The 66010-nt window shown below is 33.6% G+C and overlaps 5 protein-coding genes across 9 annotated transcripts; 1 reads left to right on the top strand and 4 right to left on the bottom strand.

The window, feature by feature from the left end:
• Positions 1 to 10270: 10270 nt before the first annotated feature.
• Positions 10271 to 22347, top strand: LOC109054241 (von Willebrand factor A domain-containing protein 1-like). Its single transcript, XM_042750063.1, has 6 exons — positions 10271 to 10699; positions 15165 to 15722; positions 17545 to 17868; positions 18412 to 18705; positions 19559 to 19822; positions 21433 to 22347. Exons 1-5 carry the CDS (start codon positions 10615 to 10617, stop codon positions 19810 to 19812), a joined length of 1515 nt encoding a protein of 504 aa, XP_042605997.1. The 5' UTR covers positions 10271 to 10614; the 3' UTR covers positions 19813 to 19822; positions 21433 to 22347.
• Positions 22348 to 23962: 1615 nt separating this feature from the next.
• On the bottom strand, positions 23963 to 30604 carry otud3 (OTU deubiquitinase 3). Its single transcript, XM_019071662.2, has 8 exons — positions 30332 to 30604; positions 28785 to 29056; positions 28487 to 28635; positions 26123 to 26235; positions 25915 to 26037; positions 25711 to 25828; positions 25434 to 25627; positions 23963 to 24584 (listed from the first exon to the last, which is right to left on the bottom strand). Exons 2-8 carry the CDS (start codon positions 28988 to 28990, stop codon positions 24426 to 24428), a joined length of 1062 nt encoding a protein of 353 aa, XP_018927207.2. The 5' UTR covers positions 28991 to 29056; positions 30332 to 30604; the 3' UTR covers positions 23963 to 24425.
• Positions 30605 to 30953: 349 nt separating this feature from the next.
• On the bottom strand, positions 30954 to 33131 carry LOC109054391 (G0/G1 switch protein 2-like). The gene is made up of 2 exons (XM_019071660.2): positions 32974 to 33131; positions 30954 to 31754 (listed from the first exon to the last, which is right to left on the bottom strand). Exon 2 carries the CDS (start codon positions 31746 to 31748, stop codon positions 31410 to 31412), a length of 339 nt encoding a protein of 112 aa, XP_018927205.1. The 5' UTR covers positions 31749 to 31754; positions 32974 to 33131; the 3' UTR covers positions 30954 to 31409.
• A 4132-nt stretch (positions 33132 to 37263) lies between these two features.
• Positions 37264 to 57387, bottom strand: LOC109054390 (calcium/calmodulin-dependent protein kinase type 1D-like). Of its 5 annotated transcripts, none has more exons than XM_042750629.1 (13): positions 57265 to 57387; positions 51258 to 51369; positions 45866 to 45991; positions 44792 to 44866; positions 44555 to 44693; positions 44301 to 44424; positions 43173 to 43248; positions 42738 to 42850; positions 42568 to 42646; positions 41315 to 41402; positions 39578 to 39915; positions 38235 to 38333; positions 37264 to 38142 (listed from the first exon to the last, which is right to left on the bottom strand). In XM_042750629.1, the coding sequence occupies exons 1-12, from the start codon at positions 57323 to 57325 to the stop codon at positions 38267 to 38269; spliced, it is 1398 nt and encodes a 465-aa protein (XP_042606563.1). In that variant the 5' UTR covers positions 57326 to 57387; the 3' UTR covers positions 37264 to 38142; positions 38235 to 38266. The 5 variants fall into 5 exon arrangements, with proteins under 5 accessions (XP_042606563.1, XP_042606566.1, XP_042606565.1 ...); XM_042750632.1 differs by lacking the exon at positions 57265 to 57387 and adding an exon at positions 54252 to 54512; XM_042750631.1 differs by lacking the exon at positions 57265 to 57387 and adding an exon at positions 54350 to 54512.
• Positions 57388 to 63631: 6244 nt separating this feature from the next.
• Positions 63632 to 65739, bottom strand: LOC122141895. The gene is made up of 3 exons (XM_042750541.1): positions 64675 to 65739; positions 64224 to 64584; positions 63632 to 64099 (listed from the first exon to the last, which is right to left on the bottom strand). Exons 1-3 carry the CDS (start codon positions 64930 to 64932, stop codon positions 63873 to 63875), a joined length of 846 nt encoding a protein of 281 aa, XP_042606475.1. The 5' UTR covers positions 64933 to 65739; the 3' UTR covers positions 63632 to 63872.
• Positions 65740 to 66010: the final 271 nt, after the last annotated feature.

The following is a 66010-nucleotide window of genomic DNA, read 5'->3' as shown; positions in this document are numbered from 1 at the left end:
TCTCCTGTCTTCCTTTCTTTCTGTGCCTGGTACCATCTCTTTACAGAGGTTATGAGGTCAAGACTGTAAGAAAGGAGAAAAGAAAGAAGAACTAGCAGTCGACGTTACTTAATACAAACCCTGCTGCTTCCGTCATGTAAATAAATGTCAGTGAAGAATCTTACATTTGCGTTTGAGGTCAAAACATGCTGTTTATACACTGGTGTGCATTACAGATATCTTTATTTGTGCTTCTTTCTCCACGTCCACTTGAAAGGATCACCAAGAGAGATACAGAGCACAGAAACATCATCAGCTTTGACAGACTAAGTAAGCAAATTTAATTTTTTCCATTTTCATTTAATGTAAAACCATCTGTGGTGCAACACGCCCAATATTCATAGAAACAGAAAATATAAACAGAAATTCACAAAACTCTCCAAATTAAAAGCATTTGCAGCAGCATAAAAAATATAGATGATGGACTGAATGTCAACAACAACGATAATAATATCTATTAAATATATTATATTGCTAGTAAATAATAATAATTATAATTTAATTTATTCAATTTATAATCAATATTTTATTATTTTTAACTAGTTTTATGATGTACAACTGAAATAAATAACTATTTAGATAAAGAAATAAAAACAGCTGCTTTGTATGAATTCTTTATAAATCAACTGTATACATATATAATATTGGTCGGCTTTATGTAAAATTAATCGTAATGAAAAAGTCAAACACTTTCGGGTTTTATGTCAAATCTTATGGAAAAACTATAAATATATACAAAGCTGTATTGTTTTATGATGTTTAACCGAATAAAAAATAATATTTGAACAAACTTGTCAATAAATAATTATGTAAATAAATAAATACAATTGTAATAGTAAATAATATTTAAACACTTTCTGGTTTCATGGAAAATCTTATTAAATAACTATCATATATAAAGCTGTATTGTGTCATGACGTTAAACTGAACAATAAATAAATAAATAGTAACTATAAACATTATTTGAACCCTTTTAGTTTCAATTCAAATCTTATGGAAAGACTGTATAAATGTTTTTTTAGCTGTATTGTTTTATGTTAAACAGCAATGTATGAATGAGTGAGTGAATGAATGAATGAATGAGTGAGTGAAAGAATGAAAGCATGAATGAGTGAATGAATGAGTGAATGAATGAATTAGTGAATGAAAGAGTGAATGAATGAAAGAGTGAATGAATGAAAGCGTGAATAAATGAGTGAATTAATGAAAGAGTGAATGAATGAAAGCGTGAATGAGTGAGTGAATGAATGAGTGAATGAATGAAAGCGTGAATGAGTAAATGAATGAATGAAAGAGTGATTGAAAGTGTGAATGAATGAATGAATGAATGAATGAAAGAGTGAATGAAAGGAGTGAATGAATGAATGAGTTTAATTTAATTAATGAGTGAATGAATGAAAGAGTGAATGAGTGAATGAAAGAAGGAGTGAATGAAGGAATGAGTAAATTAATTAATTTATGAGTGAATGAGTGAGTGAGTGAGTGAGTGAGTGAGTGAGTGAGTGAATGAGTGAGTGAATGAATGAATGACAGATATCAGAACACTTTTCCAGTCAAGTCTTATGGAAAATGTCCAGTTATTTTCATGCTTCTGTAGAGTCTTATCTTTTGGCTTAGTTTGACATTGTTAGTTTATCTTAGCTTAGTGTTTATTTGAGCTTAAAGTTAAGTGAAATCCTTTTCTTTTTTCAGATTTTCAAATGTAACTGTTTAGTCACCTACTCCATCTCATCTCCATCCCATCAGCCTGATACAACGCCAACAACACGCTCGGTCGCACTTGCATTTAACCTAGAGAACAGAAAAGCAAAGGCAAACAGAAGAAAGGTGCTGAAGCTGTTTGTTCAAAGCTAAAAGTACATTGGGTTTACCGTCATCTCCCTGTCATCAAGAGCTCCTCACATCTGTTGAGAGATAACAGAGCAGAGGTTTTCCACCTACCGACACACTTATAAAGATCTGTCCTATAGCAATCATTGTTCTACAATAATTGTGTGTCTTCAGCACATCCACAGCTAAATCTGTCGAGACAGGCCCTCGCAGCAAAGGGGGATTCTTGGAGAATTTGGCGCCCAATCAAAGGCTATATAAACTAAATACACCCTCTTGACATCCGCTTAGTCAGATAAAGTAAACACAATAACACTAACACACTAAACACATTTTGCTCTCAAAATAATTACCGGCCTTGTACCAACACCAAAGCAGCATATATCAAGCCATAAGACCCGTTTGGCCTCCTTACACACGTGTAGAAAGCCGATACGGAAGGGGTTTTGTGTGTGATTGTGTATACATGTGTTTCTATGGAAAAAAAGGCAGCTGGACAGTCTTTTGGGAATGATGGGGGTGGGGAGTGGAAGAATAGGTCATAATACGTCTAAGGAGAGATATAAAAGAAAACCACAGCTGTATAAGACTGTGGCCAAGATGAGGAAAATGCAAAAATGCATTGAAACGCATGACAACATGTGAGGAACTAATGATGACTTCGGGGAATGGGAAAAATGCAGAGTGAAAAAGGGGTTCCCATCATAAATGAGACATCTTAAATGTTTGTTCATGACAGATCAGTGAGATTGAATGGAGACTTTGCTGTACAGTATATTTGAGTAAAAGACATTATTTGTGCCCAAATATGCAAGAAACCTGCAATCAAATACCAGCAATCTCAATATTAACTTAACACTTGTCATCAAATTTGTCCATGAAAAAATGATTTGAGCTGCTATCCACAGCTACTATATATGAGATATGATATACTTTGTCAACTGATATACTCTGAATTAGGCTCAATCAGCAGCACTTGTTGAATAATGTTGATAACTGCATTTCTACATGTCCCTGTTTTTCTAAAATATAGGCAAAAATCTGTTACAGTGAGGCACTTACAATGGAAACAAATGTAGCTGATCCGAACATGTTCAAATAGTCAAAAATATATAGCCATAAAACCTTTTTGTGACAAATTTATACAATTTTATTGTCTTGTCAGATGAATTAACATAAATGTTTTCATGAAATTAAATTTAAATTTCTGCTTTTAAATTTGGTCCAATTTACATTTTAAAATATTTAAATATTTAAAATATGTGCATAAGTTTTGTTATATGCTAGGTAACACAGATGCATATTTATGCATATTATACAAAAAACAACCCTTAACATTAACTATATAATCTGGCCTTAGATAAAAAACAAACAAACAAAAAAACAGTTTCTTTCATTAATCACAAATGTGGTGTTAAGCATATTTTTTTTTATAATCTAATTATATTATATAATAATCTAATAATTAATAATTATTATATATACACTGTGTGTGTGTGTGTGTGTGTGTGTATATATATATATATATATATATATATATATAAGCAGTTCTTCTTATGTTTTTTTTTTGTGTGTGTTTGTTTTTTGATTAAATTGCATTGAACCAAGACTATTTTTAAAACAAAACACAGCATCACAGAAAACACCATTAAGATAATGCCATTATTAATTTATTTTAAATTTAAAATAATGCCATTATAGCTCAGAGAAATATAATTCATCTGGTTGCACTGTAAGTGTTCAGGACATCCTTGTGCATGTGTGTGGATTTATAAACATCCCTCTGTATCATGATCCTCTTTTCAACGTCTGCTGCTGCTTCTTCTCATGGGAAAATAAGTTGTCACCCATTGACATTAAGTCAGTACAGTAAGTCCGCCCATGCAGTGCCCTTTATCCAGGCTTACTCACACGACAGATGACTAAATGTGAGCTGAATGAAAAAGATTGTGGGAGCTTTACTAGTTTTAACCCCAGACATTATGTGGTTTCCATTCAAAACGATCAGTTCTAGCACAAACACGCTCTAAATAAAGGATCCTTTAGCAGACACCAGAAGAGGACACAAGGGCCTCATTGTATTTGTCTGTGAATATAATAGCCTTTTTTTCCCTCTTCCAGTGAGGAGTTCTTTCCGAGGTTTTGGAATGCCATAAAAACATCAGGAACCCTCGTTCACGGTTAGTAGCTGTACGAATGTTGTCGCAATCTGCACTGGATGTGGTGGATTGGTTTCTCAAGATGCGACGCTACAGCTGGCAGGGAGACACGATGTGGGAGAGCAGCATGGAAAAGTTGTAAAGTGGGTGTTGGCGCTATAAAATTGGTAATTGTGATGAAACAGCTGCTTTTTTTCCCTAAACCTATAGGAATGGAAAAAGCTTTCCATTATGCATAATGCCCATGATGAGCGAATGATTGCTATAGATACAAAACATGTACATGTGGGTGAAGAAACACAGATTACAAGCCCTTTACAGGCAAAGACACATATCGAGAAAATGGGGCCCATATGGGAAGCCATAAAATGTGCACAATCAACAAACCTTGAGCATGGAAAGGAGTGGAAGTCAGGACATTCAGACACACAGAGGGACGTCAAAGTGACGCAAGTACTGAAGAGTCACTTTTAGAGTCAGGAAGGAAGATCTTTACAAATATGTGATGGGAAACTCCTGAGTATTGTTGGTTTTTGCATGGAAGCTCATTATTTATGTCTTCTGTCTGGTCCTCATTAGTGAACAGGCCTCACGGGCTCCTTGTATCAAGTGCTTCTGATTATAGTCACTGCGTTTAACGCTCTCAACCTGCTTTGCCTGCATTTCTGCACACAGATAACAGAAATCAGATAACAGCTTTGTTTATTCTCATACTTGTGATAACCAAGCTGCTTTTGACTTGAAGTCTTCGTCTTACAGCTGAGAGAATTACAGAGCGATTTTGAGTGCAGAACTGAAACGGCAGATTTTGATTGACTAAAGAACTAGAATTATCTAAAATTACATACTGAAAACTCTTTCTGAGGGCGTTTAAGAGCTGCTTACTGTTAGTGTAACCAGTTTGAGCTAGTATGAATTCACTGGTGGTCCAGCCTGGTTTTTGCAAGTCATTTTAAGACCCTTTAAAACCAAAAGCAAGACTAGAAACCCTTGAAAACCAGATTCAGAACTAGCTTGTTAGTTGTAATCTGAAAATTATTGAAGCATTAGCCTCCTCCAAATGGTATAAATCCTGCACAGACTGAGGTAATCTTCATCTGTACTGTTCTGGAAATAGAATAGAAATTATAAATGGAAATCGAGTTTTTAAGTAGTGTGGAGTGGAACCACAATCGTTTCTGAGGAACTACATTGTTTGGCAGAAGAATAATGTTTCTATTAATATCATTACATTTTATTTGCTTTGTTTTATTTTCTGAAACCTTGCTACATATATGGAATAACCATTTTATAAAAGCAATAAGCCCCGTGAAGCCGTGGTTTACAGTGAATTTATAACAGCTAAGGGGCGTTGTTAGTCAAGACACGAAGCGGGCTTATTGCTTTATTTTACCATATATTTTGAGAAAATATATCATCATATCATATACGAATAGAAACTTGAAGGTCTTCACAGCAACCCATCAAAATGAAAGTTCGCTTTAACTTGAAGAAACTGTGACAGAAATATATTACTTAATGGAATGATAGTACTACTAATACTAATAAAATTATTATTAAAACATATATTTAATGAATATTTACCAGAAAAAAAAAAATATTTACCAGAATTTATTTACCAGAAAAATTTAAATACACAACACAAGTTTTTCTGAAAGAAAAAATAAATAAATAAAACAATAAATAATTTTTTTTAATAAAATCAATTAATTGGAGATATTTTTGATTGCTTAAATTTAATGAAACCATTAAAATGGAATCCAGAAAATTAATGGAAAACATAATTTGGTTAAAACAATTTTTGAGAAATAATAAAAAATATTGCATAGAGCCTTAAAATGTCATTTTTGTTCAACTTTTGTTAAACTAAGTTTTATAATAAAGTGAAATAATTATGAAACAAATTTAAGTTTCATGATTTGAATTGATTATTTTGATTAATAAAATTTTATTTAACCATTAAAACAGAGTCTAGAAAAATGAAAACATAAAAAACATAATCCAGAAAAAAAAAAACTGATTTTGGGAAAAATCACAGGGCCCTACTATAGCAACACCCCACAACATCTTAACAACTGCCTAGCCTAGCAACACCATAGCAACCACCCAGAACACCCTAAAAACTGCACAGCAGCTCTCTAAAAACAACCAGAATGCCCTAGAAACAACATTGCAACTGCCTTGCAATCACATATCTACACCAAAGCAACCATCCACAATGTGCTAGCAACTGCCTAGGATCCGCAAAGCAATACCCTAGCAACTGCCTAGCAACCATCAACAGCATTTAAGCAACCGCCTTGTTTCTTTCTTCTATTAACACAAAAAAAATATATTTTGAAGAATGTTGGTACCCAAACAGTTGATAGTAGCCATTGACTTCCATAGTAATTTCTTCCATATTATGGAAGTAAATGTTTACTTTTTAATTTTTGTGTCAATGGGAGTCAATGGCTACCAGCAACTGTTTTTTTGTTTGTATTAAGAAAGAACCTGATATAGGCTAAGTTTGAGACAACGAGGGTGAGTAAATAATGACCCATTTTAGATTGAACTATCCCTTTAACTGAGAAAGCTGAGCTGTCTCAGGAGCTCTACTCCACTATTTCTGAGAGCTATGTCTGTACCCGTCTCTCATATCCACTCACATCCAATGACTCGCAATCCAGTGCATATAAACCCTGGCGAGATCATGTGACCATGCAATTCCCAGACCATGCTCACTTGAACAGCTATTAGCCACTTTGGCCGAGAACTCAGTCACCTATTTCTGTTTTCATCAACCCTTTGAAATCCAACACAAGTGGAAAGTCCACGCTCTGTCTTTTTGACTTGGTCCTTGATTAACAACTGTTCTGCAGTGCTATTTGATATTCAAATCACTCTCTTCCCACTTTATTTCCACTCTCGACACTCTCTGGAATGATATTACCTCACTTTCAATGAGCATAACAGAGTACAGCACCATTTGCTTTGTGGGTGAATACAAAAGCTGTTCGCACACATTCCAGAACAAATTTTTCCAGGTGCACAGATGCACCTGATTTATTAGATGAATGATTCTGCTGGATACTGTACAGATGATGACAGTCATATGAGGGTTGGGGCTGCATGTCTAGACTGGTTGGGCGCAGTAAAGCACAACAACACTGTCCCGACACTGTGTTGTATGATCACGTTTATATATGAACTGCAATATCCAGCCATTCATTTTACAATCTCTGCAAAGGTTTTGAACTCTCCACGGGGTTTGCCCAGGGATAGTTCAAAGAATTGCGGTTAAGTTACTGAAAGTCAATTCAACGCTGTCATATCACATCTGTTTGCTTAGTAGGTGTGTAAAGGTGAGCACTGCTTTAGGGATCTTTTACCACTGTATGGGAAATATGGTTCATTAATAAGTGTTTGTCCGAAAGCTGCCCTTACTACTTGCTTATATACTGAAACTCTGTGTAAGACTTTATCTCATCTACTCACGTGACTGAAGTGACTCACATGTGTGTCTGTTATTAGGCGCGTCTGTCCTTATACCTGTAAGGCACAATAAAATTAAACCATGTGCATAAGTAGCGGTTATTATTAAGATCATAAATAAAAATAACAAAAATATGCATCTGTACCAGAAAGACACTGAAAATATCAGTTTAAGCATGTATTTATTTAAAAGTGTTGGGTGTAATGCATAACTAAGTAATTAATGACAGTAATTGAATTACTTTTCCCCATTTTAAAAATAAAGTAAGGGATTACTCTTACTATTTTTTTATTTACTTCTGATGTAACTGATATAATACTCTATACTGACTAAAGAACAATTCGATATAAAACGATAACGAATTTAACATCTAATGTTAAAATGTACATTTTTTTAGTGTAACATTTTCCCTTTAAATACTTTGGACAGTTCAGGAATAATTTATGCAATTTAATATTGTTTATTTGAATTGTTAGTTGTTTTAAATTGGGTCACACTTTATTTTAAGGTTCAATTTTCTCCATTAATAAACCATTAACTATGACTTTTGTCTCAATAAACTCCTAATTTGCTGCTTTTTAATATAGTTAGACAGTTGTTAAATTTAGGTGTTGGGTGGGATTAGGGATATAGAATATGGTCGTGCAGAATATATGCTTTATAAGTACTAATAAACAGCCAATATGTTAATAATAGGCATGCTATTAAGCAACTAGTTATTAGTGAAAATTGGTCTGTTTACTATAGTGTTAGCTTAAAGTGTAATAATATCCCACAATATTACTGTTTTGCAATTTTGATCAAATAAATGCATCCCTGGTGGTTCTATATACTGTTGACACACATGCATGACCACAAAACATAATATTACCATGGTGTATGTAAAAGTATTACCATGGTACCATGGGTAAAAAAAACAGTGTCAACACTGACCTCCAAGTGTTTCCTGACCCAAGTGGCCAGTTCTAGTTACCCATAATGATACATATTATATGCTCATTCCCAGAGGTGGAAAGTAACGAATTACATTTACTCACGTTACTGTAATTGAGTAGCTTTTTTGTGTACTTCTACTTTTTAAAGTAATTTTTTAAATCTGTAATTTTACTTTTACTTAAGTATGTTTTGTTTGAAGTATTGTACTTCGCTACATTTTTAAAACGCATTAATTACTGAGTAAAAAAAAAATTAATCGCTGAAAATGAAACCCCGTCATATTCTGAAGTTGAACTCGAAGGAAATGAAGTGAACCCCTGGCTCTATTATGCAGTGTAAACTGTGATTAGGGAGACCAAACTAGCAGCTTATAAAATCTCGACAAGACATTAACCCCTCGCAAGCATGTAGAGGTAAGCAGGGGCGTCGGACTGGGGGTAAAACCAGTACTGATTACCAGGGCCCCAAAGGAAGAGAGGGCCCTTGAAAAGTCTGGAATATATTTTATTTTACCTGGATATTTTCATGGGGGGAGGGGTTTATGGGGGCCCATCAGGACTGCCTATGCATAGGGCCCGGGATCTTGTGCAATGCCCCTGAAGGTTGTATAGTTATTGTATATTTTTGTTTGTTTTTATTGTTGGTTTTTATGATTTTAGCAAGAGGTTTTGCACAAATTAGCCAAAAAGACAGTGGTGTGGAGTGTGCGATATATATCGTCTGCGATAATATCATAATTGTTGTTTTAATGATGTGCATGCGCATTTATAGTGCGTTCTTTCACTGTGTGATTCAGTCTGCTAAAATGCATTTAGAATGATGACAAAATTTAAGATAAAGGGGCAGAAAATTTACATATTTATATCATTTCATATAGTAAATCAAAATCACACAAAGAATGCCGTCTTTTCCTCCAAAAATCATCATGATTACATGATGATCGTCATGATTTCATTCCTGAATGAATCAACTGTTTAAATGATTCGGTTCAATCGCAATGACTAACTTATTAACAGTGACTTGCTGACACATACTGGCCATTTTAATTTCACATTTAAAGTATCTTTTTTTTTTAAATAATTAATTTCTAATCACTTCAAATCAGTATTCAACATTTTATGTCTTGTATATAAAACATTATTCATGCATTTGTAACTGCAGGTTAAATGCATTCTTGTCCTGCACTAAAGAGTGTGTAAATACATCTAAATGCCACTTCCGATGAAGCTTCTGCATTTCGTCTGCATTGAAAAGATGAGTTTGTTGATACTGATTTGCCTGGTAACAGCCCTAATGTCTTATTATTCTAAATAACTGATTCCTTTCATTATAAACAACTAGTTTGAGATTAATAGGCCTGTCCCAGGGGTGTCAAACTCAGTTTGGGAGGGAGAGTTTAGTTCTAACCCTGCTCCAGCACACATATCGTGTAGTTTTCAGATAAGCCTTAATGATTAGATTAGCTGGATCAGGTGTATTTAATTAGGGTTATATCTAAACTGTGCAGGACTGTAGCCCTCCAGGAACTGAGTTTGACACCATTGGCCTGTCCCATTTTTGCCTCCCTCCCACTGTTAAAAAGTAATTTTTACTCTGAGTAAATTTTAAATGAGCTACTTTTTACTTGAGTAGATTTTTAGACTGGTACTAAAATTTCATTAATGTAATGGTACTTTTACTTGAGTTGAATATTTTTGTACTCTTTCCACCTCTGCCCATTGCCTAGCAAGAAAATAACTGACATAAAGATGAGAAGCACCAGAATCCGGGCACAGGTTCAAGCTGGTGACGCTGGTCCCCTTCTAAAGCAATGGAGGAGGAGTGCGCTGCGCTGCGCAGAGAGGAGAAGGAGGGAACCTGCTGCATTCAGTAGCCCAGGGACAGTTTATTCCGTAACGGGTTTTGATCAACACTGTGCAGTTTATGGGAGAGCGAAAGATTACGTGTTTATTTCGTTCTCAGCGCGTAAATTATATAGAATAACCGCGCAGGTGCGATTTCATTGCGGTTATAGCTATATATATATAAAAAGCTCCGGTGACTGCCTGCATTGTGTTCGAGTTTGAAAGTGAACCGTAGGGGTCTTAGAAAAGCAATTTGAATAGAAACTGTGCTAGGCGATGTAGACGCGTTAAAACGTCCAGAACTGACTGTAATTTTGGATTAAAGTCCACCATGGAGGTCCGTACAGCGCTCACGTGTGTTTTGCTCGGCGTGTGTCTGTTGGCAGGAGACGCTCAGCACTCAGTACCTGATTCAGGTGAGTCGTTTCATATACTTTTATTCAGGACTCGGTACATAATTTACGCGAGTCACATGTTTTAATTCGGAACTCGGTGTCTGATTCAGCGGAGTCATTTGAGTCAGGACTCAAAACCAGAATAACAGGCTATGTTTTGCTTCAAACCTCAGTATGTGATTTTGGTGAACTATATTAGACTATATTGAAACCCACTGTTATGTCATTTAGGTGAACCCATGTCATTTACAGTTCTCTATACCTGATTCAGATGAATCACATGATGATTTGAAGTGAGTCATGTCTCAGGACAGGTGATTCATGTGGGTTAGTACCTGATTTAAAAGAGCAGGTAATCTTTTTAGCAAAACAAAGAAACGTAGCTACATAGTTATTTCATGTTAGCGAACAGCGATTGCATATTAACACATGTTAACATGTAGAGCCTTATTAAAGTGAAAAGTGTTAACAATTTATTAAATAATCATTGCTAATGTGAATCATTGACCAATGCAGTTAAAGTTAACCTTAGTACGGAATTCTATTCTATTTAGTTCTAGTCTTGGGTAGATAAAGAACTTAAAGCCTTTTAAACAATAATGCAAATGAAAGAAGGAATATGGAGATGATTTCTGATAAACATGACTGAGGGAGCAGCAGAATATATAGGCCTACATTACAAACATGTGTAAACGCTTTTTGCTTCATGCAAAGTGTGTCAAGAGATTCTTGTCCTCTAAAGCACATAGCCCTAGTTTGAGTGACCGGAGCAAAAGAAAAATTTAAAATAGCCAAATATTTGATAAGAATCGGTTCCATTCGTAAATGTTTTAAGTTGCAGTAAAGCATTTTGGGGGTCATCTTATATATTTTGTAGTGTTAAAAAAAATTCTGTAACTGAATTGCCTGCATTAAATTTTCAGATCTCACAAATGACAGTGAGTATTAGCTGTATGAATAGAACTGCAATAACATGCTGTCAGCACATCGCTGACATACATATTGAGTGAGGCGAGCGAATTAAAGGACTCTTCCTGTCAGTCACTAATGTTAGGCTACCAACTGCTCTAGGGTTATGAGAAACCTATTAAATGCCAGAAAATGGAGCTATTGTATACATTTCGCCTCTGCTGATGTCTGTCATGACATCCCACTGAAATCATGAAACGCTTGATAGAAGATAAGCAACAGAGGAATTTAGGCATGCACTGTATGCAAAAGCACTCCCTATTCACTACATAGTGGAAGTCACATACAGTAGTTATATGAGGAACGAGAGAGCCAAAATTATCATATATGACCACCGCTCCATACAAGATTGTGCACGATTTTAATCACTTCATGATTTTAATCAGATTGCATGCAGACTGCCAATGGTTCAGATTAGGTTTCTTGATTTTCTCCTAGGCAGACTACAAATCCAAACAGATTTGAGTCAGATATGACACCCCCCCCCCCCTAAAAAAAAAAAGCCTAAATTTAGTCAGATTTCAAGGTGGATTTGCATATGGATTTGTAAAATCAATCTTCGTGTGTTTAATATGGATGCTTGTTTTTGCGGAGCGAAGGATGTGAAAAATGTAGAACTTTTTATTTCACAATTCAGGCTTTTTCCTTTGCAATTCTGAGTTTATATCCCACATTTTTTTTTCTACACAATTCTTAAAAGAAATCAGAACTTACCAAAATGCAAACATAGAATTGTGAGGCACAAATACAGAACCGTAAGATATAAAAACAATTCTGAGAGAAAGTTAAGAGATTAGGTTGCAATTGTGAGACATAAACTCATAATTGCAAGAAAAATAGTCAGAATTGTGAGATAAAAAGTCAGTAACCTTTTTTTATTCCATGGCGAAAAAAAAAAAAAAAAAAAATGTTAGATGTAAACTCAGAATTCATTGTAGGAAAGTCAGAATGGAAAAACATAGACAGAATTCTGAGAAACAAAATGTCAGAATAAAAAAATGTTTATACATCGCAATTCTGCATGTATTTCTTGTAATTCTGTAAAAAAAAAAAAATCAGAATAGTGAGATGAAAAGTCGCAATTACCTTGCTTCCATAATTTACTGCTGTTCAGACTATAAAAAAGAAATCAGATAAAAATCTGATATGCCAAATTTGCTGCCTGTTTGAACAAACCATAGACACACCAACAGTGACTCACAGAGAGTAATTCTGGAAGAGCCTTGAGCATTCTGGCTTTGACTACAGGAGTTTCTGTGCAAAGTGCCACCGCACCCTGCTTCCAAGCGGTCTGGCAAAGGTCAATTATTTAGCAGTCACGGGTTCAAGTGACCCGATGGGCAAAGAAAACTATGCAAAGTATGCACACCGTTTTAGATTTCATCCGAATTCATTGGAAAAACAGGACTCTTGTCACCAAAACATGCAAAAACAGGACTTTTGTCACCAAAACATGCAAAAACAGGGCTACAAATATTTTTGCAATCGTGCAAAATGCTTGAGATTCACAAGATTCTCTTATAATTTGATTCAAATTGGTTCGGACGCCTCCAGATCTTGTCATTAGACTTGGGTGGGCGACTTCGGATTGTCTTATAGGTGGCAAACGCTTGGCTCTCTGAGGCCTCCCGCCCACTCGCTCTCTCTTGCTCTTTTCTGCACACTCGTTTTCTTCCTCTTCAGGGGCTTCTGGAAAATCCTCTGCATTCCTTCTTTTACTTCATATGGAACAGCCAATTCTCACCTCCCCCCTTTTTCTCCATGCCCGCCCGCCCGCCTGCCTCCCGCTTGTAACATCCAGTAGCAGGGCTGTTCCTTCCCCAATCTGTTTATGTTTATCGTGCAGCTCCAGGTTAGAGGTCTCCTCTGCCAGGAAATTCCTCTAACGGCCAAATCAAATGTTCCATCTCCTGAAATATTGTAAAGCTCCCAGTTCTCCCTTATGCTAATAACTACGGTTTTCTTATCCTTATTTTTAGCATCTATCTTTCAAGGCCACTTCCTTCGCAAATGACTAATTTCCTCACTCGATTTCACACTTGTCTCCATTTGGCCGTTCTTTCTCAGAGTTTCTTCTGATTATGTGTTTTTCTCTATTGTGTTTTATAAAGTTTTTTGTCTGGTTTGTTGCGTGTACACAGCATCCGAACTTGTTAAAACTTGTGTCAACTTCCATAGTAAACATCTGAAGCTGTGAAACTGAATTAATAAGACTGAAGGTCTGCACAATTTGTTGGGGAAAATCTGATAAAATTTTTAATAAAAGTTGTGGTTGCAATTTAAAATGAGTTTTAAAAAAAAACTCCAGGTTTCTTGTGCTTGTCTGCACAATTTGGCCAAAATTGCACTGATTATATATCAATATGAATATACAATAATGACAAGATTTTTATTATTATTATTATTACAAAATAATATATTAGTGTTTAAAAAAATATTTAGTAAATATTACTTACAAAATAAGAAATATTAAATATTCACTTTTTACAAAAATGCATTCACAACAAAAAATTAATTATTGTTATTAATTCAATATTAAAACTTAATAAATATATACATATGTTTAATTGAATTAATAGTAATAATTTATTTTGTTGCAAATTAATGCAGTTTTTTTTTTTTAATACTTCTTCTTCTTTGTTATTAATTATATAATATAAATGTATATATATATATATATATATATATATATATATATATATATATATATATATATATATATATATATTTATTATTATTATTATTATTATTATTATTATTATATAAATGTATATATTATATAATATTTCTATTTGTAAGTTTCAACGCCCAAAAAAAAGACAGTTTTTCAGTTTTTTACTCACCCCCATATCATTCAGAACCTTTGTGACTGTTTTGTGCTCTCAGTGTTTTTTTTTTTTCTCTCTCTCCATACAATGAAAATCAATGTTGTTCAAAACCCAAAAACAGCTCAAACATTCTTTCCAGTGTCCTGAAGGTGAGTTAATGATAACAGAAGTTTAATATCTGGTTGATCCAGGCCTTTAAATATTAAACTTTGGGGCTTGTTTGCAATGTGGCTTTTCTTCACCAATCAAACTTACAATTTAAAATGGGCAAAAGTCTTTTTTAAATTAAGCTTTCAGTTGTGGGTTTTTGCAGTGATGCTATAGAAAAAAAAAACATCTTTGGTTCCTTAAAAAACCTTTCAGTAAACAGTTCTTAAAAGAACCATTTTTACTTTGTGTGAAGAACATTTGAATAATCTAAAGCGCACTTTTCCACTACAAAGGAATGAAAAGGTTAGATTTATGTTTAAGGTTCTTCATGGAACCATAGATGCCAATAAAGAACCTTTATTTTTAAGAGTGTACAACCAGAGCTTGTATATGTACTCATACAGAGTTCTCCTCATGCCTTGGAAAGTCTGGAGTGTTTTAGTGCTGCTATGTGCTAAATAAACATTCATCTCTCCCCTCTTGAAATGTTAAAGCATAGATCATTTCCTTAAATGTCTACTGTTGTTTTTCACCTACAGTTTTAAACTGCTGCGAGGGCGATGTCCTCTTCCTCCTGGACTCCTCTGGTAGCGTGGCCTCCTACGAGTTCTTCCGTATGGTGGACTTCCTCAAGGAGCTCCTGCTGCCTTTCTCGCTGGGGCCGGATCAGGTGAGGGTGGGACTGCTGCAGGTTGGGACTGAACCCCATCTGGAGTTCAGCTTTGACACCTACAGCTCCCAGGACGGACTGCAGGCGGCCCTGGGGAGGTCTAAACAGCTGAAGGGCAACACAAACACGGTGGATGCTCTCCTGATGGCTAGGAACCAGGTTTTGAAGCAGGGCGTGCCGGGAGGTGCCAGACCAGATCTGCCCAGGGTTCTGGTTTGGCTCACGGATGGAGTGGACCCCGGCGAGGTGCAGGAACCAATGGCGAGGCTGCGGGAAGAGGGCGTGGCCGTCCTGGTGGTCTCCACCGGTCACGGGAACTATCAGGTGCTGAGAGAGGTTGTGAGTCCACCCGCTGAGGAGCACCTGTTTTTTGTGGACATTGATGATATCAACATCATCAGCGAAGACTTGAGGAACGCAATTATTGGTGAGGTTTTTTTTTTTTTTTTTTTTAATTTCATAAACCATACTTGTAGAAATTAGAAGTTTGGAATGAAATGAGGGTAAGTAATGACAAATTATTGCTTTTATCTTAAGGCTGATGATACACTGGGCAACTTTTCGAGCAATGTTGGGCAACCAGTTGAAACACAGAGCCCACGACTGAACTAAAATATCCAAACAGAAATTTGTTGACCATTCCCAATGGGAAAGTGCCCAAGCAACGTTGCTCAAAAAGTTACCCCGTGTATCATCAAATCACATGAAAACACAAAATCCTTGACACTTTACAGACAGACCCTGCTATCATATTTCATTCAAAGTCAATCTTATAAGAACGTTTTTTTAAACAGGGAAAGTGATCTCATGTGAGTACGCCCCAGTGTGCCGAAGGAATCTCGAACGCCAGTCAACTCCGACACAAATAGCTTGAGACAGCTCAAAGAGAAAAGGGCCTGGAGGAAACAGGGATAGAACCGGCAGCCACTGTAATGGGAGATGAGGGCTATTTATACAGAAATTATTTCGGCCTTTTTGGACCCCCAGCAAAGTCCCCTGGAGCGCTAGACATTGCTATTATTAGTGGGCATTCTTCTGTACATATATAAGGCGTTACATATGTGCAACTTCCAGACACTTACATAAACAAACACATAGATTGCACGCAGTAATTCAGAGCAGGTGGTGTTGTGTCCTTTTAGAAACTGCCCTAGGCATGGATTTAGTGACTTGAGTCACTCATTTAATTTCAGCCATCTCTTATTTCTCTCAAATCAAATGCAGGTATTATTACGGAAATTATGCTTTGCATAATGAAAATGATTTTTATGACCATTGCTTTTTTTGTTGTTGTTGTGTCTTTAACAGTTAATTTTTGCTTGTAAGAATTATAGTATTATTATTAATTAGCATTAAATATGAACATTAAATGTATTATTATTAGTATTACTTGCATTAATTAGATATATTTTAAATAGGATTATTATATTAACTAATATTTGTAATAATTAGTTTTATTATTAGCATTAAATATCATTCATTAAATGAACATTAAATGTATTAATAATAAACATAATAATAATAAACTAAGTAACTACACTTCACATAATTAAACAGATTTTTGACTATTACTTTCTATGTTGAGTCTTAAACGTTTAATTTAATGCTTAGAATAAATATTATTGGTATTATTATTTATTAAATATGATCATTAAATGTAGTATTTTAATAATAATAATAAAACTATTATTATAAGCATTAAATATGATCATTAAATGTATTTATTATTATTATTATTATTATTACTATTATTATTATTATTACTATTATTATTATTTATTAGTTTTTAGAATATTACCATTAGCATTAAATAGCATTCATTAAATGAACATTAAATATACTAACAATCATAATAAAAATAAGAAAAAAAGAAAAAAAGTACACTTCGCATAATGAAAATAATTTTTTATGGCCATTACTTTTTTTTGTGATTTTAGCGTTTAATTTGTGCTAATAATAATAATAATTAGTAGTAATGTATTTAATCATTAGTGTTAATTAAATATGAACATCAAATGTGTTATTATTATTATTATTATTATTATTATTATTATTACTAGCATTATTTAGATACCATTAATTAAAAATTCATATTATATTTATTATTTAAAAACACTTAACACATAAAAACTGCATCGCTCGCATGCAGTAATTCAGACCAGGTGTTGCCCTAGGCATGGATTTAGTGACTCAAGTGATTAATTTAATTTCTGCCATCTCTTATTCTCTTTCTCTCTGATCAAACGCAGAGATTATCCGGGCCGAGAGGCTACAGGTGAATTCGGTCACCAGCACTACTGCTCAGCTGGAATGGAGGCCTGTGTTGGCCGGCACCGGCTACTATGATATCCAGTTTGGTCCCATCCGATCAGGGCAGACCGGAGGGCCGGTATCTCCAGGCACAAGTCCTGGCACTGGTTTGGGTCCTTTTCAGAGGATCACGCGGCCCGGAGATGCCAGCTCTGCGAAGCTGTCTGGCCTGCGTCCAGACACCACGTACACAGTCACGCTCACACCGAAGGCCAACCTGGAGTTCCTCAACTCTCTTCACACCACCTTCACTACCCAGCCAGGTGCAGAACCATCAATCTCTCAATAATATATCCAGATCAGATTTCATCCAAAAATCAAAAGAAGAAAAAATTATATTATACATAATGAAAATATTTTTTATCACAATTACTTTTTTGATGCACCTTGTTTCAATTATACTTGCAATAATAATAAAGAAATTATACTTCACATAAGGAAAGTGATTATGACTTTTACTTTAATAATAAATTTATTATTATTATTATTATTATTATTAGTATTATTATTATTATTATTATTAGCATTAATTGTCTAAGTAAATATGAATGTTGTTGTTATTATTATTATTATTATTATTATTATTAATATGTGTATGTGTATATATGTGTGTGTGTGTGTGTGTGTGTTATTTTTTTTATTATTATTATTTTTTTAATAGGAATGTGTGCATATTATCCCTGTTTTATTAGTAAAACGGGCAGTTGACTTTACACATGCCAAGGGATACAGAAGGCATATAAACTTAAGTAGAACTAAATAAAACCCTTGTTCAAACATTGAGATGTTCTCCTCTCTCATGCCAGTGAATCCTCCTCAGCCGGAGGTGCAGACTCTGTCCACAGTGACCGTGTCAGAGTCCAGCACTAACAGTGTTCGATTGAGCTGGGGTCCGCTGCTGCCTCACCTCATCCAGGGATACCAGCTGGAGTATTCAGCGCTTCCTACAGGCCCGCTGCGGGTCGTCAGTGTCAGTAACAGACAGAACTCCACAGTCCTGACCGGCCTCCAGCCTGACACACAGTACCTGGTCACCGTGAGCGCGAGACAGGCCTCCGGCAGAGAGAGAGCCATGACGGTTAAAGTCTGCACACAGGAGGGTAAGAACCAACAGATTATTGTCTCATTATCACTCACTGATGAATTCATTTGGTTTCTGCAGACTGCTCATTAATTTTTTTGTAGGCCAACCTAGAAGTTAAAATCACTTTTTGGTTCCCTCGACAAAATACCAATAGTTAAATAAGCTCTGTGACCAACAAAAGATTATAATTCTTACAAGTTTTGTTAAGATAATCTTTACAAATTAACCCTTTTATGAATTTTGATTAATTTTATGAGTAAGGCTATAAACAGGCTGTAATATTTTTTTTTAATGTTTTTGGAAGAAGTCTCTTTTGCTCACCAGAGTAAAAACAGTTAAAATGTGAAACATTATGATAATTTCAATTAACTGTTTTCTATTATTTTAAAATGTAATTTATTCCTGTGATATGTTATGCGATCCTTCAGAAATCATCCTAATATGCTGATTTGCTGCTCAAGAAATGTTTCTTATTATCAATCACTGTTAAAAACCATTGTGCTGCCTAATATTTTTGTGGGAGCATGATACATTTTTTCTTTGGGATTCTTTGATGAATACAAAGTTCAAAAGAGCAGCATTTATTTGAAATAGAAGTCTTTTGTAACATAAATGCCTTTACTGTCACTTTTGATCAATTTAGTGCATTCTTTCTGAATAAAAGCACAAGCTTCTTTTTAAAAATTGAACTAACCCCAAACTAATTATTTATTAACAAAATGGTAGTATTCATTAGAAGCATTTGGAATGAGATGCTTTCCAATGGGACCACCCTATTTTAATGTTCCTGCCAATATCATTCCCACATCCCGTCCCTCTAATTCCCAGAAAGAAGTGGGAAGCCTGACCTCTCTCTCTGTTTCTCTCAGAGTTGCCAGCTCTCTCAGATCTGCAGCTGACCACAGTGGGCAATGAGTCAGTGCAGCTCCGCTGGAAGGGGAGTTACGATGGTCTCCGTGGTTACTGGGTCACATGGGAGCGAGGTCAGAGTCAGCGCTCCACCCTGTATCTACCACCCAACCGGCTCTCCACCACCCTTAACCATGTGCCCTCCAGGGCCCGTGTCTGCGTCTCTCCAGTGTACCGGACGGCCCGTGGGGAGGGACTCTGCTGCACTGCTTAAATGGGCTCCGGTGAGGCGCCTGTCAGGGAAACATGGGGATTATGGGTTATTTTATATCATTAAATAAGTTGCAGTATTTAATTTTTTGAATAAACGAAAGCAAAAAAATATATATAAATACCTTAATATGATCGTTTCTCTGAAAAACACACTACAGCTAGTAATTCCACTTTGAAATGTGTGTTCTGTGTCAGAATATCTGTTTTTATTTTCCGTCCACTGCCAACTTAAAGGGATTGTTCACCCAAAAATGTAATGAAAATTCTGTCATTGATTACTTGCCCTCATATCGTCCCAAACCCATAAGACCTTCGTTCATCTTCGGAACACAAATTAATGGTGCACTAAGCGAATTTTCCCAGACGATGTTGACATTTGAAAGCACCAAAACAAACACGCTTGTGCCCCAACAGGACCTCGCCCCTAATTTGATAGCTCATTTCTCAAGATTCTTGACTTGATTTTTAGTTGTTTGACCCCTAGAGTCAAGCTATGCATTCACCTTGAGAACTTCATCTTTGTTTCCGAATGCAGTGACTTTCTCCTTAATTAACTGAAGAAAGTTCTGGCACATCCAACTATTAATTTCATCAATGCATTGGCAGAGGGCGTCAATGGGGCTGTAGTCATTTGGCGATAAGGCTAGGTAAATCTGAGTATCATCAGCATAGCTGTGATAGGCAATTTGGTTCTTTCTCATTATTTGACTTAGTGGGAGCATATACAGGCTAAACAAGAGTGGTGCAAGAATTGAGCCTTGTGGGACTCCACATGTCATGGACGTCCACTTAGACTTATATGCTCTCCTATGTTCATAATAACCTCTCCCTTCCAAGTATGACCTGAACCACTTGAGTACCATTCTACCCGAACTAAAAAGCCTCTGCAATCAACTGTTTTTTTTTTTATGTTCATAATAAAACGTGGATAAATCAACTCATCAACTTACAGTATAAGGCTTGTTGCAATCGTTCCTGTTGCGTGTCGTCAATCTGGCAACCCAAAAGAGTACAGTATAAGGCTTGTTGCAATCGTTCCTGTTGCGTGTCGTCAATCTACATTTCAACTGCTAGCTGTCAATATAACATACTGCACCTTTGTTGCGTGTCGTCAATGTGGTAAGAAATAATAGGAAAAAAATGTTAAAAATTATATACAAAGAGTTTGTATGTATGACATAAGATTTATTAGAAAAAAAGTCTTGAGAAGTCTATTTGATAAGTTTTTATTGGTAATCGTTTATAGTTATGGGGAGGTTTTTATTCTTGGTAATAGTGTTATAATTATTTTTTATAAAAAATAGTAGTTATTTTAAAGCTGAAGGTGACGTGAACCACAACCTGAAGGTGGACTTTCTTACAGTGATATTTTTTTTTACTTGCAAAAAAAAGTATAAACATGTTAGCAAAGTTTTGACATTAATAATTTTGAGAAATTTTCGTATCAAATACAATACTGTAGACATTTTAGGGGTTAAAGATGAAGTGAGGAATTTTACCACAGAATTCCATGACATATGTTGGATGTACAAACAAAAAGCAAATTAAGCTTTTTACCTTGCATTAATTTCTAAACAAACATTTATTATAATAAGCACCTTCTGTTTGTATTACCGTACAGCTGCATTGACCTGGAACTGTGGAGCACCGTTCTGCCAAATACGAAAGATGGTGGAATGAACAACACCAAAAACTTTCCACAGATGGGAGGACAGGAGAGTCCAGGACGCTGTAGCTGTTTGAAAACTCATCACCCATAGATGGTGATCTTTAAACACACCCACACAACATGCACTGACAAACAAGCTCCAATCCATGCTTCTAACACAGAGACTTAATGCGTCTGAACTCAAAAGTGACCTTCTGAAGAATCGGATGTTTAAAGGAATGTTTCGGGTTCACGTTCAGTGCTATTGACGGCTGAGATCTGTGGCTTGCTTTGCATTACCGCAGACCAGAGTTTATATCTCACAATTCATACTTTGTTTGTTGCAATTTTTAGGGAAAAAAGTAAGAATTGCATGAAATAAACTCACAATTCTTTTTTTTTCTCACATTTCTGAGTTTAAATCTGTTTTTTTTTTTCCTCAGATTTATTTTTTTTGCCACTGATTAAAAAATAAAAATTGTGAATTTTTCTTGCTTTTGCAAGCTTTTATCTCACAATTCAGACTTTGTTTTTTTTATTATTATTATGAAGCTATAAACAGAATTTCAAGATAAAAATGCTTTCTTTTTTTTCTCAAAGCTCAATTTTCACTTTGTGTTTCTCAGAATTCTGAGTTTACTTCTCGCAATTGTTTTTTTTTTTCCTCTATGGAATAAAAAATAAAGTTAATTGCGACTTTTTCTTGCAAATTTATATCTCACAATTAAACCTTTTGCGAGTTCATATCTGACAATTTCGAGTTTATATCACACAATTTGGACTTTGTTTCTTAATTCTGAGGGGGAAAAAAGTAAGAATTGCAAGATATGAACAGAATTGCTTGATATAAACTCACAATTCTTTTTTGACACAATTCTCAGTGTATCATTAGATATTTTTTTTTTTCTTTTTTTTAGTTTTTATGTGTTTACATTTTTTTTTTTTTTTTGTTTACACCACAGAAAAACGTTAATTGAAAGCTTTTTTTCTTGCAATTGCAAGCTTATTTTTTACAATTCAGACACTGTTTCTCACAATTCTCAGTTTATATCCCGCAACTCTGAGAAAAGTCTTAATTATGAGGGGAAAAGTTGTAAATACCCTTTCATTACAGCAATGCACTTATAATAGAAGTCTATGGGACAAGACATTAAACAGTCTGTTGTTAGTATCCTTGTGCATTTTGAGTGAAAGTTACAGGGTTTACAAACTTCATATGGTCATGAGAGAAAGACTGATTATTACTTTGACAAAATTTGCTATTATATCATGCAGCTATATGAGTATTTTAACATTTATGTGCAGTTTCTTTTACCACGTCTTCCAAATGAACCCATGATATTCCTTTAAATTGTCAGAATGTTTACGTATTAGAAATGTACGTTTTTATTAAGAGTTATATCTCCAAAGCAATGGTATGTAAATATCCTACTAATGCTTTTTGAGTTATATTTATCAGAGATATAGTTGGTTACTGTATATTCTAGATTTCTCCGTACAGTTGGAAATGGGAACAATAAGACGGTTTTAAGGGGAATCTGAATTACATCATCACTGGTTTTTCTTTAAGGTCAATGCAGATATTGTGACCCTGCTTGAGTTACACGTTACCATAACTACAGATTTTGTTAGCAGTTAAACTCTGAAAATCTGGCACGGATTTTAATCACTGTGGCTAAGTATTAAGACTTTGCAGATGTCAGTTGCAGAAAAGTGACTCTTTCAGTGGGTCAGGTTTTTCCCTGTGCATGCATACTGTAGACTGGATTCATCATTCATAGGAGAATGTTTTTCTCTGTAGTTGTGTCTTAACAGGCAAACATACTGTATGTTCGCAGGCTGGATCAGGGTCTTAAAATAGGGTTTAAGAATAGATCATTTCATTCATAAAGTCTTTAATGGTTTTCAACCCATTTCAGTGTCATTATGCAGGAATTTGTAGCTATTCAGAAAAATCAGCATCTGATATTTTGTTTCTGTTTGTTGCAACATAATGACAAGTTGGGCTTTCTGTATTATGAAAAGGTGCTTGTTCATTCCCAGCTTGGCTGCATGTCTTACACATCACTGTTTTCAAAAAGATTTTAGTTATTAAATAACAACAAAAAAAATCAATTTCAATCCATGTCTGCTTTTGTTTCTTAACCTATGCGTAATGCGTATTATTTACGCTTCTACTAAATAAGAATGAAATTCTTTATTTTTTTGCAATTACCACTATTTGTCATTAGATTCACATTACAAAAACACACAACTCATTTTTCTATTACTGTAATACAGTAATTTATGATGTTATCGTTAAAGATGTAAACATTCTTAATGATAAAAGGGCTTAGCTTTCATAAAATGCGAATTCTGAAATGGTCCTAAAATAGCTTATTTTCTCCTTTTTATTTATTAATAAATGCTTTATATGATTTAAGCAAAATATAACTTCTGTTTTGAGATGAAAAAGGACCTGTTCATGACCAATTTCACCCTTTTAGAGAATAATGGTACACAATTTAAATCCCATTTGAAAAGTTTATTTGTAGAATTCCACTGAAGAATATGATGTTGCCCAACTGTTTGTAAATGAAACGCTAAATTAAAACAATGATTCAAATGCAGAAACTGAATGTAGAACCAGAACCGAAAGTGTTTTAAACAAGCGAATCAAACACCCCGACAGGCTTAAACAGTGGTCCATAATTAATCTTAATTTCTTTCTCCTCTCAGTATTTTGATTCCCTTTCCAAGTGTTCTTTGGCTGAGCTCAGATGAGTCAACTGAAATTAAAGAGGGATAATGTTTGTCTATGTCTGGTACAAAAAATGCAGCCGCTAGCAATCTCACGCATCTTGATATCATCTCACGCTAAAGAACGCACCCTCAGTCATACAACACATTCCCTGTACATTTAAATTATACATTTCTGGATCATTCCACAGTGTACGGACCACCTAAAACGGTTTCCCATGTTTGCTCTAGATGCTCAGGGTGTTGAGCGCTGGCACAAGAGTGACGGCTTCAGGTACATTCTGATCATGTGACCCTCTGCCCTGTAAAACCTTCTGTCTGTGTCTCTCCTCCTGACGCTTCTTCTTTTCTAGGCGCTGTTGCTCTTTCCTTTGTTTATTAGAGAGCTAAAAAGCAAAAAAAATAAAAAAAAAAAATTCCAAGAAATCTTTATTATATTAGTTCTTTTCACCCAGGGTTATTATAGTTAACTAAAACTAGTAAAAAAAAGTTTTCATTACTCGAAATAAAATACTTAAAAATATAAAAACAAACTTTTCATTTAGTTTAAACTGATATACTAAAATAACTAAAACTGAAATAAAAATCAATTAAAACTATATAGAAATAATTAAAAATATATATATAATAAATGAATGGTTACACTTTATTTTAAGGTGTCCTTGTTACAGTGTAATTATGGATTTAAGTAATGAGTAATATTAATTAACTAAATGTACTTACTATATGGTTAGGGTAGGATTAGAGTTTGGGTTTCTTCGCAAGACTTTGGGTTACTTGCATGTATATATGCATAAGTAATTGTTATTATAATAGTAAGTACATTTAATATGTGTAACAAGGACACTTTAAATTTTCAGTTAAAATTTAAGTTGTCATTAATTTTTATATTTTAATTTTGCTTTTTTTTTTTTTTTTTTTTTTTGTTTGTTGTAGTTGCAACATTTCACATTTTTATTTAGTTTAACTATACGCAAACGTACTATGATGTAATAAAATAACTAAAACTGAAATAATAAAAACTACATGCATTCTTAAACAAAGGTATCTAATGAAAACTAATTAAAATAAATACAAAATGATTAAAACTTTAAAATTACAATAAAAACACTATATAAATCAAAATCAAAATATTATTAAAAACTATAATGGTATCTAAATAATACTAAAAGAACATTGTTTCCATCTGAGATGTTTAAATATAACATTTTATAATTTAAAACTTTCTCAATCACCTTGGGTTTATGTGAGATGCTGCCCTCTGTTGACGACGTGTTTTCACTACATTCAGCCTGCATGCCTTGACATAAAGGGTGTGTCCCTGAAGCACAATCTCTCTGTGATGATTGGTTGTTTTGTTCAGACTCCAGCCAATCACTGTGGCACGTCTGTGATGTGGCACTTGATTGACACAGATTGTCTGATTGACCTGCAGACACAAAACAGTGGTGAGAGGAGCACATTGAGAGCCAAGGAAACAGAATTAAAACAGTGATTTAAAGATTGACTGACTGTCGGCACAGAGAATGCTCAAGATCAGCTCTTCATCTTCAGAGAGAGAGCGTGAGGGAGAGGCACCTCTCGTCTTTTCCTTCTGACCGTCTCCAAATCGTCTGGAGTTATTCAGACTCTATCCAAAGAAAAAAACCACTTGCCTTCAGAAAATGTCAGACTGTGCTTCATGTATGTGACTGATGTTTGTTTAGCCGGACAGACCTCTATACGCAGATGTGCCGGACTCTCAGAGTTGTCTCCAATCTTACGGACGCTGTCATAATGGTCTCCATAGCGATATGCGATGTGTAGCTCACGGCATGAAGGCTTCTCCGTACCATTTATCTGTATGTAAAAAAAAATAATGTATTAAACCATTAATAGAAACACATTAGAATGAAATGAATCAAAGAAATAATTGCTCCATCACCTCCCACAAAGGAGCGTTCAGCTGATGAATAACCACTTTCAATTGCTGGCTGCGAGCAAATGCCACGATGGCATCGTTACCGGCAAACGTGCCCGGCTGTGAGAGGTTTGACACTGAGAAACAAAAACAACAAAGACTTAGAATAACCAGATAACAGGACACACACAAAAAAAAAAAAAAAAAACACACACACACACACAGAAACAAAAATATATATATTTAAGGTGTAAAGTTTGGAAATTTTGGTGTTTTTTAATGTTTTTGAAAGAAGTCTCTTCTGCTCATCAAGCCTGCACTTATTTGATCAAAAATACAGAAAAAACAGTAATATTGTGAAATATTATTACAACTTAAAATAATAGTTTTCTATTTGAATATACTTTAAAAAAATAATTTATTCCTGTGATGCAAAGCTGAATTTCAGCATCATTACTCCAGCCTTCAGTGTCACATGTAACATCCAGTCTATCACATGATCATTTAGAAATCATTCTAATATTCTGATTTATTATGAGTGTTGGAAACAGTTCTGCTGTCTAATATATTTGATGAATAAAAGGTTTAAAAGAACTGCATTTATTAAAAAAAAAAAAAAAAAATCTAATAATATATATTCTAATAATATATTTTCTTTACTATCACTTTTTATCAATTTAACACATCCTTGCTGAATAAAAGTATTGATTTTATTTAAAAAAAAAAGAAAGAAAATTACTGACCCCAAATTACTGACCAGTAGTGTATATTGTTATTACAAAATATTTATATTTTAAAAAACATAGCTTTTTTTTTTTTTTTTTTTTTTTTTTACTTTTTATTCATCAAAGCATCCTAAAAAAGTATCACATGTTCTGAAAAAAATATTAAGAAGCAGAACTGTTTCCAACTTTGATAATGAATCATCATATTAGAATGATTTCTAAAGGATCATGTGATAATGATCCTAAAAATTCAGCTTTGCATCACAGAATTAAATGATAATTTAAAGTATAATAAATTTAAAAACAATTATTTTAAGTTGTAATAATATATCACAATATTACATTTTTTTTCTGTATTTTTGATCAAATAAATGCAGGCTTGATGAAGCAGAAGAAACTTCTTTCAAAAACATTAAAAATAGTAATGTTTCCAAACTTTTGACCTGTACTGTATATATACACACACACACACACTCTCATACACACTTTTATTTACTTAATTTATATTTGTTTGTTTTACAAAGATAAATATATATAATTTTATAGCTAGATTTTTTTTTCCCCATTTTAACATGGTTTTATATATTTTATATTTTCTCTGGTTGTTTACTGGTTCCAGTATTACTGTATTATCATTAATACAGTATTTAATTACTGATGTCATATTTCATGTCTATTTAGTTTTTTAAATATATTTTTATTTTAATCTTAGTTTAAGGTTTATTAGTTTAAAAAATATGTGTCCATTACATTAATTGTCCAGTTTAGTTATTAGTGTGTTTCTATTTAGTTATTTTTTTATTTCAGTTTTAGTTTTATTATTTTCAACTTAAACTTTAACTGAAACTAAACAAAAATGAAAAACGCTGCCTTGGAAACAAACAGAAATAAAACAGCTTGAGTTTATTTATTTATTTTTATTTGATTTATATTTATTTTTGTATTTTTACTGCAAGTTCTAACTAAATTTTTTAATTTATATTTTTTTTCTGGTTGTTTATAGGCTGCCTTGGGAACTAACCAAAATAAAATATTTGTAGGTTTTTTTTTTTTTGTTTGCTTGTTTTTTTTTATTTATTTATTTTATTAATTTTATATTTTTTGCTGCAAGTTCTAAACTATATATATATATATATATATATATATATATATATACATATATATATACACATTTTATATTTTTCCAGTTGTTTATAGGCTCTAGTGTTATTGTAGTATCATTAATACAGTACTGATGTCATATTTTGCATTTTGTTTTGTTTGTTTTATAGTCCTATCATTTTTATGTTAACCTTTACGTTTTAGTTCTTTTGATGTGTGTTTTTGTCAGTTTTTGGTTTTGCTTTATATTCGACTAAAACATCAACTGAAACTAAAAAATGAGAAATGGTGCCTTGGAAACGAACGGAAAATAAAATACTCGTATTTAATTTCAATAACCTAAATATTTCAGTTAACAATAAAACATGTCAAACCTTGCCCCCTCCAAGTTAAAAATATAAATATGAGCAATATTTATAGTGATGCTTGACTAAGCAAACACTACTAATTAACAGTCATTTACAAGGTTAATGTGAGTTGCAATGCAATCTGATTTAAGTTTCAGTTTATTTTGGATTTATGGCCACGGCCACACACACACACACACACACACTTCTCTTACAATGTTGTGTGAATGGCACATCATCTTCAACGAAGGGCTCGAAGTCCTGGCTGTGCGTCATCATGTACTGTACCGTCTCCTGCCGCAAACGCAGGTGATCTTGCGAATGTCCCTCCAGCTGATCTCCAAGAGCCCGGAACAAACAGTTCCTGCGGGAGAACATGAGAAACAGAAGCTCAACTCCTTAAAGATCTCATACTCTATATCAGCGTTTCTCAACTGTCGGGTCACGACCCAGAAGTGGGCTGCAACACCGTTCTGAGTGAGTAAAGTCAAAGAAACAGTGCTCCACACATACCCGTCTCCAGGCACCTCTCGCAGTTTGAGCCCCAGAGCCTGAAGCTGGTTGGAGAAGCTGACAAACTCCTCTCCATCGTCTCCTCCTGGAGGTCTGTTCTTCTTGTCTTTGGCCAGAGCCCGCCGGGCCGCCCTCTCGTCTCTCTTCCTCTCTAACTCATACTTCCTGTTTGCCTTTATGGGCTTCCCTGACTGTTTCCTTGACATGATGGAGCTGCTGTACTACACCCGGTGAGGACACACGTTCATCTATCACACACGCAAAACTGTAACCTGAAAGAATCACAACATCGTGCAAACAGTTACAACAATTCGATACGACACACAAACATAAAAAAAGTGTGATATACAATGCATAAGCCTAACAGAAATGATCAGTATACAGTCAGCATTACTATTTCTTCAAACATTATTGTAATATTCATAACAGATAAATACAGAATCACGTTCAAAGAGTGTAAAAGCTTTCTGTTTTTCTATGCCATTTTTCTTTTTTGATGTACTTGGTGAAAAAAAAAATAACTTAAATATAATAATCATAATAATGTTACAAGAGCAGTATAACAAAGCAACAATAATAATAATGCTATGTTTTCTATATTTATACAGATTTTCATTATTTACCAATAATCATTTTGTCCCCCAGATTTAATACTAATACTTAACAGTAAGCATGCGTATCCACTTTTATTCATCCTAGCAGCAATTTATTATGGTAATCGTAGTTTCTTTTAGAATATCTCAAGTTTTAAAGTTACTACGACTGTAAAATCGTAATGAATGAACATGTAAACATTTTACTGTAAAATCACTAATGAATATCTCATCCAAATGACGCAAGTAGCTTTCAATTTCTTTTCCTTTCCATTTCTTTTTAATGACAGTCATGGCAAATACCACCATAATAAAAATACTCTGTTTGTATGATTAATTGTTTACATTCATACCGATTTCTCAGGTATGATCTGAGACCACATCGAAAGTCTTAAATCAAGGCCTTTTCAATATGTACGTATGAAGAGATAGATACATGTGTAACAAATCCACCACATACAATTTTAAAATTAAGCAACGTTACTATACGTAGATGTGTATAAATTTGTAAATATTCAATTTTATAATTTTTTAAAATTAAGCAACGTTACTATAAATATGTGGTCTGATGTGGGTGGGGGGAGTGCATGTAAGTTCTCTCTCCCCTTCAATACCACGACTTAGGTGCCCCTTGAGCAAGGCATCGAACCCCCAACTGCTCCCCGGGCGCCGCAGCATTAAAATGGCTGCCCACTATCAGGTGTGTGTTCCAAGTGTGTGTGTGTGTTCACTGCTCTGCACTTCGGATGGGTTAAAATGCAGAGCAGCGTGAGTATGGGTCACCAGAAATGACACGTCACTTATAATATGTGGTCTTAGGAACAGCAGCGTGTCAGCAGCGTGATGCGTCAGAAATGACGCGTAATTGACGTCTCTTAGCAGCGTTTAAACGACAGAACGAGGAAGTTTGTTGAAGAGAAAAGCAATTAAAGTGTGTCACACGACTGTACTCACATTATCAGATGACAGTAAGAAACACGGACAATGAACGACAATCTCAACACTAACTCCAGTAAATCCCACTCTGAGCTGCCCAGGGTTTGTTTACTTCCTAAAGAACCCGGGCCTCAATTCCGGTTCCGGCTTTGCTTTCAAAATAAAAGACACGACCTCAAGAAGTCATAAACAGTTTCAAATTAGAATATTTCTCTTAAAAATATTATTTCTGGATTCTAAATGCATACAGGATCATCTTTAAACAACGTCATAAGCTTTCGAAATCTTTCTTATTTTAAATTTTTAATGGGTGTCTTTTTACATAAATAAATAAATAAATAAATAAATAAATAAACAAATAAATAAACATAGTTATTGTTGTTTGCAATTTAAAAGCAATCTACTGAATTAAGATATATAATAATTAATAGTAATCTTTTATATACTAATGCATTTTGTGTAGATTATTTAAAGAATAAACACTTTTTTTCTATCACTAGCTAAATTCTGAATCTTAGTCCAGCTATACTTAGTTTATAATAAGATTTTTAAACTTCTGTCTTTTACCTGCTCAGATGAGAAACTGTTTTTCCTTTTCTCAGCGCATTTGTAGTGTACTTCAATCACCATCACTTCACAATTTTTATTTATTTTTTATTTATTTTATTTCAGAAACAAAGTAAACAAAGAACATTTCATTTACTAGATTTGTCTTAATGTGAAAATCAATTCCACATAAGCACAAATGAATAAAGACTCTGAACATATGACATGAATATGCATCATAATATCATCTACAACGGAGTGACCGAGATTGAGCAAATATGTATTTATTTTATGGCAGTAAAAGAGAGCACACTCTACACATGACTTTTATACATCCTTTATAAATAGTTATCATCTGATAAAAAAAAAAAAAAATCATTACACCATCTAAACAGACATACGTAACAGTCGTAAACTATCAAGTCGTTATTCCCCTCTCCCAGCTGCTCTGCAGCTCTCAGTACAATAACTGTGTCCCTCAGTGCACAAGCAGAACCTCATTTTGGCTCAACTTTCTTCACGTAGCATTAACAGCAGCAGGGCACGAGCCTTATGAAGCGTGAGCTCTGAAACTCATCCGCCTCTGTCTGTTCACCGACAGCTCCTTAGCCTTGGCCTCCATCACCTCGTCCATCTCGTCGTCTTCAGGGATGCTGGTTTGTGGCTCCTGGACCTGCTCCTTCACCGGTATGAGCTCCCGCACCTTCAGCATCTCAAAGTCAGGCTCCTCGTGGTCAGGGAAAAAGGAAGAGGCCACCTGGACCACACCGCTCAACAATCCCAGGACGGCGAACGTGCCGCCCACTAGATACACCTTCAGAGAGCCCTTGGAGGGACCGGCACTCAGCATTTCCTTAGCAAAAGGGATGAGCTCATGCATAGTGTCCATTTTAGTCTGTGAAAGAAAAGCAAAATCAAAGGTCAGGATAAGAAAACTTGACAATTAAATAAATTATTGTTGCAAAAAGTGCTGATAATAAGTCTCATCCTAAGAACCGACATAAAATGCTGTTCATAAATCACTTTATTTCCATATTTCAGTGGGGTATTTAATTCCAATATTTTTCAAATTATGCATGATGAAGCTGAGATAAATATTAGGGTTGCTATAGCTAACTAAAACTGAAACTATAATCAAAACCATAAAAATTATGTGATAAAGCTATATGCGTAAAATAAATGTGGTTTATAGTGAATTTATAACAGCTAAGGGGCATTGTTAGGCACTCAGCTTTTATGTTTTAAATTTAATGTAAGGCTTGACTTGGATTGTTTCTTTTATATAACGGTTATTCCATATACGTAGTAAGGTTTCACAGAATAAAACAGAGCACATAAAGTGATATTAATGAAAACAGTATTCTTCCACCAAACAATATAGTTCCTCAGAAACAGTTGTGGTTGCAACAAAATAAACAAAGGTGTATGTTTGTAGTGTAATTTACAACAGCTTCGAATGTGGCTCAACCAATCAGAATCAAGGATCCGTTTCATAAAATAAAATAAATGTTGACTGAAATAAGGTAAAATAAATAACCTTTCCAAAACAACATTTCTTAGTTTAATGTAGTTGAACTTGATTTAGTAAAATGATTCAAACTAAACCCCAAATAAAAATGAATAAAAACGATTTACATAAAATATGGAATTATATTTAAATATTACATATTAGATATAATCTAAAATTATATCTAGACTATTTTTTAAAAACAAAATGACAACAGAAAATATAAAAACTGATTTAAAATATTACAAAAAAAACTAGTATCTCAAATATGATAAAAGTAAATATGGTAAATATTAATTAATCTAATAAATATTAATATATAGAAGGTTCAACCTTAGTTATTAATTTAACAGCATGTGTATTGTGTGATTTTATTTTATCAGGTTTTTTATTTTAAATTGTGTGATGTGTCTTTTTATTTTTTAATTGTTTTTCACCATATAGAATAAAGGAAATTATTGTTAAATAAATAAATAAATAAATAAATAAATAACTGGTTAATAGTCTCTTAAAGTTTAAATTTGAATAATTTTTAAAGTGTACGTTAAATTTTACAGCATCTAAGCAAAAAAAAAAAAAAACATTAATAAGCAAAACATCTACTCACTTGTAATTGTTGCAGAACCCGCTCAGATGATAAGTCCTTGTTAAGGTTTATCCTCAGAGTTTCTTTTGGTGGGTGCTGGAGGTACAGATGCTCTGTCTATTTAAGGCCAGCGGTCGCCTGTCGACGCCCACTTCACCTGAATATTCATGAGGCTGGAGAGGAGATGCAACTTTTGTCCAAGTTGCTTCATGTGAGTGGTGAATGACTGCATGGGCTGCTGGAGAAACGAGGAAGCTTGTCTGCCAAATTTCACAAAGACAGTGAGGAAACCTGTAAAAACACCATAAAGCACGCTGTACGTGACGAGCATGTATCAACAGACTGAAGCGGTTTTATTAGTAGGTACAGAGGACTTGATGACCCAGCTGTGATGGTTAATACTAAATCTACAGCTTCAAAGTTCACGGATCAGTTTTATGGTATGATGAGGAGCAGTAAAACACTTTTAACAACAAATGCTGCAAATGATAGGATACGTAAACACGCACATGTAAGCAATATCAAATTATTCCACTGGAAAAATGCACTGTACTTTTATATATACCATTATAATGAACATGTACTTCATTCATAAACCACAATTAGTTATGTTAATTCAGGATACTTTAAAGAATAGAATAGCATTGTACTTCCATAGTATTTCCATAGTATGTGCAGTTAAAAATAGCATTACTGTTGAACCTTAGTAAGTAAAGGGAAATAAAAATGCATGTGATTTACTGTCAGAAAACATTAAGGGTAAGTTCCTATTGTTTTCAGACAGGAAATTAGACATTGATAAGAGCCGCCACATCATTGGCTGTAATGACCTTTCCTCCACTGCCCTCTGCTCATGCTCTTATATTAACAAATGGAGGGAACCAATAATATTACAATAAAGTTTATTGTACACTAAAGCAGTCCTTCTGAATGCTTCAAAAGTAAACAAAAATGTCCTTCAAATGAAGAAGTTAAATATTATTATTGCCCTGAGCTGCACTGTTTTTAAAATATAAATATATTTTATATAAAACATATTTGAAAGTTTTATTCTTTTTTACTTTTATATATTTTTAATTGTATTTTTTATATTTATCACAAAAACCTTTCCAGAAAGTTCTGAATTATTAAGAACTATTAAGAAAGTTCTGTAATGTATTATTATTACAATGTACTGCATTTTTAAATGTAATAAATTTCAATATAATTACATTTTGTATTAAATATATTTTAATATGTGTTTTATTCTTTATATTTTTATTATCTTTATTTTTACTTATAATGCTGTATTTATGCTATTTTAACTGTTTTATTTAAAAAAAAACTTTTATATTTTAATAAAATTTCTAAATAATAACATTTTATATAAAATAGATTTCAAAATATGTTTTATTCTTACTATTTATTATTATATTTATTTTTCATTTTATTTGTAATTTTTATATTTATCACAAATTAAAATGAACCTTAAGACTGCAGTGGTATAATGCTGTATTATTTATTGAACTCTTTGTTGTGCAAAGTTATCAGCAGTGCAAAACATGCCCTTTATGCCAAAATGAATGATATTAGTCAATGGTTTTGCATTAGGAAGGTTCTTAAGTGCTTCAAAAGTAAACAAAAATGTATTTTTTAAATATAATATGGAATGCAATAATGTTATCTTAAACTGCATTTATTTTCTCTATTTTAAATGTTTACATAATTAAGTATGAACATTAAGGACATGCAATTATGCGTTTTCTTTGTTATGACAGTATGTTATGACAGTATGCATTTGTGCCAATAGGAATCATTTAGGTTACTGCGATAGCTTTTTCAGTGATTTGGCATTAAAATGATTTTGCACTTGTAAACAGCAAACACGCTGACCTTTCACTTTCAGTAACATCCCAACTCCAGCACCTCCTTAAAACGGAGTAAAAATCATCAATGCTGTGCCTCTGGGGAGGCTGCTTGCGTATGAGGTGACAGGGCATGCTGGGTAACAGGACTCACTCTATGCATGCTGTAGTGGTTGTGACTCCGAGGACACGGCTGCATCAGATACTTTTGACCCGTTTCGCTGTGATATGTGCCATGCTTTCTTCCCTAGATGCACAGACAGTGTTGGGAAAGCACGTCTAACACGCGCAGCCCGTGCTGAGCAGCAGACGTGACGGTTCAAACTGTACACAGGAAGAAACTCATTAACAATCACATGACTCATCTGAGATCACAATGTTCTTATGTTACTGATGAGAGCGTTTTAGTAGTCTGATGTTTATATACAAAGTGTAAACAACATATAGGCTAGGGGTCAGAATTTTTTTTTAAGAAATTGATATGCTACTTTTATTCAGCAAGGATGCGTTAAATTGATCCAAAGTGAAAGTAAAGACTTTTAAAATGTTACAAAATGTTTCTATTTCAAATAAATGATAATTTGAACTTTTTTCAGCAAGAAAAAAGTATCACAGATTCCACAAAAATATGAAGCATGTTTTCAACATCGATTATAATCAGAAATGTATGCAAATCAACATATATGAATGATTTCTGAAGGATCATGTGACACTGAAGACTTGAGTAATGATGCTGAAAATGCAGGAATAAATTACATTTTACAATATATTCAAATAAAACACTGTTATTTTATGTTGTAATAACATTCCACAATATTACTGTACTTTTGATCCAATATTTGCAGCCTTGGTGAGAGACTTCTTTCATTAAAAATCTTACTGACCCCACACTTTTAAATAAAATATTCAAATATGCCTATTAAACTGCTGTTGAATTCAACACTCAAATATGCACAATGGTGCCAAAAATAGTCAAATATTTAAAAAAAAAAGGCAAATATTTTATTTAATTTTTATATATTTACCACATCAGTAAACAGATGGCAGTAAATGTCAGTTAAGACCGATCATACCATCAGCTGTCCTTCACACACTCAGCTGTAAGATGACAGTGATGATGACTAAACAGTTTGCTGCTAATCTGAGCTCAGGTAAGTGAGCTGCATGTCTGCAGGTCGGCCGCAGTATTGAGGTCAGTCTGAATTTGTTTACTGGGACCATCCCAATATGTTAAAGGGGTCATGACATGGATTTTTATTTATTTATTTATTTTATTTAATAGGTTCCTTGAGGTTCACATTTTCAGAGCTAAAGTGTGATTATTTTTGGGTTTGTAGTTTTTCAGTTCAGATTTACATTTCATGAAATTGAAAAGTCTAATATTAATACACTCAATGACACAATTTTTTTTTATATTTAAATACAAGTCATTTTTTATTTCGGTTTTCAGCCAAGTGTATCCTGAATTTTCGGCCCAGAATTTTCATTTCGGTGCATCCCTAATCCTATATGCAACATCCTATATACTCAAATTAACACACATCTAAAGTGATACATACATATATATATATATATATATATATATATATATACATACACACACACACACACACACACACACACACACACACACACACACACACACACACACAATTATATATATATATATATACACACACACATTTTTAAAATATAACATATGCAACAAATTAACAAAAAAGTATTAAAATTAAAGATAAACAAATAATTATATAAAACAAATTAAAGATCTTAATTTTTTTTTTTTTAAATTGCCTATTTTCATAAGTACAGGGTAAAATAAATACAAGGAATTAATAAATGTTTGAAGGGAGATTAAAAATTAAGACACACCAGATGTCAGAAATCAGATTAATTTACATATTGGAAAATAAAACAATTAGATGATTAGATGAAACAAAAAGTCTATTTTCATGCCAATCACTATGGAAGAGGATAAGGCATAATAATAAAAAACAAATAAATAAATGAATAAAACCATCTTGAGATTTAAGAAATTTCAAGAAAAAAGTTGAGATAAAATGTTGAGATTAAACTCATTGAATTTCGAGAATAAAGTCGTTATGTTTCGAAAAAAAGTAGAAATAAAATGTTTAGAATCAACTCATTAAATTATGAGAAAAAGTGTCAAATAAAATGTTGAGAATAATATCATTAAATTATGAGAAAAAAACTCGAGAGTGGGTTAGAGCCAGTAAATTTTTGTGTATGTATGTGAAATTTAGCCAAATTAATAAGGTAATATTTTTCTACATTCTCTTTTGAGTACTCAAACAAATCCAGAGAAAACATCTTTATGGCAGAAAGAAAGGTCACTTAAAAAATAAGATTGGGTGAACAATGTAAAAAATCTGACCAAAATTTCTGTGTGGGTACATTGCCAAAACAAGTGAATGACATCTTCCTCAGAAGAGTGACAAAAGCAGAGTGATGTGTGAGGGTTTATTGGTATTGCATATTGCACAAAGAATAAACAGTAGTAGCTTACACAAACATAAACCTTTTCTGTAGTTTAGAGGACACTTAATTATAATCTCTTACAAGATAATTAGTAACAATATACAGTATTTCTAACAGTAAAGTTCATGTCTGTCAGGAACAGTAGTGTATTATAGTGCACAAAACAAGGGCTAGGCTTACTATGGTGGTGGGAAAAGGCGTTAAATCATTTTTATCTGTTTTATTATGACAAAAATATATAATGGATAAACATAAACATAATTTCTGCATTAGAAAAATAAACATTCACTCTAGTTAAATTACACACACACACGCAAAAAAACTATTGAATAAATAAAGAAAAGCTGGAATCTTATTTCTTTATAATCAATAATAATTACGGCTTACAGTGAAGCAAAAGAGTTTTACACACGTGAATTGCTACAGGATTGCACATTACAAACTAGCCATGCATCACATGGTACATGTACAAAACTCCCAATACTCCTTACACAAGTGTCCAGTAACACGGACCCCCGCTCCAAATGTTTTAATACAGAGAGATTAATTGACCTTGATAATGTATATCCGTTTTTCAAGGGAAAATACAAAGTCTGAGGTTCAGCACCTAACATGTAATCATTTCTGCTTTTACAGGGATACTGTGTCATTTGCGAGTGTGTGACAGGCTGGATTTGTGCTCTGTGTGTGTGTGTGTGTTTGCTGGTTTGGAGATACTCCCCTAAATTTCAGTATTTCAGAACAGTGCGGGCCGGTGGCCAGCTGTCTGGCCAACACTCTTGAGCGGGACAGAGCAGCAGGACCTGCCCACAGAAAGCAGCCAGTGGTTGAGTGAAAGGTCACAGACCTGGAGCAAGCATGAGAAATAAGGGCATTTAGCATTTTCATGTCAACATACATTTATAACAAGCAGTGAAAAATTTAAGCAGTCATATTTACCTGTCAAAATCATGCAATGCCAAAGCAGCCAATCACATGACAGAGCAAACGCCAGTCTGAAGGTTCTGCCCGTTACGACTGGAGCTTCTTTTTGCGTACCTGAAGAATTTTAAGTAACTAATTAGAGCATGTATGGAAAGAAAATCAATACTCAATTTATAAAATCAAATCATGTCCCACATTAGTTTAAATACTTAAAAATATGCAGATTAGGGAAGTAAAATAGGCTGTGTTCTTTTATTAATATTTACTAAATTTTTGAATTAGCTTTTTTAGTTTTCATTTAAATTTTAGTATAAGTTTAAGTAATTTTGTTATGTGCTTATGTCATATATTTCTTTTCAAATATTTCTTTTTGGTTTTAATTTATTTTATTTCAGTTTTAGTACTTAAGCTTATTTCAATTAGTTGCCAAGGCAACACTTCAAATTTTTGTTTAAATTTAAAAATCTAATATTTTTTTTATTTTATTCTGGCTTTATTTCAACTAATGATTAAAAAACTTTTAATAACAACAATAAAAAAAAGTGTTATGTGCTTTTGTAATTTTTATTTGTTTTTTATTTTGGTGGTGGTGGTGGGGGGTATATTTTTATTTCTATTTAGCTTTAATTTATTCTTATTTCAGTTTTAGTTTTTAGTTTTAGCAATTTTGCTACTTAACCTTAAAAAACTTTAATGAAAATTAGAAGTATCACCAACTAAGTGAAATACCTTTAAGATTCATCTAAAAAATTGTGGTTATTTTAAGTTTCAGCTAACAATAACAACACTGAAAATAGGCTTTAAATAGCACATCACCTGTAAACTTTGTTTTTGGTAAACTAAAACACTCACAATGTCCACTAATAATGTTAGTTAAGATTTCTTGCACTTAAAACATCATAATTTAGTCTTACATCACCATTATCCACCTTCTCCCTAACCAGTCTTTCTGCTCTATTTCTGCTCTATTTCTCCTCTATTATGATTGGCTAGCCTTCTCGAATGTGAAATGAGTAACAAGGTCACCGCTAAGTTGCTGGAAGCTGTTCTCAGTTGGTCTCCCAGAGTGGTCAGACTGGTCTGTTGGTTAGTTTTACAGCACCTTGGCCAGATTGGAAGACCAGTTTAAACCAGTTTAGGCTGTTTTAAGCATTTTCTTTTCTTTCTTTGTTTTTTTTTCACAAGGTATGTACAGTAAATGTAGAAGGTCATATGTTAATGCTGCTTATATTAAAATGGTGGCCTCTGTATAAAACATTTTTCACAGCATTTTTCAAACATACTTATCAAACTCAGAGTTTTAGTTCAAATGATCAAACAAAGCTCATGTTTTCCATAATTTACACACAAATACATACCCATTTAGGTCCGCTGGCTGCGAGTGATACACATGTTTGCTCTTCTCTGTAATGGTGAGGGTCCCTACATGGGTGGTCTCGCTGTGACTGACCCGGACCGGGTGGTACTGACTCTTTGAGTCGGTGGAGCCGGAGGGCACACTCATCTGATTGCTGGGAACGCTGCCGTTTGGTTCGGGGGTCTCAGCGAACAGCTTCTTGCGGACGGATTCAGGTGTGGATGTTGCGATGACCTTGATCTCAGGCACAGGCGTCTGTTTCAGACGGAGACAGGCCTCAGAGTGGGCCTGCTGCAGTTTCTTCATGTGATGAATGGCCACTGTAGCGTTGAAGGCTTGCTGGAGTGACGAGATCATGATTTCAGACAGTCAGTAGAGTGCAGGAAACACCTAAACAAGCTGTTTCATTTTATCACCTAAACCTAGTGAACCATGAAGTAAAATTACAAACTATCAATGCATTTTAATGGTGAACAAAAAGTGAAATGTTTGGCTATGTAAGCAAAGTATGCAAATTCAACAGTTTTTATAAAATACCTACTTTTGCCCTAATTTGCAGTACACAAAAAGAGCTTACTGCATCGTCTCTCATAATGAAGTGCAATTAAATTACATAAGTAGTATTTTTGTGTGCTAATAATCGATCTGTTCCAAATATATTGGCTATTAAAAATATTTATAAATGCTATGCAATATATGCTGCTGTTCAGATATTTTTAGAATTGTAATGTTTTTGAAAAAAAGTCTCTTATGCTCATGAAAGGTGCCTTTATATGAAATACAGTAAAAAAAAAAACAGTAAAACTCCAATATTGTGAAATATTATTACAAATGTTTTTATATGAATATATTATAAAATGTAATTTATTTCTTTGATGCAAAGCTGAATCTTCAGTGTCACATGATCGTTCAGAAATCATTCTAATATACTGATTTACTGCTCAAGAAACATTTCTGATTATTATCAATGTTGAAAACAACTGCTTTTATTAAACTATTTTTGGAGAAACTGATACTACTTTTATTCAGGATTTTTGATGAATAGAAAGATTAAAAGAACATTGGTTTGAAAAATTGTAACAATTTAAATGTTTTTACTGTCACTATTGATCAATTTAATTCAGGTTTGCAAAAAAAAAATCATTTTTTAAAAAAAAAATTAAATTATTTTTTGTAAAAGAGAAAGCATAAATGTTTTAAGAGTATGCTTTTATTCTCACTTGACCTCATCAAGTTCATGTTTAATTAAAAATGCAACATGTTTGAAATAAAAAAATATTTTTTGTGTTCAAATGTGTTAAGATTTGGTAGCTTATATCACTTTTGGATGTAGTAGTAGAAGTTCAAACATAGTGTGTTGGAGACTGACTGATGCACAACATCACAAGTTCACATTCTCTGGAAAAATGTCAGAGTTTGACTTAATTTCCTCTCAGCATGGTAGCCACCATAAGAAGGAGACCCATTTTTATGTCAAATAAATCTGGGAGCTGATTTGATTACTTCAGCGCTGCTCTAAATGTCTCAAAGTATAAATCAGATTTCTGAAACTGGTCTGTTCCAGATATTCACACAGATGGAGCAATTATAGGCAAGACGGGTGACCAAATCAGCCACTCATATTTAAAGCTGAATTGTGTAATCAGTCCAGAGATCATCTGAAAAAGCCAAATGAGACTAAACCACAGGAGACACACTCTAACCCGAGAATGCACAGAGTTATGAAACATGACCTTACCTTCCATTTGGACTTGGCAAAGTTCTTCTGGATCTGCTCGCTGACGGAGTGATAGATGTCCTGACTCCGGGCCGTCTTTCCTATAATCCTGCAGGACAAAGCTGGATTTAAAACCAGAGCTGGTGGAAAACAGAAGGATTTTGTTTCCTGTTTTAAACAATCCCTAAGACAGAAATAAGTTTAGTTAATCTTAACAGTTCTTGACTGTGGGAAACTCTGGTTGTTTCTCCTGCACAGCAATAAGATTAAATAAAGAGCAAATGGAGACTTTTGCTTAAGTCTGAGAGAAAAAAAAGACCCAAATAACCTCATATGCATCTCATCTAAATTTTCAGAAGAGATCTTAAAATTGTCTCAGACTCAGTGTCTCTCATTAAATTAAGACTGAATTATGAGTGTTATTTTAGTATTAGTATTTAGTTTAGTATTATAGTATTAATATTGAATAAGCATTTATTTGTTTAATATTTCATTTTAATTTAAGTTTTAGTCATTTTGTTATATTTTTGTTTATTTTATATATATATATATATATATATATATATATTATATATATATATATATGTGTGTGTGTGTGTGTGTGTGTATTTTATATTATATATATACACACACATTTTATTATATATTTTAGCAATAGTAACTTATTTTATTTCAGTTAGTTGCAAGTTTTCCATCTTATATTCATTTTTAATTTTATTTCTGCTTTATTTCAATTACCAAAAACATTTTTTTTGATAATTGTAAGTTTAAACAATGTTTTTATCTGATATTTTATTTCATTTTATTTTTTTGCTTCATTTCAATTACTGAAAATATTTTCCACAAATTTCTAAAAGCTTTTTTTAAATCTAATATTTATATTTTATTTTTGCTTCATTTCAATCACAATTTTTTTAATAATTTAGTTTTTTAAGCTGAAATTTTTCTTTTTTTTCTTTTATTTTTTTTGTTTTTTTTTTTCTTTTTTATTTCATTTTTATATTGTTTTTTTTTTTATTTTTTTCATCTAATATTCATATTTTATTTTATTTCCGCTTAATTTTATGTTTAATAGTTTTAGTTAGTAATAATGACACTGCAAATGAGCTGCGCTCCTATGCATGATTTAATTATACACTTATTCAGTGTCAAAAATGTATCATAATTTGTTCTGTATTTCTGACATGTCTGATCCATAAATGAAACATAACAGAGGTCTCCACTAAGGCTCACAAGCTTGAAAAGAGCAGTCAATCTGTCCTGCGGTCGCTCACCAGGGGTGTCTGAGAGCCTGTTCTGTGTCATAACGCATCTTAGGATTCTTCTGCATCATGTTGCGGATGAAGTCCTTTGCTAGAGAGATAATAAATATACATGAGATTAAAGGTGTGTTTTACAGAATCTCATGAGATGATTTAGCAGTAGGGAAGAATAGGATGCTAACCAGACTCTGAGATATCATCCCAGAAGGGCGAGTCAAACTCATACTGTGCCTTCATGATTTTAGAAAACAGACGAGTCTCGGTTTCTTCATAGAAAGGAGGATAGCCACAGAGACTGTAAAGATACAGCAAAGTAAATAAATGCAAACTTCCAGCAGGGGGCGCAGTGTATCTCAGAGACCTACACAGTTAGCTCTCTGAATGGAGTTATACAGCACTGCTAAAGGTCTTTGGTGAACCAGTGACTCTGATTTAAACTTCTAATCTGTCAGGGGTTTTTTTCAAACACAAGCTTTAGGTTTCTAAATTAAGAACTAGCATCCGTTTATCACTCTCTGTAAACAGCAGTGCTGATTAAAGTCCAACTCACTCGTGGAGCAAATATAGTACAAAAATCAGTTTCTTAGAAATGACATCCCTACTAGGAAGGGACTTACAGGATGTAGGTGATGACTCCAATAGACCAGCAGTCAACGGCTTTGCTGTAAGGTTTCTGGGCCAATACTTCAGGGGCTGTGAGGAAATACAGATTATTAGAGACAACATGGTTTTAAATAGACCTTGTTTATTGACTAAAATGCCTTTGGATTTATTGTGCAAGATCATCAGTGCTTGTTATTTTAAAAAAAAAAAAAAAAAAAAAAAAAAATTGTACATAAAAATAAACAAAAAATGATGGGTTTTAATCAGTTTTAAGTAAAGCTGAAATATATATATATATATATTATATATATATATAGATATATATATATATATTATATATATATATATATATATATATATGTGTGTGTGTATGTGTGTGTATAGGGCTATATATAGACTAAATTTACTCTAACTAAAACTGGAATAAAATAAAGCTAAATAGAAATATTACATTAATAACAATATTTTTAAAAAGCACTTAAAATTTCTAAAACAAACTAAAATAATAACGCAACATATAAAAATAAAAGCATATTAATATATAAATAAATACTAGAATAAATAAATACTTATAACAGTACACTGTAAATTTTATAAGATTTCATCAAATATCTACAATTTTAAAAGTAAAATAAAAACTGAAAATATTCAAATGAAAGTATATCAATATACGTATAAAATGAATATTAATAAATAATATAACTGTTTATAAATAATCTCAAAATAACACCTGTCTTCATAATTGTCTATCAAAATGCCTAAAATTTTAACTAATCTTACAATAAAAACTTAAAATTAAAAGCATTAATATATGCATAAATACTAAATACTGTATGTGTTTTTTACTCTTTTATCCTAATATATTATCTTCCTCTGTTTTTTCTGCAGATGCAATCAGCACAGTTTTATTAAATCATATTAACAAACACCTTTTCAGCACATGAACCACTCAAAGCACTGCAGTATTCCTCACTGAATACTGTGTGTCACTCAGAGAAACATCACATTACAGAAGGTAAATATTTTGTGACATTTCAATAAAAAGCAGCTGTGTATGCGACCTTTCAGATTTACAGATGTGTCTCTTGTGCTTTGACATTCACTGGCTGTTTAAAAGCCCATTTATTGGACATCATTCCTACCGACATATCCTGGAGTCCCGCAGGCCGTGGACATGATGCCCTTCTCCTCCATCTTAGACAGGCCGAAATCACTGATCATGATCTTGGAGTTTTCATCAGGGCTGTAGTAGAGCAGATTCTCTGGCTGTAGAGAGAGTACAGATGCAGAAAGTCAGTGTTTGGTGGGTGTAAGTCGACATCTGTTAATATCATCCATGCATATCTACAGCATACTGATCTATGCATATGTTTGTGTGAATGCGGCGTCTCTGTACCTTGAGGTCACGGTGGACAATGCCGTTTTTGTGCAGGTAGCTGACTGCCTCCAGCACCTGTCTGATGACCAGACTAGCATCGGCCTCTGAATACATGCCCCGGTCCAGGATCCGGTCGAACAGTTCACCACCTGAAACGCTGATGGGATATGAGCAATGTAACAACATGCTATAAAGACACATGAGGTTTAAAGTAACAGGTTTTCAGTGGGTGTTAATACAAATAGAGGTGCTTACAGCTGCATGACCAGGTAGTAATGCGTCCGACTTTCATAGAAATCCTCCAAGCAAACCACATTGTCATGTTTGATCTTGATGTGATGACAACAGATGAATAAGTTAATACTGGATAAATTATGTTGTACATATATTTTCAGTGTCTTTGGATTTGATTTTATTCTTAATCTCTGTTTCCTTCCAAACTGTGATTCCCATTTCAATTTTAATGTGTAGTGCTGTTCACAACAGCTATTGTGTTTAAAACTTAAAGAAACAGTTCACCCAAAAATGAAAATTTGCTTAAAATGCACTCACTCTCAGGCCATCCAAGATGTAGAGGAGTTTGTTTCTTAACAGGAACGGATTTGGAAAAAAATTTAGCATTATCTACATTTTGCTCATCAATGGCTCCACTGCAGTGAATGGGTGCCGTCAGAATGAGAGTCTAAACATCTGATAAAAACACCACAATATTACACAAGTAATCCACATCACTCCAGTTCATCAGTTAACATCTTGTGAACGGAAAAGGTGCATGTTTGTAAGAAACAAAACCATCAAGATGTTGACTTTTTCACTGGAGAAAAAGTCAACATTATTATGGATAGAGCACTTTTTGGCCAGAAGTGATAGTTTGAATTTAAAAATGTCTTAATGATGGTTTTGTTTCTTACAAACACACAGCTTTCCCCTTCACAAGATATTAACTGATGGACTGGAGTGATGTGGATTACTTGTGGATTATTGTGATGTTTTTATCAGCTGTATGGACTCTCAATCTGATGGCACCCATTCACTGCAGAGGATCCATTGGTGAGCAAAATGTAGATAATGCTATTTTTTTTTCCAAATCTGTTGCTGTTAAGAAACAAACTCCTCTACATCTTCGATGGCCTGAGAGTGAGTGCATTTGAACTCATTCTGACGGCACCCATTCACTACAGAAGGTAAGCAAGTGATATAAGGGTAAATTTCTCTCAATCTGGTCTGATAAAGAAACAAACTCGTCTACATCTCAGATCATCTGAGGGTGCGTAAACTTTCAGCAAATTCACATTTTAACATCACAGGCACAGCTAGCGTTGGTCTTACCTTCTCAACACAGCGATTTCATTCTCCAGGTTGACGTCCCTTTTGTTTTTCTTCTTCACACACTTCAGTGCAAAAAGCTTCCCTGTTTTTCTCTCCTTCACCATGAAGACCTCTGAGAACGCTCCCCTGGAGAAAGCAGAGGCAGAAAGATGAGGTAAGGTCAAATGTGCAATTACCTGGGATTATGTTTTTCTCCATGGATCCGAGAGAGAGCATGATCCTGGTTTATTTGATGCCAATGTGGCACTTCCCCCTGAGAGCAAAGCAGGTTTTAATGAAGGTGAGGATGTGACCTTTGAAAACCTGCCGAGATCTCAGCGCTGCACTGCAAGCCGCACATTTAATAACAGCATGTGAAAGAGGCCAGGGCTCTGGCAAGATCTGGTATGAAGTAATGTGTGAAGCAATTACTATTAGTGTAACAGATTTGATCAGATAAACAATACACGTACAAATCCTGTAGACACGAGGGTTAACACTTGAATTAGGACAGCAAGAAAATGCCCAGCAATGTAATTTTAATTTAATTTATATGACATTGTAGTTTTTATTTATTTATAAGTTTTTAATCAGCTTTAGTTTTTACATTTTCAGGTTTCATTTTAGTTTTTTTTTTTTTTGTCATTTTGCACTTAATAAAAAAAGTAGTACTTAGTACTTAATATAATTCAGTAGTATTAATTGTTTAATACCTAATTAGTATTATTTATTTATTTTATTTCAGTTTTAGCTTTAGTTCAGTTCTAGTTTTTTTTTTTTTCAGTAATTTTAGTGCTTAAACTTAAAAAAAGTTCCTAGAAATTAGTCAGAGCACTATAACAAATACTGAGGAAAAAAAGACTCTGACATACTGCAGACAATTTAAAAATGTATTTAAAAAAAAAATTTGATTTCACAAACTAATTTTGTAAATGGGTCATTTACCTAAATGACCATTAGCTCTTGGTTGTTGGGCTTTTTCTTCTTTGCAACCTGGAATAGCTGTCATGGGATAAAGATTACATTTGAAATCCCTTCCGTAACGTAAACAGTAATGCTTCGGTTTCCAGGTGCATCGATAAACACAGGTCAGCTGGCACTGTAAGGCCTCCGATGGAAAGAGGCTAGGTTTCAATTAGCCTGGGATTGGAAGAATAAGACAGTCTTATCTAGGCTATAAAGAACGCTTGCTGAGATTACATGTGCTATCACTGGTTTACCCGATGCAAATCTGTTATTTTATTCAGGTAATACTCTTATCAGTGTTTAATAGCTGAATTTTCCCATCTGTATTTTACACTGTGAAAATCACATTTTCAAACAGCATCTTTGTGTTCACTATCACTTCTCAGACCATATAAAAAATATTAAGGGAATACATCTTGAAAAGAATAGAATAATTTGCGTGTAAATCATACTAAATGTATTATTTGTAACTGTATGAAATATTTTAATAATGTATACTAAATATAAACATTAAGAAAACAGTATAATTTTAGTGTAAATCTCACTAAATGTATTATTTTAACCGTATAAAATGATTTAATAACATTAAAAATAAATATTAAGAGAATAAATCTGGAAAATAATAGTGTTATTTGAGTGTTAATCCCAGTAATGCATTATTTGTAACTGTTTAAAGTATTTTAATAACATGAAAATAATATAAAGATAATATATCTTGAAAATAATAGTGTAATTTGCATGCAAATCTCACTAAATGTATTATTTTTGTGTATAATTTTTTTAAATGACATTTGCTACTTAAATAATTATTATTTATAAATATATATATATAGATATATATAATATATATATGATATATATATATATATATATTAATATATATATATATATATATATATATATAATATATATGATATTCAATAATGTATGAATATATGATATTTATATATTTATTATTTAAAATAATATTATCAAAAACAATGCAATTTGAGTGTTACAGTTATTTTTAACTGAATATAATATTTTAATAACATTTATTGCTACAAATAAATATTAAAAGAGTATATCTTTAGAGTAACTTTAGTGTACATCTCACGAAATGTATTATTTTTAACTGTATACATTTTTTTTTTAAATAACATTTGCTACTTACAGTAGAATATAAGCAGTTATTGCAGTGTAGGTATATATTTTTGATATAACACTGAATTCATAATGGTTTGGACTCCCGGTTGAAATTACACCTGTTACAAAAGAAGTGCTACATCACACATGGCTTCCGACAATCAATCTCAGCCTCCCACGCACAAATGAAGCGGCACGAAACAACTGTCTCCCTGACACCGCCAGCATCTAACACATATTCCCACAACACCATTTTCCTGCACTGAATGCAAAAGCTCAGAGATGCGTGTTTACCTTCACCCGCGGTCAGGAGTGAATAGTCCTTTAGAAAGTCCTCAGTTCATTAACTACTGTGGATTTCAATGAAATGCATGAAGAAAAACTAAATACAGCTCAAGCTGAAGGTCAGTGCACAGAATGTGCCCAAAGGCAAAGAAAACTGCCAATGAAATACATAAAAACACTTTTTTTTTCTTCAGAAAATAATTAGTAGCTTATTATTATAAGATTTTTTTTGATGTTGTTCTTCATGATGGTTGGTTAAGTCCAATAGAAGCCTGCTGAGGGATTGTGGGAGTTTAATTCAGGTTGTTTTTGTCAGTGGAAAGCACTGTGCTCAACTCCCTACGGCCCATAATGCCCTGCTGGTGCCACTAACACCCACAGGCAAGGGCAGGTTGTGACAGAGCTCTCTAGACACACTAGTTTATGCCTGAAACTAGATAATTGTGTTGCTTTAGGACCTGTGTGAATTGTAAACTCAGGTTTTTAATTCGCACCTCACATTTGAGGACAACAGGAATGTGGTCGCAAAACACAACAACAAAATTCTAAAAAAATAAAAAATAAATAAAATAAAATAAAAACAATAAATAGTGATGGCAAAATTTAAAAAACATTTATATTTCATTAAAAAAATTACTCAAACATAATTAAGCATTATATGAATTAAGAATTAAGGCAAGACACTACAGACAATCTATTTTTTTGAACTGGCCATTTTTAAGGCTTTTTTAGATTAGTGTAAACAAAACATGCAAAATAAATGTTTAAGTGTTTATTTTATTTTACTATATCTATTTAATTTACAATACATGTATTTAAATGTAATGTTCTCAAAATTAGTTTTTTTTTTTTCCCAGTATTTTTTATACAATTTATACAACATTTTATTTCTATTTTTCTATTTTTTTTCTGTTTTTTTCTGTTTTTTATTTCTATTTTTCTAAATATTTAATGTCTTTTGTGTTTTTTTTGTTGATTGATTTTTGGAAGTTGTAAATAAAGCAAAGATTATTGGAGTACATTTTACAAGAAATTCTGTATTTGTGCTTCAAAATATTTGTGTTTAATTCAATGTGTTACTTGCCATTTCTTTGTAAATATTTGTAAAATATATTAGCAAATTTCTGAGTAAAAATTTCCTTCTACATCAAAAAATTTATGCAAATTAGCAAATATTTAGACTAGTTTACAAATAACATTTATGAAAACTTTATTAATGTTATCAATCAAGTAGTAAAGTATAGTCTTATTTATAAGTTACATTTGTTCTCTATTCATCTGGGGTGCCTTACCTTATTTCAGGAAAATAATCGAGTTTAATAACTTAAAAATTCAGTATCAAAGCAATAGACAGCACATTGCAGGCCATGTCCGGTAGATTATCGCAAATCTGTCTCCATCCCGTTAGCCCTTCCCTGACACCTGTGATCCCTGTTCTTGTCTGCCAAAGAGATTAACACACTCCGGTCTGGAGGTGTCTTAACCTGTGCTTTACCCTTGATTCACCTACAGACGATGAGAACGACAGCCGCAGGGTGACCTGAATACTACACTCTCAGAAAAAAAGGTACAAAAGCTGTCACTGGGGCGGGATCTTTTCAAAAGGTACAACTTTGTATCTACAGGGTCCATAATGGTACCTCAAAGGTACATATTAGTACCTAAAAGGTACAATTTTGAAAAGGTACTACCGCTGCATTTGAACCTTTTTTTCTGACAGTGTACAGACTTCCAATCCCAAAGCAGCTGATCATTTAGTCATGAATGGAAATAATGGTTTCTGACGCTTGTGCTGATCTCACAGTGTCTGTCTTCAAGGACAGAACTTTTTCCTGCTTGGTGATCGCTCTACATTCAGCAGAGACAATGTACAGCGGCTCATGTCTGCTGAGCTTATTGTCTAGTCAGCTTTCTGTGCCCGCGACATCACATCACAACCGATTCAGGACAGCAGGGCCGGATCACTGGTGTCTGGTTTACCGTCTGAGACCCGTTAAGTTGCTCAGATGGGATAATGGATTTGAGATTACACATTTAAACAGCTTATTCTCAATTGAAATCATAATTCATGTAACCTTTTCAGAACATTTCTCACATCTGCCTCCTATTTGCTGGTCAAGTCCCACCTACAAACTCATGCAATTGTTTGAGTTCATGTTGAAATGATCCATGTTTCATTATAGACCAACAGTGATACACTTTTCAATGGAGTCAGCCTCTAAAAGGTTTAATTAAACTTAGATAAGATAAATATTCCGAAAGTCACATGCCTTTAATTCAGTCAGCTGTTTTCTTTATCAAATTATTACAAATCACAACACAAGACTGAAAATGTTAAGACACAGTTAAAGCTGAATGCTCATGAGCTTTTTCTGAATGAACCGCTAATGCCAAAGACTTATAAAGCACTAAAGGCCAGTGTTAAACCCGGTAAAGTTGGGTAAACAGGCATTTACGGGGTGAATCCTTTACCAGCTGGGTGAGCAAAAACAGCTTTCTTGGAAATGCCTCTAACACACTTAAAAAAACAATTTTTAATTTTAATTTTTGAGAAACAAAAATGTGCAATGTAAACTTTTCAGTGTACTTTTTAACACTTTAAAATATTTTATGTATTTATTTATTATGGTACATTTAAGCAACACTGAAAAACTAATTATAAAATTTACCAGCAAATTCTAATTAAAATTTGTATTTTGATTGCTAGTAAATTTCACAAATAATTACAAAGAACCTTTTAAAAGAATTACAAAGGACATTTATTCATGAAAATGTGATTTGCAGGTTTGCAGGTAAATGCACTCCAACATACTCCAATAATCCTTGATTCATTTACAACTTCGAAAAGTAATTTTTATTTTATTTTTTTTTTACAGTGTACTTTGTTAAAATAAAATTGTACCTGTGACATAAATTCCGTCAGGATATTTTTACTTCCAAAAACTAAAGCTTACCCGATTGAGTTGACAAATTTTTGTTTTTATTTTTTTTAAGGTGTTTTGTTGTGAATCTAAACCATTCCAAGCTGTGTACTTACGATCCGAGGACCTCCATGAATTCAAACACATCCTGGATGTTATCCGTGCTCTTTTTCCAACCATAGTCACCCTCCTTTCGGCCCATTTCTGCGTGAGCTTCTACAGGGATTTCTGGAGAGGATAAAAAAAGAACATAAAAGATTTATAAAGTGACCAACAAAGACCTACGTCTATGATCAGTTCGAAAAAAAAAAGAGTAATAAATCAAATCTTTGTGAATATACCTTTATTTGCAGCCAAAACAATCCCAAATATTCCAGGAGCCATGAGGCCTGATCTCTAATAAATATATTGAATTAAATTTTAAAATCAAGATGAAACTCAGGATGCATCCTTTAGAATGCAGCTCAGTCTCTCTGGCGAAGTCTCATGTTCATTATCAGCTATCTTGATTGGATGTGTGTTCATCTATCAGCCTGTTTTAGTGTGTCACTGACCTCTAAAGCCCTGTTTAAAAATTCCACAGCTCTTCATTGGCTGTCCTACATGCAGTTGTCAGAAAACACTAATCAGGTTTTGGATGGTCAGTGACTTTTATGATTGATGCATGGCACATTTGCAAAGGAAATATCTCTTATTCTATTTTAACTGGAATATCAATGGAGTTTGCAGGTGGATTTTGTCCTTTGCATGTCCAAACATAATATAAAGGTGTCCACAAGCATCAAATGATTGAATGCTTTTGATAAAGTCATTATCTTCAACAAAACACATCTAGAAAACTGAACAATGCATCAGCTGCACACAAAGACAGCACAAACTGGCAGCATGGAAAGCTGGAATGAATGACAGGTTATTTTTCACCATGTTTACTGTGTTTATTTTGAGGTGTCTTCATAAAAGGAGTTCAAATATAAATACAGATTAGTCTTCCAACATAAAACGACTTCTCTGGGATTAGCAATACTGAGTTCTGGTAAGTCTTGCTTTCATTCCACTTATATAACAGGTTAAAGACTCTGATCTTCTGAGTCAACCTTAGAACAATTCACCACCTGAGTTCAGAAGGTCAACTGCATTTTATAACTTCAAAAGCCAAAAATATCATCAGTTTGCCACTAAACGTGTCACTGAGTACCCCAAGGTGGAGAAACCCCTATGGAATGGAGTATTTTGTAGACTATTAGTAGACCACTAATAGACTGCTTAATAAACAAATTAGGTAACCTTAAGAGAAAAGAAACATCCAATTAGGAGGCATGACTGGACTACAGCTCTCAAAGAACACAAGGACTCGGGTGAACTTGCATAGCTGCATGCAGCCAGTATTATCACTGTAATAAACAATATCTTTGCAGAATTATGATAGAGACTGGTCAATAAACAAACAAACAAATAAATAAATAAAAATTAAATAAACAAACATACATTAAAATTAAGGCATGACAATTCGTTATGAAATTCATAAAAATATTATCTGTAAAATTAAAAATATATTAATGATTAAAATAAACATTAATTCAAAATTGTTTTAAATGAAGAAGAATGTTTAAAATATTAATTTAATTTAAATTAATTTGACAAGAAATGCATTTAAATAATGGAAATTTAATGAGAAAATATCATTTTTAAAATTACAAATACATTAACAACTTAAACAAAATTAAGATACGTATTTAAAACATTAAATGAATTTAATTCTAAATTAATTAGAATTAAAATTTAATACAAAAATTAATGAAACACTATAAAATTATAAATATATTAATAATTGAAGATACAATACAATAAAAATTAAATGAATATCAATAATTAAAAATGTAATTCATTTAATAAAGTATAATGACATAAATCACAATAAAATATAATTTAATTAAAATGCATATTAATTTACAATAAAACAGTATTTAACAAATATCTAAAATAAAATAAAAAAAATTATATTTATATTTATATATTTTTTTCAAAAGGTTCAAAACAAACAGAACTCCCATTCCATTTTACTCACAATTTCATATAATATTTACAATATTTCACAGAAAATTCTAACACTACCTTGACAAACCTATAATTTTCAACATATGACTGGATTACTTAGCCTACAGAACCCTTTTCTACATTATTTTTCCGTTCAAATGAGTAACATTAACTGGACATAAACAGTCGACTCATATTTTCCTTTGTGTTTGTCTGTCTTAAATTCTAATATTACAATGAATATTGCAATGCACAACATTACAAAAAAAAACAAAAAAAAAAAACAATTCAATGCAAAGTTATTGCATTGCCCTTGTAGTCTCTTTACTAACATAAAAAGAACATTCTGTACTTGCCTGGCTTTGTCTTACTATGCAGCCCCTTTAATGTAGAGTGCGCCTGTGGACTAACCACTCATATATCTCATACCAACATAAACATGCAGCTCAGCACGGATCATTAAATCATGCAGCGCATGTCCCGTTGCGAGATGCCCCATACACCTCAGTGACTGACGACGGGATCTAGTCTGTTCATGCACAAACCAGCGTGCACCTTTATTGTGCACGTGATGCATTAATTTATCATCATTCAAGACGTGCATTCTGATGAACGCATGGGTGATAATTTTACAAACAGCCAGTTTTTGACCTTACCTTCAGGTCTGTAAGAACTCCAGCACGATCTCTGTCTTTTGCAGAAATGATCAAAGCTCAAGCAAGGACAGCAGTGACAAAGAATGACATGCGAGGAGAGATTATGCCGCGCAGATCTCAAAGAAACAGACATTTGCAACGCGTCCGATATGCAATTAAGCACATTCCTGTGCAATTAATGCAGTGTGATGGGTATGCAAAAATCTGTCATATGCATTGTGCATTTAACATGCAAATCAATCACGGTCATCAATCCAAGAAAAGTTGATTTCTTTATCAATTGTTGCGTGCACTCAGTCGATAAAATAATCTACTGCAAAAAAAAAAACCCTTTAAATTACCGTGCTCATTTATTGCATGCAAATATAATTAGTGATAATGACTGCACGTCAACATGAACACTGTAATTTAAAGTCTGACCTGTTGTTAACAACAGCAGCAACCTCAGTCTCGCCTGGTCTCTGTGAATGGGACAGGAATCGGCTTTACTCGGGTCAGCGTCCCGTCCTTTGACTTACCTAGAGGCAAGTGCGCAAAAGATGCCCCGCTCTGACTCTCCTGCCAAAAGCCCGCTGCAGTGTGGACAGATTAAACACGTCGAGAGGCGCACAAATAACCAACAGGTAGGAGATTACATGAGCTGTCAATGAAGGAGGAGCGGCCAGCGAGGCGGATTCTCAAGATCTCTTCTAAATGACTGTCTACACGTGATGTCATCTTAAAAAAAAAAAACATACTGTAAAAGCTGTGGTTGCCAGCACCTTGTAATAAAAAACTCATTTGCAGCATTTTAGGTTTAACTAACGTTACACTGAACGGTTTAATTTAGGCTAATGCATGCCATCTAAAGTGATAAAATCTGTTTTGTAATGACTTGCAGAATATACAGATAATAACCACCGTAATAATACAAGTTATAGAAGAGACAACAATAAGCTAATCACAAGTGGCCCATTCACAAGCTGAGGTAAAAGCTAAAACAAATACAAAACAAGTCATGGTAACAATCGTGACACTAAAATAATGCAATAAACACAACATAAGATGCCACATAAAACCCATAATCAATAACAAAACTGACAAAGAAACATCAGTCGTGCTATTTAAACAAATACCATCAAACATAAAGTATTACGCAAGCAATTGTGGGAATGTTGTTTTGTTTTTCCACGGTAAAATTTAAGATGACTTCGTTTTTTACTTCATAAGTCTTTACTTTTAACAGTACTTTACTGTAAAATTAAATGTCTATTATTAGTAAAATGTAATTACATATTATCTAGTAGGCTATTAGTATTTTCACCTTATAGTAAAAGATCTTGCCGTTACCAATTAACAAGGTTAAAAATATCAGTTAAAATATCACTTTTTATCACACACACACACACACACACACACACACACACACACACACACACACACACACACACACACACACACACACACACACACACACATATATAAGCTATGGTTAAAAATGGTTCAATTGACGGTAACCATTGACTTCCATAGTATAAAAAACAATGGAAGGCAATGGCTACCATCAGCTGTTTGGTTACTTACATTCTTCAAAATATCTTCTTTCATGTTAAACAGAAGAAACAAACTCATACAGGTTTGGAACAAGTGAACGGTGAGTAAATTATGACAGAATTGTCATTATCGGATGAACTATCACTTTAACCAACATGTGTTTTTTAATTGACTTATCAATACCAATATCTGGATAGCAGGAGCATTTAAAGTTTTAACATTTTATGAAAGCATGTAGGCCTACAATGTAAACAAAATTGCTTTTAAAAATATACCCATCAACTGGCTGTCAGTAGATTTCAAAACTGACACTAGGTCAACCATAAAAACATGGTGGACACTGCAGGAACACATCATCTGACAACAAACCAAAGATAATGTGTGTGTTTTCTGAAAATGTGAGTGTATTTGCATGTGCAAAACTCCCACGCTGTAATGCCATGGCACTGCTCTTTGGTTGCTAAGTGGTATTCAGCCCATAATTACTTGGCAACAAAAACCATTTATTTAGACAAACGTATTCATAAGGCATTACACAGATGTGTGAGTGATAGCAGCGGTAATGCAACCACTAATGCATGTGAATGGCACAAAAATGTCCAGGTCACTTTTCATACCAGAATTAAAAGAAGAGCCAAACAGTTATTAATAAAGCCAGACCACAGATCACTTCTGCACAGCATCATGAGCAGGAAGAAGAGTATGAGGCAGCGCTCATGTACTCGTCTCAGTGTCATGAGAGTGAGTTTATAGGATTACTGAAGGCTTTAACAAATCACACATTTTTTTGAATCACACATTTAATCTGAAGCCACTCAAAAGTCATTACTAAAATGAAAACGCTCAGTCACTTGTGATGGGCGGCATCAGTGTTTTGTTTTGCAGTGTCTCCTGAGCTCAAGAGTGAGGTTATTGCATGCGACCTGTTGGGCCAGTCAGGAGAACCTCACAATACACCGCGCCACACTTCCTCCTTTCATAGGCTTGAGCAAATCTCAGACGGGCATTTTAGTTGTCCTGTTACTGAACATGTTACGATATTAAAGACCAATGTCTACAACAAAAATATAATTAATGTAGATTTAATAGCTCACTGGCAGTTAAATGTTAAACAAACACACTGATTTTTTTTATTTTAATTATTCTTAAAATAGTTTTAGTTCACACACACACAGACACAGACACACACACACACACACACACACACACACACACACACACACACACACACACACACACACATACAGATTGATTGATTAACTGTATTTTGGAACTATATGATAATAATATATGATTAAAAATGTTTTTTTTTTATTAATTTAGACACACCTACTGATTATGGATTTTTGTTTGTTTTTACATTAAGATTAATATATATTGTAATATAATGTATAAATAATATTATATAACAATAATTATTTAATATAATTATATATATAATTTTATATAATTATATAATTATAATTATTATAATAATTATATAAATAATTATATAATATAATTATAACAATAATTATATATATATCATTTTAATATTATATATTTTATTAATATTAAAATACAATGATTTCTAAAATAAAATTCATATTGTCTATAAAATGAGATTAAAATTTATACATTTATATTTTGGAAATAGAGTTAATTTAGACACATCAACTGATTATTTATTATACATTTTATAATAATATTTAAAAGAATTCCACAAATGTACAATTTCTAAAAGTTAATTTTATTAAAAAAAGTTGGTTTTATGAGCAAATTCATATGTAAGCACAATTTGTATTTGTACAAAACTAATTTTAAGTATTACAGCCACATCGAATTGTTTTTAAGAGCACGAGAAACAAATTTTGCCAAAATGTCCAAACTTTTGCCTGGTAGTGCACACTGTCTGGCTTACCTTTGTGATGCTGTTTTTTGCTGACCAGTGCTTTGTGCTGCTTGATGAAGTATGATGGCATCGCTGGCAAAACTGTGTCCAGTGGCAAACGTAACGCTCTCAGGAACGCCAGTGGAAGTCTGTCTTATGTGCGAGATGTTGTCTCATGTATCCTGGGAGGAATGATGAACCTGGGCGAGACAGTTCTCTCATTAAAACACTGTGTACGGTGTTGCCATGGTGGGGAGAGGAAACATGGCTGATAACCGGACATGAAGATCTCTAGATACTTCTGTTTCAGGGAAGGTGACTTGCGTAAATGGGAATACAAATGTAGAGACGAGGAACCTGTTTCCACTTAAGAGGGTTTAACAGAGGATGCAAATCACTTTCTCACATCCAGTGCAAAGTAAATTAACTGACAGTGTTTGCTCCAGATGTTGTACATTACCTATACTTACATCTAGATTGAACCATGACATGTTTTTCTGACAGATTCGTGTCTTCTCAGATTATTTTTGTGTGAATTATATCAATGCTACATGATATCAAAATGACTCTGATGATATCAATTCTTGACTGAATATCAACCAGATTTGAAATCAAATTATGAGATGGAGGGAACATGTCGAAAGTCTTTAGGGGACCCCTAATGATGTCGAATGTGACCAACAGAAAGGGTAATATACCAAGGATGGTGGTCATAACAGTGATTTCACCCCTGTAGCTCATTTCTAACTGATGGTTACAGTCACTTTGTGCTACAACAGTCCCAAATCTTATCATTTATCAACTTACCAGTAAAACACCTAATCATCTTCATAACAAGACACATTTACCTGATTAACAACAAAACTGTGTAAGTCATCACTACCTGTTGACTTATATTCAATAAAGCCATACTGTACATTACCAGAAATGATTCTTTGATTAAAAAAAAAAAGATTTTTCAAAGCTGTAAATGAACAAAGATTATTGGAGTACTTTTTACAAGAATATACTATTTTAGTGTTTCTACTTAAAAAAAAAGCTTAATTTAACGTTACTTTAACGTAATTGTGAAATTTACATGCAATTTCTGAGCAAAAACTGTTTCTACACCAAGAATCCTTTTGTATTCTTTAATATAGGCTATACAGTATATAACATACTACTGTTCAGAAGTTTGAGGTTGGTAATCTTTTTCTTATGTTTTTGAAAGAACTTTATTATACTCACCAAAATTGCATTTATTTGATCAAAAATACAATAAAAACAGTGATTTTGTAAAAAAAAAAAAATATTATGGCTTTTTTCTATGAATATATTTTAAAATGTAAATATTTTCTGTGATGCAAAGCTGAATGTTCAGCATCATTACTCCACTCTTCAGTGTCACATGATCATTTAGAAATCATTTTAATATGCTGACTTGCTGCTCAAGATATATTTCTTATTATGTGAGAGTAATTTTTTTATGAATTTAATGCATCTTTTAAAAAGTGCCCCCAAATTTTTGAACGGTGCGTGTGGATATGGAATGAAATGTATTTATATTATATGATTTTTGTTTTTGATTTGATGTGAAGATTGGTCCCAGAGAACATGGTGAACTACTGTAACAATCTAACCTAGCATCATTGACCTGAGACGGGGGTGACTCATGCAAGTCCAGCAGCTCAGTCTTTTTATTCCGAGCTCTTTAAATGGTTCTGCTGGACCCCTGTGGGTCTCTTATCAGGCGATATTATCCAATTTCCAGCTGCATAACTCTTATATGGGACCGCAACTAGCTTGAAATCTGTTTTGGAAGGATCATTTAGTTCCTGGATTTCTTCCTGTTTTCCTTTGGCAGAAGTTCAGTCGCATTTGCTGTAAATCTGTCCTGCCAGCGCATCGGTCAGTCTGCCAAGTCAAACAGCCCCTAAATGGCTAAAAGTTCTCGCAGCACAGCAGGACTCACACTGATGGACTTCAAAATGCCTGTTATTAATGTAATTATGAGCAGAACAACTGACTTATAAACTTTACATGTATGAACAAAAGATAATGATGCCTCAGTTAGATTTTAATGTCACATAATGGAGAAGAGGAAACTAAATATGGAATATCCTAATAATGCACTAGCAAAGTACAGTGCTAGTGTAGATCTACACTGTGCATTAGTCATTTTCTTATATATATATATTCTGCAGGATAGAATCAGAAGTAAAAGATTTGCTGAAGAGTGTTATACTTCTGTGACTCAGTCTGGCAAAACACTGAGCATCCCATCCAGTCAAGTTATAGCAAGCTAAACATGTACATAAGGCACCTTTTACAAACAACTACAAATTTTCTAACTATAATACTTCTCTGTCCATCAACTATATATAACATTTCTGTACAATGTGTTGTTTTATTATTTTTGTACATCAATTAAAACATTTATTTGACACTGGTTCAGGAGTTTACCTTGTGATCAATGCCCACAGCCTCATTTGTTGCAGTTATGTGACTTTGCCAGTTTGATATGTGCTTCAGAGCAGTGGTGTATAAAGTACCTGAAAGTCATACTCAAGTAAAAGTACAGATATCTTACCAGAAAATGACTTTGGTAGAAGTTGAAGTCACCATTTAGAATATTACTTGATTAAAAGTCTTTAAGTATGTGATATTTATTGTACTTAAGTACAAAAAGTATTTTTTAAAACATAAAAGTACTTAAGTATTGAAAGTAAAATTACAAGTAAATGCAAAATGGAAATAAATAAGTGTAAATGTGTGTATATATATAACACACACATACATACATACACTCCATTGTATGAACTGGTTTATATAGATTTGTTAGTTTATTAAAGCATATATAAATAACACACACACACACACACACACACACACACACACACACACACACACACACACACACACACACACACACACACACACACACACATATACAGTATATGGTTAAATAAAATACATAAAAATACCATATAAAATGATCATTTAGACACATATAAATTTATACAAAATTATACATCTTTTAAACTTATATCTTAATCTACCTAGAGAATTTATGCATGTGAAAATTATATATCTCTTTCTATTTCTAGGTAAAAATGCTGGTCCACACTCCAACACTGGTGGCGCTTATGTTGGTCTCATGCACGATCAATAAAAAAGAAGTGGTGATTTATTTTTTTTGGGGGGATTGTTGGTTGTTGGTTATTTGGTTAATAGAATAATTATTATGAGGTGTTATGAAGAGATGCTAATATGGATGTTTGTGTTGTTTAGTTTAATGATCATGCTGATACTTGCCGTAGGTAAGACATGATTTATATTGTTTTAATTGTTTCGGTTTTCAAGTTGAATCTTGTCTGTGCTGTCTGGGTATACCGGCTCCATTTTAAAAGCGAATGAGCAAACACGTGGTCTGACTACATCTGTCAGAACCTCATAAATGACTGATGTGATGTGCTCCCAGCAAACAGCACTTGTTTTGTGAACCACAGGAGAGACTACATGGTTGATTCTAATGTTAACATATAACCAGTGCCGATTCTAACGTGCATGGCGCCCATGTTAGCCATGTCTAACCATCACATGTGGAGCTCTGCTAAGCACACATAACGATTAAATAATTATTAATATTTTAGTACATGTTTTAGTATTTAATTATTTTGAGATTAGTATTTTAGAACTCCTTTATCTCCTTTCAAACTTGTTACTGAATTCATTGTTTTGCCAAGCTTGTTACAATGCATTGTGGGATTGCCTTATTTATGAAGCATGTACAGACAAGCTGCTTTGGGAAGCTCGCTAGATTTCGAAACAAACTATAGATTTCTTCACAATCTACCTTTTAATGAGATTTTTTAGGAGGAAAAAAGATTCTAGGAAAAAAAAAATTCTCTCAGCAACTTGATATATTAGGCTACTAAAGTCTAATAATAATAACAATTATTATTATTATAATCATCTTGTGGTTGATGACTGAATTAATATATTGTTTTATTAAGCATGGATCTGTGTTGTCAAATTATTTATAGTTCAAAATATTTATTTTGTCAGGTTCCTGTAAGGAATATATGGAAGTGGAAGCAATTAAGGGTGGAAATGCTAGCCTACCATTCACAACTGTTGGATTGACGATTTTCTGCGAAATAGATTGTCAAAAAAGGACTACGATCACCAGGATCGGTCGATACTGTGGCACTGTTGAGAACTGCACCACCAACTTGAATACACCTTTTTCAATAGAGACTGGCAACCTAATTGTATGTAATGTCACCTCGAACAGATGCTTCAGTGCAGAATGGATACAGGGTACAGGAAACATCAAGACATTTTATAATGTTTCTATCAACAGTGAGTATGTTACAATGTCAACTTTCCTCTGGTGTTGCAAATAACATTTGACACTTCACATGCTTTGTTAGTTTTGGGGTTCAGTTGGACTGTAGAGGTTTTAAAGCCTGTAGTTTTATAAAATGCTTTGTTCTTCTAACCCTTACAGAATTACTACACTCTACCATCAGCGCAGAAATATCCACCACAACATTCACTACAGAAACACCCAACTATACTTCAACCGATCCCTACAACAACACTGCATCATTTAGTGTATCCAGATTTGATTTTGTTGTTGTTTTTGTTGTTGTTGTTGCTGTTGTTTTTGTTGTTGTTGTGATCTTGGTGGCCATCCGTTTGCTCCCTGACCAGTGCAAATGTAAAGTAAGTATTATCACAATAATTGAACTGTTTTTAAATAGATCACTCATTAACAAGCGTGTTCAGGTATTGACTGTATGTGTTATTCTGATTTGTTCAGGGCAGTTTTGTTTTCGGTCTAGAGAATTTTCTTGAGATATTTGACAAAGAATCAATTTTACCATGTTTCATTTTATCTGAACAAAAAAGCCTAAAGATAAATTTACAAAAATATTTAAAAACAGTGCTTTAATTCACAGCTTTAGTGGTTCTGCTGTTAGTAATGGTTATGACTAAATCTAAATACTTCCCAATTTGAGAACAACAGAGAAAGTATAATATATTTACACTTATATGAAATGTAAATAATATAATGATAGGATTAATAACATGCCTCAATTTCCATGCATGTAATTGAAAGAAAAACAAAAAACCAGAAATGACATTTTAATAACAAAAACATATTCCCTAGATCTACATTCACTCTAAAGCCCAAATCTGATACAGTATGTAGATTAATCTTTTAATTGGGGCCCATATCAGACACTAGTCTGTCCCAGGAAACTACAGTTTATGTATTTGTTTGTTTATTTGTTTGTTTGTTCATGAAGGATCACTTATACATTAGGTTTGGGTTGACGATATGAGAACATTCAGTGAACAAAAAAACAAAACAAAAAAAATCACACCAGAGCAAACACTTTCACAGCAATGTGAATACTAAGTCTAATTTTAAATCCAGGTGTAAAAGCAGAGCATGGGCAAAGCACAGCTTAATTTGAAGTCAAAAGCCAAACTTGCTAGTTTGTAGTTTGTCATTATTATATGGCTCAAAACCAATCATAGTAATACCAATTTAACAACATGAAAATCTTGTGTGTGCACTTTAAACCCAGCAGAGGTATGTGAACGCAAACGCTGCTGCAGGTGTGTTGCTGGAAAAAGTGTCTCATGAAGAAATCATCATGGGTGAGTCCTCACAACTGTCTTTGGCCCAATTTACACCTGACATAAACGTGTTTTATGTAGCATCTAAATTAGCCGGAATGCATTTACAACACAAATTCCAACGTGCCTCCACTGGGATAATTGCATGATCTCTATGCCATACATGATAGCTTATAATGCTGAAATGGTTTAGGTATGTCAGGTACATGACATATATCTATTTTTTTTTGGGGGGGGGGGGGGGGGGCATTTACACCTGCCTGACCATCTCTGAATGCGTTTTTTTTTTTTAGTATTAACTATGAATCTTTGGTGCATTTACTGTACACCTTTAAAAGTTAGCATATATGCTCTATGATTATGACCTGATTAGTGTAAAGGTATGTTAATACCAGATTTATTGGGGGCCTGTTTGTGAGTGGCTCTTTCAGGGAGAACATAACTACGGTCACACAGCAACTACACACCACTTCTCAGGTGGAATTGGGATCGTTCACACTTTAACCCAGTTCATTTGTAATGTAATATGATCTGGAATACTTCCGAATAGTTTGATTCAGTAATTAGTATTGTGCTGGTTTTGCAGAAAAACTGGAAACAGCCAAATGACTTGTTACAACTGTGAATGAAACTCAACTTTAGATGGCTGCTTCACCTTCCATGGATTCCAACTAGTCACTTTATTACTTTATTGACATATCTACAATGAAGGATTGAAATGGTCAACATCTGTCAAAAAAATAAAAAATCTACTGTTCCGCCCTTTGGTTCAGACTTAATTTATGAAACTGAATATTTTTTGTTTTCTCAAAATGCACCCCCCCACAGTGTTGTTTGCATTCATTGCTGCTTCTGCTCTCAATAAAGACACCACATAATTATGGGCCTTCTTGTGTATTGGAACCAGAAGTGCTAAATTGCTTATTTCCAGGTATTGGCCTACAACAAATAAATAATAAACTAAAGAAACAAAAAATAATTCATCCCCCCAGCACTCAACAGACTTACAGAACACATACTGTAGATTGGAAATCAAATTCATTTTTATAATTTTGTTTGGTGCTATCTATAACCTTAGAACCTTTCATGGCATTGTCTTTAGCACACAGACAGAGTTCTTTGAGCAGAGCAGAGCACAACATCAAGTGCTCAACCAGAAATACAACAGTGCCAAGTCCCACCAGACCGGACAAAACCAATCGAATCAGAACACCACAATGCTCCGGACAATCTGGAAGATAAGAGAGAGAGGCGTGAAGTTAACAGCTGGCATTGTCTCTATTAAGAGACACATATGCTGCAGAGGTCTTTGTGGCAGGAAGAGGCTTCCTGTCATTCTGTTTGAGTTTGTGCACCTTCATGTTGTGGGCAGACCTCTTTGATGTGAAGATGGATGGTCTTATTGCTCTGTGGATTTGCAGCTGTGCAGCTGTAGGCCTCTGGATCAGTATAATGGAGCTCTAATGGTAAACTCAGGTTCATGCTGAGATCTGGACTGCTGGTCTGGTTCACCATTTCGCCCCCTTTATACCACGAGATGGACACACCTTGTTCATTTTTTACAGAACAGAGCACAGAGCAAAGTTCTTGATTTGGGTGAGCCACCGATGATCCAGTCCTGATGGCAGGTCCAGAAACTGGATCTTTAAAATTTGTTTGGGTGTTGTTCCGATGATCCAGTCCTGATGGCAGGTCCAGAAACTCAACGATCCAGTCCTGATGGCAGGTCCAGAAACTGGATCTTTAAAACACACACCTCTTTATGATCATTAGTTATTACAAAGAAAATTATTTTTTTGTTGTTACTGGCATGAATCCACTGATGATGTCTTCATAAAGCCCAGATTCACTGGTGCTGATGTTCCAGATCAGAGTCAGTGATCCAGTTTCACGGTCCAGCTTCAGTCTGTTGACGAGTCTCAGTTCATAATGAGTGAAAACTGATCCTTTATACAGCTGTGCTATACGAGTAGTTTGGTCTCCACTTTCAAACAGCCACATGACTTCAGCGTCTCTCTCTAGGCCAGTAGCTCCTGTTTGCAGAGTGACAACTTGTCCCTTCATCACAGTCTTTAACTCATCCCTCCTACCATTGGATTTACAAATTGGATTTAATATGAGCTATATGAAGTACTAAAAAAACATCAGGAATATGACCTAGAATGTCTGTAGAATCAACCAGTAACAAGATGTAACCCTATGTCTTTCAAACTTTTGACCCGTAGTGCATAAGAAGTAAAAATAAAAAGTACATTTCTTTGAATTAATTGTACTTCCACCTTATATTAAGACTCATGAATTTCAATAAATTTTCAGAGGACAGTACAATAAACACTGACACATCTATTTCTCCTTGTTGCATTGAGTACAATTCACAGTTTGCATGACGGCACCAGTGTTTGCTGCCAGCCAACCAGTGACCATAACCACAAAAATCATTCTGCATGTAAAACAAAGAAATAACAACAGAACAACATTAGGTTTTAGATAGCTTACCTTTCACACTGATGAAAAACACAGTGTAAACCCACATACAAGAGAATGTTTTAGCAGGTATCATATCAGAAATTATTGCAAGTTTGCCTGAACATTCAGTGAAGATCTTGTGTCTCAACATAACTTTCATTGGGAAGTGACACTGACATTGACATCAGGCTGGTCCTGGTAAGGCTGGTAAGTTGAGTCATCTGAAGTGCCAATTAAACCATATGAAACTGTGCTAAATTTTTATCTACGTTGGGTTGTCATGGGCCACAATATTACTGTTTTTACTGCAGCCTTGGTGAGACTTCTTCCAAAAAACTTAGGGAATGTTACTGACCTCAAATTTATGTATATACAGTATGCATGTAAATTGTATGTATATAATTTGAAGAATACTGTAGGTCAGGTACCACTGTGTACACTGTAATTGAACACACATCCTCAGAAATGTTCATACAATTTATTTATTTGCATTTTTTTTCCCTCTGTGTTGTTGTCTCTGGGTACTGGAAGCTTATATCACTAAAACAAATTCCTTGTATGCGCAAGCATACTTGGCAATAAAGCTCTTTCTGATTCTGATTCTGAAATCATCTGTCACATAATAACAGCTATCAGTCACATCGACATGAGCTGTAATCAGTGAATGCACAATCCA

This window comes from Cyprinus carpio, chromosome B23, assembly GCF_018340385.1.
Source record: "Cyprinus carpio isolate SPL01 chromosome B23, ASM1834038v1, whole genome shotgun sequence".
NCBI lineage: Eukaryota > Metazoa > Chordata > Actinopteri > Cypriniformes > Cyprinidae > Cyprinus > Cyprinus carpio.
This window is presented reverse-complemented; position numbering and strand designations above follow the sequence as displayed.

Bases quoted from the DNA above. Each gene is read 5' to 3' on its own strand.
- LOC109054241 (XM_042750063.1), top strand. From the start codon at position 10,615: ATGGAGGTCCGTACAGCGCTCACGTGTGTTTTGCTCGGCGTGTGTCTG. The intron at 10,700-15,164 runs GTGAGTCGTTTC...TTTCACCTACAG, and splicing joins GCACTCAGTACCTGATTCAG to TTTTAAACTGCTGCGAGGGC. The intron at 18,706-19,558 runs GTAAGAACCAAC...TGTTTCTCTCAG, and splicing joins TAAAGTCTGCACACAGGAGG to AGTTGCCAGCTCTCTCAGAT.
- otud3 (XM_019071662.2), bottom strand. From the start codon at position 28,990: ATGTCAAGGAAACAGTCAGGGAAGCCCATAAAGGCAAACAGGAAGTAT. The intron at 25,829-25,914 runs GTCTGTCCGGCT...TTCTTTGGATAG, and splicing joins CGGCACATCTGCGTATAGAG to AGTCTGAATAACTCCAGACG. The intron at 24,585-25,433 runs GTGATTGAGAAA...TTTGCTTTTTAG, and splicing joins GCATCTCACATAAACCCAAG to CTCTCTAATAAACAAAGGAA.
- LOC109054391 (XM_019071660.2), bottom strand. From the start codon at position 31,748: ATGGACACTATGCATGAGCTCATCCCTTTTGCTAAGGAAATGCTGAGT.
- LOC109054390 (XM_042750628.1), bottom strand. From the start codon at position 53,964: ATGTCTGTTTCTTTGAGATCTGCGCGGCATAATCTCTCCTCGCATGTC. The intron at 51,370-53,831 runs GTAAGGTCAAAA...TATCCTCTCCAG, and splicing joins GAGTTCTTACAGACCTGAAG to AAATCCCTGTAGAAGCTCAC. The intron at 44,694-44,791 runs GTAAGCACCTCT...ATATCCCATCAG, and splicing joins TACTACCTGGTCATGCAGCT to CGTTTCAGGTGGTGAACTGT.
- LOC122141895 (XM_042750541.1), bottom strand. From the start codon at position 64,932: ATGAAGGGACAAGTTGTCACTCTGCAAACAGGAGCTACTGGCCTAGAG. The intron at 64,585-64,674 runs GTAACAACAAAA...ACCTGCCATCAG, and splicing joins TCATCAGTGGATTCATGCCA to GACTGGATCGTTGAGTTTCT. The intron at 64,100-64,223 runs GTGCACAAACTC...CTTATCTTCCAG, and splicing joins GGTCTGCCCACAACATGAAG to ATTGTCCGGAGCATTGTGGT.